Source organism: Nannobrachium achirus (genome assembly GCF_963921795.1).
Source record: "Nannobrachium achirus genome assembly, chromosome: 11".
NCBI lineage: Eukaryota > Metazoa > Chordata > Actinopteri > Myctophiformes > Myctophidae > Nannobrachium > Nannobrachium achirus.
In genome coordinates, this window is record NC_137820.1 from 51,273,767 (window position 1) to 51,345,855 (window position 72,089).

Below are 72,089 nucleotides of genomic sequence, written 5' to 3' on the forward strand. Positions count from 1 at the left end.
GTGAAATTTGCCACACATATTCCCACTATGTCAAGGAACAAATGCTACCCTTTTCACATTGGCTGTTATAGCGCCACCTTAATTCTCTCTCTCTCTTTAGCAAAACACATTTTTGGAACACAATGCCTCAAATCATGCATGCAGCGTCCGACTGCCATGAAAGGTCTAAGATTGGCGAAGAACACATGCCACCCTTTTTACATTGGCCTATTATAGCACCACCAGGACGCCTGGCCTGGTGGAGACCTGTGCTCGGAAGAGCACTGCTTCTAGTTTGATAATGAAACGAGAAAACAGCCATGCCAACACATTTCTTAATGTCCTTTCATTTATTTATTAGCCTCACCCAAGACACTTGCAATGGACACGTTTTGACCTGTTGGACACCGAGGAAGACACCGACACTGACAAACAGATCAAAACGTGTCCTTACTGAGTGCTGGCTGTCTTCTCATATGAGCTCTTGGGCCTTGCACCTAAAGATTCTCTTTTTTACATTTGGAGTTGTGGCCATTCTGTTTTCATATCATTTGGTAATGAAATATTTGATCATAAAAAATAGGCTTTGAATCCTATATTTTGGGGGTAGTGGGGTGGATATCTGTTCATCATTTGGATTGGAGAGCAATCAAAGAGAATTTCCTAGTTATGTTGTGGCCGCAAGATACAAGATGTGGCCGTCTCTACAGTATAGGATCTTGTGGCCACGAGATCAGGATGTTTTAAAGATGAGCTGAAATTGTATTTTGAGAGTATTTAATCATGTCAGTGTACGCGTCTTAGCCAATCGCAGCAATGGGGGTGCGGCTGAACCGCATTGCAAGTTTTGTTAGTGTGCGTGCGTACATGGGTGCAGGTTCTAGAAGTAGCCCAGACCATGAATTTTCATCAAAACACTGCATGTGAGAAAGTGTGAGAGAATGTCCCCAACATTTGTATCCATGTGACACAAGCGAAGCTTGACTGACACAATTAGCATGTGCAGCTAACAACCAGGAGCAATGCGCTCCTCAATGTGGTCTTTGTAAACTGCCACCCTCCCACCCCCATCAAACAAACTATCTCAATTGATTCCCCTCCACTCCATTCTGCTGGGTTGGCTCGCTGGCAGGTTAGCATAGCCACAGAACACTGGTGACACAGTGCGCGGTCATAGAATGCTCATTAGTTCTAGATTGGTCATGGGAGCTCAGAGAAACACATGAGTGTGCTTGCTCTTCAATTCCAAATGCTTCCATTCTTTCATTCATCAGCCATTCTATTCTAATCGTATTGGAGGCAAATAATGTTCTGTCGGCCTTCAGCGGGAGCCTTAAAGCACCTGGCAGGTTGTTTAGAGGAGAGCTTGTAAATGCCTGTGGTTAAAATAGGCTTCAGGGCCCAAACACAAGCCAAGCGCTGCCCGGGGAAAGGGAGAAGGGGGGGTTTGATGTGGTTGTCAAGTCAGGTTTATTTGGTCTGTTGGGGAGTGGGTAGAGAAACTGACCCAACGCGCACACTGATACAGGGCTTCTTTCTCTCTCTCTCTCTCTCTCAGGCCAGTCATTCTTTAAGGATATTTCCTGTTTTTCTGGTGAGACAACATTGGTTCTTTGCCAGGTGAAAGTGGAACTGGCACATTTGGGCTGTATGCGTATTAGTACACAAAGATTGGGAAAATGTAGCCACCCCTGTGCTATACTAAATGAATAGTTAAAATGTTTTAGGTGTCAACCAGCCACTAGGAAATTCAAATAACACCACCCTCATTTAGTGTCAGCGGGTCCCATTTAACATTTCAGAGTGTCAGTTTGGCTAGGAATTACAAAACACGTGGAACTTTTCAATACAGCTCTCCTACAATTTATGTCAAATCGGTTTCTATGGGCACCATTTCTAAGCAATTTAAATGAATCAAAATGTCTTCAACAAAGTACAGTGAACAGAACTTTGACAAACAGTAACATACTAAACAAAACTGTCATTCACTAATAATGCACAGGAGTCCTGAAGGAGTAATGCTCACATAAAAAAAAGATGAACAACCTGTATGAGTATATTATCTCTGCTGATGATGTATCATCAGCATATAGTACAGTGTGTATTACCAACTAAGCAGTCATGACAGTTTACAGAGGATGGTCTCAACGGGCTGACATTTCGAATCCTAAACAAAAGATGTGTCCAACCCGTTCTCCACTCAACAAAAGCCTCTATTTCAAAGTTATTGGGCATGAATTATTATATCAGCAACCAGTGTTGACAGTAAAATCCCCAGTGTTAATCTAACCCTGAAAGTGTCCACTGTCTTGGTTCCATTTGAAAACTCTTACTTAATTTAACGCTGAGGCTTTGACCGTGTAGCTACCAGGGCCCTTTTGGGGACAGCTCTGAGGTGTCTTTGTTTTAGCCAGTGATCGTAGAGGGTCCTCGGGAAGCACCTTGTCCAAAGGCATGTACTGAACGAGGCTGATGGCTTGAGCGTGGGGTTGAGGGTTGAGTGCTGAGCCATGGAGACCAGGGCCAGGGTGAGGCGTGGTTCTGAATACAGCCAGTCTTATTCCTAGGACTGGCTGAATACAAGGACGCCAGCACAGCGCCACTGGGCTAGCAGGTATTGAGACGGGCCACGCCACGTAATCGGATTGAGCGCCGGCCACGGTATTTATGTCACTTCTCGTCTTGTCATTCCAATAACAAGCATGGCAACAGCGTGGGGATCTCCCATGGTGATGGGGCTTTGGCCCATTCACATTGAATGGAGAGAAAAGCGGCCAAGCCTCATTTAATTCACATTTAATTCTCACTCAAACCGTTTTAACGATTGATGTTATTTGCATAACAGGGGAAAAGGGACTCTGCCTTTTCAGTGTCCCTCTGTGTGTGTGTGTGTGTGTGTGTGTGTGTGTGTGTGTGTGTGTGTGTGTGTGTGTGTGTGTGTGTTGAGCGGTAGAGAGAGAGAGAGAGAGAGAGAGAGAGAGCGAGAGAGAGAGAGAGAGAGGAACAGTGTTGTATTTCAAAGTGTATAGTAGGCTTATATATGCATATGCTCAGGGACAAGCGTTCTCACACAGCTCAACAGACAGAGAGCGGGACTGAAAGACAGAGATTCCGTTGCATTATGCTGCGCGTTATTGTTTGTCTATGGGTTTTAACACCTCTTTGAATGATATGGCATAGCAATATTGAGTGATGTATTTAAACTCGAGACCCAAGACATTTCGTTGTATCGGCGCACTTGCATCACCATTAAAATGAACCTTTTTTGGAAAGAGTGGACGTTGGATTGAAGAATGAATGAAGTTAATGTCTTCTGACTTTTGTGTTGCAAATAGTTTTCTTCACATTTGACTAAATCACAAAGCACACGTGATCTTTGAGCAGCGCACAGGGCTGTGGGAAGCGTTGGCTGTAGCTTGTACACCTGCAGAACTGGAAAACCATGGAACACAACACATTCACCACACAATGGATTTGAAACATGGGGCCCTAAACTTCTTGCTTTTTTTCCCTTTACTATTTTGAAAAACATTTTTAAATACTTAATAAAATAAGCTGATCTACTGGCTCACAACAAGTCAATGTAGATCGGCTATTTGAAGTATTTAAAATGTTTTTCCAAATAATAAAAAAAGGCAAAGAAGTTTAGAGATAAGGTGTGATAAGGCATGGACAAAAATAGCCTATAGATAATGTCCAGACTATAAATTAAGAATAATACACAAGGTATATACTGTAGTTGAGAAGATGAATTATTCATTACAGGGCCAAACAACTTTGAGGTTGGATAACAGAAACTGCATAATTCCTTTTCAAGAAACAAAATGATATTTAATTTATACTATACTATTTACTATTACTATTTATACTACTATTATTTATGTACTGTATGTATGTGTGAAAAATGATACTACTAATAATGTTATTTGTTCAAGAGTCTCTCTCTGCCTGACAACCACCTGTTGATTCACCGGTAATGCTTCTACACAGTATGTATAATGTATTAGTTATTTGTATGTTGATACTGTAAATTGATCTACGGTATAGAACAGATAGTTAAATTATTATTATTTCAAAATAGTCAAAAAACTTTACAAAAAAAGTTACATTTTTCATGATACAAAATAAATAAATAAAGTAATTTCATGAATAAATAAAAGAAAAATCTAAGAAATTCCATAAATTAGAAAATATATGTTTAAGAAGTAGTGAAAATAGCCGATCTACAAGCTCGTAGATCTGTGAGCTCGTAGATCTGCTATATTTTCACTGTTTGGACCCGGGCAAATGTCTAATTTCTCTTTTGGGTCACGAGCTAAAAAGCTTGGGAACCGCTGCGATATATATATACAATCTATCAAGATTGAAACATTTTCAGCAGTTAAGCTATAGGCAGGACTCTGCTTATTGTGTACATCCCAGTGGTCCATGAGCAAAAGTGCCAGAGTGAGCAGTCATTAATCTAAGGAGAAACACAAAATGCACTGTTGGGGCCTCTGTTAGCTTAATGGCTACCGACTGACCGATTCGGTCACCCTTGTGTCCCGAGCACGTACAGGTCTCCGCAAGGTCAGGAAGGTTATTGTGGCCTCCGGGTGGCGCTATGATAGGCCAATGTGAAAAGGGTGCCGTGTCTTCTTCTGCCTTTCACGGCAATCGGATGCTGCACGCATGATTTTGTTCAAAAAAATTGTTTTACAAAAGTCGACCTGCTGGTGGCGCTATAACAGGCCAATGTGAAAAGGGTGGCATTTGTTCCATGACCCAGTGGGAATGTGCTTGCAAAGTTCCACGGAAAACGCAAGCTGCGTTCATGATTTGATGCATTTTGTTCAAAACGGACCACTCCTGCCAACTTTGGAAGCCAATTTAGCCAATCAGGATGGAAAATGAAATATCGGACAGATCCGTCTTGATCACATGACTATAGAGATACTGGGTACTGATTTGTGTGTTTTGGATCAAAGCTGAAGGAGTAATATCCAAAAATGTGTTTTACATAAGTCACCTCCTGGTTGCGCTATAAAAGGCAGATGTAGGGTAGGGCAAAGGTTTTTCCTTGACATCTAGGGAGTGCACATATGGTTTTACACTGATCAGTGGAGTTATAGGTAAAAACACAAATCGGCCTGTTATAGCGCCACCATGAGGCTAATTTGAAAATGTTGAAATGGAATTTCTTCCTCAGCCTATTGGGAATGTGAATGCACAATCCACCAAAATTGCATGATGAGACTGAACTTTAAAATAATCATTTTTGTTCTATCTAATCAAAACGGAATACTTGATCATACTACTTGCCATGCACTACCACTACTACTTGGCTGTGAAATAATGGTTGTGGGATTCATATCTTTGACAGTCTTACCAAAGACTCAAAAAAAGTTAACCCTTAAAATTCTCTTCTGAACATCAAAAGAGTAACGATACATCAAATCGTTGTCGGTCATAGATCACTGACCCCTTCAGAGGCATCCTTTCAGAGAAAATCAGAGGGAGGGCAAAAAAAAAAAAGCCGATCTGCAAGCATTGTGCGGTCAGTAAGTGTATTCAACAATGGGGATTCCACCTCGCCTCAAGCCAAGTTCAGGCTGGTCCGGTCCTTCTCAAGAGCAGGACTCGTAGGCATGCAGAAACACTAGCTGGAGCCAACTCGGCAGGGGTATCGCACCAAATTCTGGGCTCTGGGTACAAGGATTCACTGCGGGCCCCCCATGAATGTTCTTCATAGGGGGAGGGGGGGTTTAACCCATTTAGACTGGGAACGCATTATTACGCATTATTTTGTGCTTAAACTATTGAAAAATAGCAGATATACAAGCTCACAGCGTGGGACTGAGTGCCACGCTGCAAGCTTGTAGATCTGATATTTTTGAAAAATCGTGAACATTCTTTGAATATTTCAAATCATTCTAAGGTTTTTTTTGAAAAAATGTCAGTGGTGCTCAAACTTTTGCATGTGATCCCCCCCAGAAGCAACATTTTAATAAAAAATGTTCGCTTAAAAAAATACATATATTCAAAGATTTGCACACATTTTCACGACTTTTCAAAAATATCAGATCTACAAGCTTGTGAGCTTGTATATCTGCTATTTTTCAATAGCTAAAGTAAAATAATGAAGGCCCCTCCACCTTGGGCCCTAGTAGTAACTCAGTCCCACTTTTCTCCTCCCCCTTGTGACGCCCCTGCAACTTGGACATTTGAAGCCTTTAAATCACAGGGTGCAAGCAAATAGAACGTGACAACATTTCAATGTCACCTTCATCAGGTCAACAATTAGTTCATAATAAATGTATGGTTGCAGAGAAGAAAAGCTGTGTCTATAAGATGTGTGTCACGTCATGTCACATGTGATGGACGGGGATGGATTGAGATGCAGTCTGCACTGATCTAAAATCAGATTCATTTTCAAAAAAATGTTCAGAGGTGGAGAAAATATGCATAATAGAAGAGAATTTGAGGTTAAATGTGTATGCTAGGGAGGGTGGCTATTTCCCTCCCCTGGGACCCCAAATGACATCCCTGCCCTTTGTATAAGTGTCTGGCTGGCAAAGCCCTGAGCTCCCAATCCTGCTTTTGTAGCCGTCTTAAGCCTCGTTTATACTTTGTCATACTAGTACCACGTCCCTCGCCTAAAGTAAATGGATTTTCAACAGCAAAACGTGATGCAGCAACATGGCAGTATAGTGCTACATGGTCATATATTATAGCCTAGTGTCAATATAATATTTATATATTGTGATATGAGACTAGATAATTAGAAATCGTAACATCATAAGTGTTGGTTTTAAAGGCTGCACTACAGTAAAGTGATGCAATTATATTGTTTATCTCACGTGCCAGCTGTTAGTTATTGCTTAGGTATTATCAACATTACTGATGATCATCACAAATTGACACCAAAGCATTAAATGACAGTACCAGTGTGTGTGTGTGTGTGTGTGTGTGTGTGTGTGTGTGTGTGTGGGCGTGGGCGTGTGTGTGCGTGGGCGTGGGCGTGCGTGTGTGTGTGTGTGTGTGTGTGTGTGTACGTGTGTGTGTGTGTGTGTGTGTGTGTGTGTGTGTGTGTGTGTGTGTGTGTGTGTGTGTGTGTGTGTGTGTGTGTGTGTGTGACTGCACTTGCTTGCCTCCATGCATGTAGTATTGTAGTATGGTGTGTGTGTGTGTGTGTGTGTGTGTGTGTGTGTGTGTGTGTGTGTGTGTGTGTGTGTGTGTGTGTGTGTGTGTGAGAGAGAGAGAGAGAGAGAGAGAGCAAGCGAAAGAGCGAGTGATATGAGAGAGATACAGAAAGAGAGAGAGAGAGAGAGTGGTTTGATGTGGTTTCCTGGTGGACTGCATTGTGTCTTTGCAGGAAACAGAGCTAATCCAGTCAGATCTGACTCAGTCAGGGAGCTGCTGCACCATATGCCTCAAACATAATCTCACTGCCAGGAGCAGTGCTTTATGAACCCGGGATCACCATGAAAGATAGCTCTTTCTTCACGCGTCACTCATTGAGTCCCACTATAACGGCCCCTTGAAAATGTGATCTTCTGACCATGCAAAAGGTTTAAGGCAGGGGTCTTCAACGTTTTTAGGCCAAGAACCCCTTACTTGAGAGAGAGATGAAGCAGGGACCACCACAACCTTTTCATAGATTTCATAGTTTCATTGTTTGACAGCACAATCATCAGTGTATTTTGGATTCATGTCAATTTGTTTTCAGATATTTAACCACTTGAACCGTCAGTACTTAATAAACTTGACCTTTCACTCTGTACTTAGACTTCTCTTTTTCCCCTCTACACCAAACCTCTTTGCCGAAAATAGCTGATCTAGTACAAGCTCACAACTTCTTGCAGCGCAAGGCATTTTGAGCTTGTAGATCTGCTATTTTTGTTTTGTTTTGTAAGTTCTCAGAATATGGACGCTAGGGTTCACATGGTTAATATAAAAAAGGAGAAAAAGGTTTCTATCTCACAAAGATTTGGAGGACCCCCTGTAGTAACTCTGAGGACCCCCTAGGGGTCCCAGACCCTCTGTTGAGACACTTGGTTTAAGTCATAGAAACACTATTTTACCCAACAGATTCATCTGCAGCACATGTGCTCTTGGCTGCTACAATTTACAGTTTTTCAAAATTGCAGTAATTGTAGCACTACTTGTTTTTGTAGATTTCTTTTACTCAACCACTTTGCATACTGTTGTTGGATGACTAGGGTTCATGGTGCTTACTTTGACCTTTGTAAGTTTGGATAAAATTAAGAAAATCTGCCAAGTTCCTTAATTGTAGCCTAGCAGTGCAACAATGGAGATTAAAAAATAAGAAAATAAGTGTTTTGTTAAGCCAACATTAAGGAACAGCTTGTGAGAAATAGGACGGTGTGTTTATGACACAATTTTGTCTGAAAAGTCTGTCTTTTTTTCTTTTTTATTAGTACTTGAAAGCATTTCAGTTCAAAGCGGTTAGATGTTTTCCTACAGCACACAAGCTCCTCTGAAAGGGAAATATTCAAATGGACCAATAACTATTCAAAACTCCACACAGTGAAACAAAATAGCTTTTATGTTACAAACTTGACAGACAGATCTACATGCAAACACTATTGATATTACAAAGCCAGAGCATGGTGTCAATTATCATGCTTGATACATGCAAATGATCGCAGATGAATTCAAAATGCTCCAAAATGAGTAGCGTTTTCATTTCCTTTTCTGAAAACTGTAACACCCCTTGCTCTATCGCATTGCACGCTTGCACACACACACAAGCACACACGCGCAGACACACAGATTATCATCACACACCCAGCGTGAACGCTATTCAATCCACTTCCTATTTCACCTTTGTTTGCTAATTTCACATGGAAGTCACCATGCTGCACACACACTCACACCTCCTCACACTCACACACACACACACACACACACACACACACACACACACACACACACACACACACACACACACACACACACACACACACACACACACACCCGCACACCAAAATAAAGGAATATAAAGGCGCAGCCAGGAGCATATCCCATTTCTTCCATATCAGGGCTCCTTTGAAAGCGCTCACTCTGCGGTGAATGAGAGGTCTCACTGAAGCCATTCACCTCAATGATCTGCTCTGATCTGTTCTCAATCTACCATATCTGTTACACATGGCTAGGCCTGACAGAGAGGAAGAGAGAGAGGGAGGGAGGCTAGGAGGAAGAGAGGAGCGAGTAAATGGGTATTGGTTGGGGAGGGGGGCAGAGCAGAGATAGATAGATGGAGAAAGACAAAAAAAAGATAGATGGTAAGAAAACTATAGTGGGGATAAATAAATAAAGGAGATAGTTTAAGTGAGAGAGAGAGACAAATGAGAGCAGGGGTTCACAGATACATGGATGGATGGAAGGAATTACGGGCGGACAGAAAGACAGACAGACACATAGACAGATAGATAGATAAATAGATTCTCCCTTGTCTCACTCAAACAAATGCACGCACATGCACGCCACATAGACGCACGCACGCACGCACGCACGCACGCACGCACGCACGCACGCACGCACTCGCGCGCGCACACACACACACACACACACACACACACACACACACACACACACACACACACACACACACACACACACACACACACACACACAGGGAAGTCACCAGTCACCAGTGGTTGTTTGACACAGGGAATGGCCTTTAGTTCTGCCTTTTCACATCCAGACAGTAATGGTATGGATTTGCCATGGTCATTATCACCATGAAAACACACACATGCATGCATGCACACATGCACGCACACACACATGCATGCATGCACGCGAGCACGCACGCACGCACAAAGAGAACAAGCCCCGTCTAAAGGGTGTTTTTCTGGAAGCCAAAAATTCAAAAATGAAACGGTATTTAAATGCCTGCTTGTCTGTCCAGGTGACTTCAAGGTAATACTCCTTGTTGATACATGCTTTTTAGGTGGAATCTTTTTTGTGGCCAAGGCACTCTAAAAAGGGCAAGGCACACATTGCTATTTTGAAAATGTGTGGGGGAAAACATAAAAAATGTATAAAATGGTTGCTTAAAATTCAGTTTGAAACTGACTAAAGTATATAATATGTATTTGATATAGAAGCCTATTGGGAAATTAGTGTGAACAAAGTATTGATATTCATGTAGTACATTCATGACGTAAAAAATGTATCATAACTTTTTGTTTAGTTGCACATAACATATTATAATAATAATATGTGATTGTCACAAAATACCAAGGTGTGTGCTGCACATTATTATTGCAATATACAGTGTATAATCTCAAGTCAAGGCACACCAGTGTGCACCATTTGGGAACCACTGGTCTACACCATCACATCCGTTCTGTTCACCTGGTAGCTAGTCTTGCATATAGCCAGACAACTATTCCACAATCTCCGGACGCTTTATAAAGCCTGGAACACCCAATTTCTGAAAGCCAACAAAGGAAACTGTCATCTGTTTGTCATTTCCATTCACGGAATGGCGGGCGGGCCAGCGGAGCTCTGACGTCATTCTGACACAGCCATGAAAAAAACAGCTCCATATATAGGCGCAAAAGGCTTTATGTGCTTTGACTAATTTAGTTTGGTTGCCCCTGCAGGGCAACCAGATTATAGTACTTGTCCGAATTTATTCCAGCCATCCATCTTCCAGGGCCTCCTAGTTAAACGTTTTTTTTTGCAGCGCTACTCCTCCCACGGTTTTGGTGGCAGGCACTTGGGCCATATGTCAAATCGACCGGCTTCATCAGAAATCGATTCCTTGCATTTTGCTAAGAGATACGTTATATTATAGTTTAATTCATATACCTTTATTTGTGAATTAACTTTCTCCATTGATTTTAATTGTGGGCTCGCCTGGAAGGCCTGGAAGGCGAGCACACGTATGTTATCTTCATTATTAAGTGTGCCTATGCATAGCATGGGCAACTTATTGTTATCGCTCATATTTATTTAAGTCAGACTTCTTTCTGTCCATACTTTTCCCCAAAGTTTGGCACGCTACTCCTCCCACAGTTTTTGCACCACACACTCGCGCCATATGTCAAATCGACCGGCTTACTCGGGAATCGTGTGCTATTACTTTTCTAAGAGAAAGGTTCTATAGTTTAATTGATATTAATTTATTAGTGAATTAATTTTCCCCATTGACTTATAATGGGAATCGCAAAAACTCACATTCAATTATTTTTCTCTCACAAACCATAGGGGCTACAGTTTCAAGACTTGGAGAGGAGGTTCATAATGATTTCAAGGATTAAATAAAAAATAATAGTGTCATTTGGCCTCATGGTGGCGCTATAACAGCCCACTTTACGTTTTGGCCTGTAACTGTTAAACCGTAGGTCGGAAAATTAAAATTATTTTTTCCCTGGATTCCTTGGGTCAAGACGCATCTCCCGATATAGGCCACGCCCATTTGCGCCAGGATAGATTTTCCGCCATCTTGAATTTTCTCCAAAACACACTTTTTGTTCCTTTTCCGACATATTTTCTTCAAATTGCACAAAAAACGGTACACATGATCTATGAACCCATGCAATGAACATACTCAAGGGATATTGCGATAGTCCATTACGTTCGTTCGTAACGTGCTTCCAAAGTTAGCGGGAGGGGCCCGTTTTGCAAACAATAGCCATAAATCACAAACAAAAGTTCCAGTCAACACTGAATTTCAACCACAGGTCGGGGGTGGCATACTCAACAAATCCCCAAAAGCATTTCCACTTGGCCACATGGTGGCGCTATAGACAACATGCCTGGCCACGCCCCCTACTTCCGACCGGAAGCCCTTTTTTGGGCTTGATCGTAGCGCGATTTCCTGTTTACGTTCATCTGATCTGATTCTCCTCTTAACTAATGAGACGGGATTGTTTTACTTTGTAATTTTACTTTGTAACTTATGTTAACAATGTCACTTAATGGCAACACTCATCCACTCTGCTGATAAATAAATGAGCTGTGACGATACACACCCGTTCTGCCGTCATTCAATGTTATGAGTTGGAGGAAAAAAAAAGAGATCTCAATTGAAACAATGCCATAGGCTTTCTTGGGCGTATGCTTTTAGTTGACCTTGTACTAGTGTACTGTCATGAAACTACCTTTTTTCATATGCAAACTTCTTAAAAAATAACGCTATTTAAATGGTTTCAAAAGCTTTATACCCTGTATATATATATAAAATGTCACAATGCGACATAGCTTTTTACACAATGCTGTACTCCCTCCAACTGCATGTCATATTATATGTTCGCCATTTTAAACTGTTTTTATTTTATTTGACACTTGCTTTGGCAATATAAACATGTCTTCTCATGCCAATAAAGCTCCTTTGAATTGAATTGATATAGGCCTACAAATAAACAGATTTGTGTATTTGAAAGCAAGCATTGAACCTAATCAGTATTTCATGGAAGCGAATGTTGTATGATTCTAGCTAGCAAACCTTTTCCCTTTAGAACGCTGGTTGATCATGTCAAACGTCATCTTCTCCATTCTCCACTCTTCTGGGATGTCACCATGAAGTCACAGTTGGCTTGTGTTGTGTGATATGCATTAATGTTTTTACAAATAGGCCTGTCAACAACTCAACCCACTCCAGAATAGACATAATACACATTAGCCCACCTATTATGTGCATCCTATGCTGTGTTCATTTCACTATATCACTGTAAATCATCGATTTAATCCTAATCAAGGCAATATAAATATCCATTCATATTTAATGCTCATTTAATCATTAAATCCTAAACTGTCACGTCAAAACAATGAATACATTTGGCTTTAATAGATACAAAAACAAACTGGATTAATTGAAAATGACAAGTGTTTAAAAGCATTCCTTCAAAGCATCATTGGGAACATTCCTTATCTCAATAACACAATATACAGTACAACATTTGAAACCCTCAACAGTTTAAAAAAAAGGCATGGACAAGTCAAAGAAAAGTGTGTATAAATATTTTATTGCAATAAATATGATGAGGAGATCTCGACCCTCACATCTGGCTTCATTGGTCCTGCATGGACGTACAGTACAGGTCTGAAAGACAGAAAACAATTGCATTCACAGATACAACACAACAGCGAAGAGCTTTTATTTCAATTATAATCAATGTTGTGTTGTCACAAGTGAAAATAACTTTTACTTAGTTGTAACAAGAGTAGTAGTCACCATACAGTAAAAGATCGTAGCTAACAATGCTAATTAGCTAGCATGAGAGTTTTACCTTGTTGTTGTTGTTGTTGTTGTTGTTGTTGTTGGTCGTGCTGCTTCTCTGGGGAGTTTGCTGAGTTTAGGATATGTTAAGGATGTCATCAATACTATTAACTGGTGTAGATAGAATAAAAACATCGAAGATAGCGGTGGCTTGCATATCAAGAGACCATGACCGCACCGCACCATCTAGCTGACAGCTGAAAAAAAAAACCTCCGTTGGTTTAACCCTTTCAGTTCATTGTCATAATCTTTTACTGCAGCGCTGGGCAGTGTTGCCAAAATTTGTGAGAGAAATAAGCCAAACAAGCCAACTCTTGCAATATAAATAAGCAAAAAAACAAGATAGTTTAGGTAAATAAATTGACTTGGCAACACGTTTATATGCATGCCTGACAGAGAGAACCCGGAAGTTCCCTTTCGACTTGGGGGCGGGGCCCCCCTCCTGCAATCGGCCAGGAATGTTGTCTATAACGGACCACTTGCCTCGTAACTCTTGAACCGTAGGTCGGAGAATTAAAATTCTTTTTTCCCTGGATTCCTTGGGTCACGACGCATCTCTCCATATAGGACACGCCAATTTGCACATGGGAAGATTTTTCACCATTTCGAATTTTCTCCAAAACACACTTTTTGCTCCTTTTCCTACATATTTTCTTCAAATGTCTTAAAAACCGGTACACGTGATCTATGAAGCCATGCGATAAACATAGTCAAAGGATATTTCGATAGTCCATACCGTTCGTTTGTAACGGCCTTCCAAAGTTAGCGGGAGGGGCCCGTTTCGCAAACGATAGCCATAAATCACAAACAACAGGTCGAGTCAACACTGAATTTCAACCACAGGTCGGGGGTGGCATACTCAACGAATCCCCAAAAGCATTTCCACTTCGACCCCTAGGGGGCGTCACAAACGCGCGAAACGTAACCCTTTCGTGCCAGAACGCGTTTTTCACGGGGACCGACCCTCTCACAACGAAAGGCAGCCGACTCGGCGGATGGTCTCACAGTCCAAACCGCTACACGAGGTCGCGCATTTAGCGAGCTGCAGGCACACTTGTCAAAATTGACTCTGTCAATTCTAGTTTATCTATCAGTCAGTCAGTCAGTATCCTCAAAACTTTGGCGCGATTCATCTCTTAAACGCTTACACCTTTCAACACCATTCAAATTTTTATGTGTTCAGCTTACTGAGGACACGTGTGCTTGTACTTTTGGTTTTGAAATGTTTTGTAGTTTAATTATAAAAAAATAAAAATGTTTAACTTTAAGCACCCAATGCATTTCCAATGGGTTTAGTGAGTGGGGAGAGAGTGAGACAGAGGAAAGGGACCCATGTTTATATTAAGTCGCTGTGGCTGCAATATTCACACTTCAGATATGCTATTTATATCAATGCGTTCACACAGGTCTGCTGTCTGATTTGATCCAAATGTCTAAGCTGTGTGATGTATAAAACTATAGTTATAGTTAAAACTATAAATAAATGTCCCTCTCCACTCTACTGATTGACACAGCTGTGATTAAAGGCTTGGCTGTCATTGGCTGTTCTGTGGTGATGTAGCCTTACATAAGTCGGCCCTGCAGTGACAATGCGAAAGTCTCGGCAGAGACGTCTTAATGTAAGGCTAGTGGTGCTGCAAAGTAACCAAGTACATTTACTCAAGTATATACAAACAATTACTTGTACCTACAGTACAATTTTTAGGTACTTTTACTCTAATTTCCATTTTTGTTACTTATACTCTACTATAAATACAGCATTTGACAGCTTCAGTTACTTTTTATTTAGCAGATTTTATTATTAATAATAATAATAATTATTAACACGCACGCACGCACGCACGCACACACGCACACACACACGCATACACACACACTGACACACAAACAACTGTTACTGTGTTACTGTGGAGACGTTTGCTTGTATTTGTCTTTGACACATGTTTTGTAGTGTTTTAGAAATTTAACTTAAAAAGAATAAGGTTCCCGGGCGATGGGCTTTACAGTATATATCCTAGAACCCGCAGGGGCACTCTGTGTGGTTGTTGTTGGTTGTCAGGGAGATATCACAACCAATGCATTTCCAAATCAGACGATCAACCGAAGTGGACCCACCTGGCAAAACCACACCCCAAACACTTTAAAAGCCATGAATTTCAGCCTGTCTGCATTTGAATCCTAGTATATCCCATATGCATTTGGATCAGCATGTCCCGTACTGTATACCAACTTTTACTTTACACTTTTGTTACTTATACTCCACTGCAATTGCATTTGGCAGCTTTAGTTACTTGTTACTTTGCAGATTTTATTATTAATACAAAACATACGGTAGATGAATCACGTAGAAGCTGATCTACAATGTGACATTGCGACATGTTGTGATCTTGTAGATCTGCTGTTTTTAAAAAGCTTGTCAATATTAGGACCATCTGCGTACTATTACTTTGATGTGGTTTGCTGGTTTGCAAAGTGTAGTTCAGGGACCCCTAGGACAGACACACACACACACACACACACACACACACACACACACACACACACACACACACACACACACACACACACACACACACACACACACACACACACACACACACACACACACACACACACAGGTTCCCCATCTTTCTTCCCAGGCTTTAAACAGCCATAACTTCAGTTCCCAACATGCTACTGGTCTCGAACTTTTGTTGTTGGTTACCCGTCCACATTATATTTTAATTTTATTTTGATTTAATTGTCCATACCTTTAAAGGACCAGGTCACCTCTGGGACAACCAGATCTTATTTTATTGTTGTGTGGGACACGATCAACACAATCCTGTAATTTCTTGTGTTCAATCTGTGTTTTTAGATATTTTATTATTTCAGCATGCTACAACTGGTCATATGATGCTTTGTAGCATGATATTGCATCATCTCATGCATCATATGATGCAAAATGCATCATATGACCAGTTGTAGCATACTGAAATACTAAAATATCTAAAAACACAGATTGAACACAAAAAATAACTCAACATTGTGTTGATCGTGTCCCCACACAACAATAAAATACGATCTGGTTGTCCCAAAGGTGACCTGGTCCTTTAAGTTCATGTAATAACACTGCTTGTCTACATTGTATTTGCATTACCATTTTACGTCAGTAAAATGAAAGAGAGCATTGCCTGGGAACTTGACACTTTTACTATTATTGTTTTGGGTTGGAATCGAGCCCACACTGTTTCGAAGGAACAGTATTTCTAGTTAAAAATGTTACTTTTCACAAATATGGAGATGACTGACATCATAGATGTCTGACATCATAGACCACATGAGACTGTCACAGTATGTCCCTATATGGGCATTCCAAGATATGCGTTTAATATGGCATCATGGATCTCCATATATGGGCATAAAAGGGAAAAGGACGGAATGGTTAGCGCCGCACAATATGTAGTATAAATGGCAAGACAGAATTCATCAAGAACAGAACTCTAGTATAAACCCATGAATTACAAAGGTGCAAAAGGCTTCCCACATGAAGAAGAACAAAACTCTTCATCTATTCGTTCTTCTTCGAGGGAAGCCAAGACGGAATTCATTTCCCAGTGGATTCCTCTCTGCTCGCGTCACTGCAACCACACTTGCAATTTCCCAGAATCACACCTTTCTAGTTAGTGTGGTTGCCCAACAGAGCAACACATTATAGTCCAGGGGAAACCTTATCTATTACTAGGGTAACTTTTCCGCTGCCATTGGAAATTGACAGACAGACTGCAGACTTCTGTCCGGGATAGAGAATCAATAGGGAATCAATGGGAGTGGGAATCAATAGGGAATCAATTGGTCGAGCTCCACATGACAGTAAGTTTACTGTAGAATATAGTCACGTCAGCAACCGTCAGCAACCACACAAGTTTAATTTACAGTAGGGAAAGTTTCACGTGACTGCAATGACGAAACGGAAGCGGGAGGAGGCGGGACATCTGCTTTACTCCTGGATAGTTTTCAGCGCTCTCTTTGCACAGGCTGTATCATGGAAGCGCTTGAAAACTGTGTGAGTCAAAAGCCTTGCTGGAGAGACTACCTGGAAGATAACTGTCATTATGCCTCTGTGTGTGTGTGTGTGTGTGTGTGTTGTGTGTGTGTGTGTGTGTGTGTGTGTGTGTGTGTGTGTGTGTGTGTGTGTGTGTGTGTGTGTGTGTGTGTGTGTGTGTGTGTGTGTGCGTGCGTGCGTGCGTGCGTGCGTGCGTGCGTGCGTGCGTGCGTGCACGTGCGTGCGTGCACGTGCGTGTGCACGTGCGTATGTGTGTGTGGGCAGCCTTACATCCTTAATCCCTGTAATAGAGTGAACCTCATGAATAACCCTTCTGGTCACTCTGGGCTATCCCACTTCAGCGTATGTGTGATGAGGCTGCAGTCCCCCACCAATTATTTACTCCAACAACTACAAGACCGCTCTCTTTCTACCGCCATCCACCCATACGTACGAGGCCTACATCTTTCCATCCACATCGCTTTGTGTTGGGATAATTGTTTCTTTTTCAGAATCGTGAAAAGAGGACTGGATGAGAGACAAGCCACAACTCAGTTGAAGATGGTTGATGGTTTGAATACTGATATAATTCACCCATTGTGAGAGAGAACGAGTGTTGCCTTTATAAATGGTGCTTTTATATAGCGCTTTTCATCCAAGGCGCTTTACATAGATTGTGCATTACATTCACCCATTCACACACACATTCGTACACCGATGGCGGAGGAAACCATGCAAGGGTTCAGAGTCTTGCTCAAGGACTCTTCTACATTAACTCAGGGGGAGTCCGGATTCGAACTGGGAACCCTACGGGAACCCTTTGTGCTCTAATGATGGTTTCTCCCCTGAGCTATGCTGCCCTTGTGCACTGTCGCATTCTGAGCAATGGGCAATTGGATATAACCTGTAGATCTCTTTATCATTTAAACATATCTTTTCTGCACACTGTCCATGTCAGTAGTTTCACACACATTTTCCCAAATCTTTATCTTAACACACGCATGCACGTCGCACACACTCACCCATGCAGGCAGGCACTGTTTGCATCTTTCATGCAATTTCTCCTACACTCAGAAAGAAAATAGGAACCTTGTTAAGCCACATTACATACTGTACAAGACTCTGGGCTGGTTTATTACCTTCAAGTATCAATACTGGCAAGGAACTTTGAAGTCCTACTGTAATTTATCTTTCCCCCTCTCTCTCTCTCTCTCTCTCTCTCTCTCTCTCTCTCTCTCTCTCTCTCTCTCTCTCTCTCTCTCTCTCTCTCCTTCCTTTCTCTGTCACTCTTTATCTCCCTCTCAATTGGAACAATAATGATTCAGGCCAGGGCGACTGAGCGCTCCAATCCATCCCCAGTCCAATGCATCTAATAGCTCTTTTTGTGAGCGCAGTCGGATCACAAGCAGGGGCGTCACAAGAGGGGGGAAATGAGTTACTAGGGCCCAAGGTGGACGGGCCTTAATTCAAAACCTCCACAAACTGTGAGTCAGTCTGTCTGTCACACCTCACACGTCACACTATTGCCCTGCTCATATCTCCGCAACCGTTGCCCCGATCCATGCCAAATTTTGCACACATACTCCTTGCCTGCCAAATCACAACCTCCAACCAACAATTCACACATGACCCTCTTCTAGCGCCACCCTGAGGCCGATTCTTGCAAAACACATTTTGGGACACAGCTCCTACAATTTTTGCCCTAAAATCACGCAAATCGGTACACAGTATGTCTACACTCATGTCATCAACATGGATCTGTCCCATATAGCGCCACCTTCAGGCCCATTTTTTAAAACACATTTTTGGACACTGCTCCTACAGATTTAGCCCTAAAATCACGCACATCGCTACACAGTATGTCTACACTCATCTCATCAATATGGCTGTCCCATATAGCGCCACCATCAGGCCGATTTTTTTAACCACATTTTTGGACACTGCTCCTACACATTTTGCCCTAAAATCACGCTGCGACCTGACGGTCGCTTATCTCCCGATTAGGGAGTCTTACTGGTTATTTTATAGCCTACTTTAGCTATTGAAAAATAGCATATCTATACAAGCTCACAGCGCCGCGCAGCGATAAGTCATGAAACTGTGTGCAAATCTTTGAATATATGTACTTTTTAAGCGAACATTTGTAACTCAAATTTTGCTTCTGGGGGGTCCCTGGAACTAAATATTTTGAGATGGGGGTCCGTGGCCAAATACATATCATTTTGGGGGTCCTTCACATGAAAAAGTTTGAGCACCACTGACATAGAAACGTATAGGTTCCGAACGGAACCATGTTTATTTAATACCGGAGGACAAGGTCCCCCTATGGGATATCAGCGCCATCTGGCGGTGCAACAGAGTAAACTCATATCCTCCCGTACGAGAAATGTCATTTGTCGGAAGGGCTGTCAATCACAAAACGAGGGCACCGCCCCGAGTGTATATAAGCCCTGTGGGCTATCATGACTTCCTCTAAAGCCGCACCTCTGCCCGCAACTAGCGAACCGAGGGGCTTAATTCGGGGGACCTTGTCCTCCGGTATTAAATAAACATGGTTCCGTTCGGAACCTATACGTTTATTATCATACCTCCAGACAAGGTCCCCCTATGGGACTCATACACTCCCCGAGAAGCCATGAACCGACAAGACTGTCGTGTACACCGACCACCCCCGGAAGGAGGTCTCGTCAACCGACGTGACCCCTCTCAGGACTGGTCCGACCCAGACCCACAGGGCCTGGGCGTGTTCAGACAGAAAAGAGACCCTGACAGACCGAGGCCTGCCTTATGCACTAAGGGCAGACACGGGTCCGCCTTATAATACTACAGTAGTATAAGGGAAACACTCAGGGTCCCCCCCCAGGTATCCTAGAGACAGTAGCATGCTGTCCCAGGAAGGGGAGAGAGCCGCCCCACTACATAGTAGGCGGGGCAGCAGCACCCAGAACCGTATGCGCCATGGCAGAAGGCGCAACGTCCAGGTGATAGTAGGTCGCAAAGGTGGACGGCGAAGACCAATTCGCCGCCGCACAAATCTCCTCAATGGAGACACCTTTGGACAAAGCCCAAGAGGTCGACACACCCCTAGTACTGTGGGCCTTAAGTGCCTCTGGCACTTCAGACCCAGCACGGGTGTAAGCCAACCTAATGGCATCCACAATCCATCTCGACAGAGTGGGTTTGGATACCGCCTTTCGCTGACGGGCATTCATGACCACGAAAAGCTGAGAAGTAGACCTGCTGTCCACCGTCCTGTCACAGTAGGCCTTCAGGGCCCTAACCGGACAAAGACAATGAAGACGCCTATCCTCCTCCGATGCAAACGGAGGAGGATGGAAAGCCGTCAAAACCACAGGTTCCTTCGGGATCACTCGGTTCTTAGGAATAAAACTCAAATGAGGTTTAAGAAGAACCTTGGAGTCATTATTGAGAAACCTCATACAATCAGGGCTCACAGAGAGCGCATGAAGGTCGCTCACACGCTTAGCCGTAGACAAGGCAAGCAAAAGAGCTGTCTTGAAACTTAAATGTTTCAAAGAGGTCCTCCCAAGCGGTTCAAAGGGTGCCTTGCAAAGGCCCTCAAGAACCACTTGTAGATCCCAAGCAGGAAACAAGGCTCTGGTCACAGGTCTCAAATGGTCAACACCATGCATGAACTGGACCACCTCAGGGATTTTAGAAAGGCCTTTACCTGCCACCCCCAGGTGGCAGGCATCAATAGCCGCTAAATAACCCCTCAGTGTAGAGAACGCCAGACCAAGGTCCAGGCGATCCTGCAGGAAATCTAACACCCTCTGGGCCGGAGCTAAGTGAGCCACCACAGGTGGCTCCTGTAGCTCACACCAGTCCAAAAAGGCATTCCATCTTCCATCGTACACAGCCCTAGTGGAGGGGGCTCTAGCACTCTGAATAGTGGCTACAACCATTGGTGAGAAGCCTGCTGCTAACAGGTTCTCCCTCTCACGGGCCAAACCCACAGGTCTAGGCCCCGTGGGTCTGGATGGAAGATCTCGTCCCCTGCCTGGCGCAGCAGATCCCTGTGCAAGGGGAGCCGCCAAGGGGGTCGAGAGAGCAGTGGGGTGATCAGAGACCTCCACACTCCCCTGGACGGTGTTACTAGAAGAACCTCCCGGTTGGAACATCTGATCCTCTCCAGAGTGGGAAGGATCAGTTCCAGGGGCGGGAACGCGTAGAGAAGGCCTTCTGGCCACTCGTAAGCAAACGCGTCCGTCCCCAGAGGAGAAGGTCCCCTCACTGAGAAGTAAAGGGGACACTTCGCGTTCTCCTGAGAGGCAAAGAGATCTACTCGAGGTTGACCGAACCTGGAGAAAATCTGCCTCACCACCGCAGGGTGGAGAGACCAATCCTCGTAACGAGGCTCCCCCCTGGACAACAGATCGGCGCCGCCGTTCTGAAGGCCCGGAACATGGGAGGCTCTGATGGACCTCAGACGAGGCAAGCACCAGAGGGTCATCTCGCGCGCCAGCTGATCCAGCGTGCGCGAGCAGAGGCCACCCTGTTTGTTGAGATAATACAGGGCCGCCGTGTTGTCCGTCCTGACCAGAACATGACAACCCCGAAGAAATGGTTCGAAATGCTTGAGCGCCAAGTAGATCGCCATTAACTCCAGATAATTGATGTGGTACTCCAACATGGCCGGGGTCCAGAGACCCCTGGCTGAACGCCCCTCGTGGGTGGCGCCCCACCCCGAGCGGCTGGCGTCCGTGGTGATCACCTTGCGTGATATCACCTCGCCCATGGAGACCCCACTCGTCAACAACGCCTGGTCCCTCCATGGGACCAGAGCGTCCATGCAGACCTGGCTGACCGTCACCTTCCTGTACCCTTGCAGGGAAGGAATCCTGAGCGCCAGTGTCCACCGCTGGAAAGGTCTCATGTGAAACCTGCCCAGACGCAGAAGTTGCACCGCTGATGCCATCAGCCCAGCTAACTTCATGCACTCCTTGTACCTGACCACCTGGTTCAGTCGGAAGGAGCTGAGACAAGTCAGAAACCTGTCCACCCTCTCCGGTGAGAGGCGGGCGGACATTGTGGCCGAGTCCAGAGATATCCCTATAAAGGAAATCTGCTGGGAGGGTGACAACATGCTTTTGCCAAAATTGACGTTGAAACCCAAGGCCTTCAAGGAAAATTCCAGAATAAAACATATTAATCCTTAATCAGCCTTTTATCACGTCTGTACATACCTGGTATGATGGATTTTTATCATAGTCCTTTCAGTTTTTACTTCTCCTGGACTCCTCAGATCTCTCTCCCACAGCCAAAACGGCGGTCAATTGTGGTTCTCCCAAAGCGCTAATTTTCACCGCTGCAAAGTTACTTTTTTCTTCATAAATCTGCTATTTATAGTTCATTGAGAGCCAGTAATCCACTGTTTTATCGCGGGGTTGAGGGAAATGGCCGTTGTTGACATGATCCCAATAGTACTCACAGAAGAAGAATGAAGTCTCGCGTCTCGCGTGATTACCGCGTTTCCTTTAGCTTTTTCTTTAGCGCAAAAGAAAGCTTTCTCCTGGAGTTATTACAGCCAGTATGTACACAACAAGGCATCGTGGTATATATATAAAAAATAAGAAAGCAGAAGAATATAATCTAGTTAGTCTATTGATCGCTAGAATCTAGTAATATGACTGAGAAGGATTCATAACAAAGCATTTTAACGGACTTCCTGTAGTCATAAGGTAATTCTATTACCTTTATTTATTTTATTTTTTCCTCAATACATTTCTTCGATTTTATTTATTATTTATTTATGGAATTACTTATAAAATAACTTTGACGTGTATTATTATTTGTAAACAATGTAGGCTACAATATAATCACAAAATAATCGTATTTTCCTCAAGACATTCTGCAATGCCTCACCAAATAAACGTTAGGTAAAAAGTACCTCATGAAAGACACGTTTCTGTGGTCATGAAGTAATTTTTACCTAACGTTTATTTGGTGAGGCATTGCAGAATGTCTTGAGGAAAATACGATTATTTTGTGATTATATTGTAGCCTACATTGTTTACAAATAATAATACACGTCAAAGTTATTTTATAAGTAATTCCATAAATAAATAATAAATAAAATCGAAGAAATGTATTGAGGAAAAAATAAAATAAATAAAGGTAATAGAATTACCTTATGACTACAGGAAGTCCGTTAAAATGCTTTGTTATGAATCCTTCTCAGTCATATTACTAGATTCTAGCGATCAATAGACTAACTAGATTATATTCTTCTGCTTTCTTATTTTTTATATATATACCACGATGCCTTGTTGTGTACATACTGGCTGTAATAACTCCAGGAGAAAGCTTTCTTTTGCGCTAAAGAAAAAGCTAAAGGAAACGCGGTAATCACGCGAGACGCGAGACTTCATTCTTCTTCTGTGAGTACTATTGGGATCATGTCAACAACGGCCATTTCCCTCAACCCCGCGATAAAACAGTGGATTACTGGCTCTCAATGAACTATAAATAGCAGATTTATGAAGAAAAAAGTAACTTTGCAGCGGTGAAAATTAGCGCTTTGGGAGAACCACAATTGACCGCCGTTTTGGCTGTGGGAGAGAGATCTGAGGAGTCCAGGAGAAGTAAAAACTGAAAGGACTATGATAAAAATCCATCATACCAGGTATGTACAGACGTGATAAAAGGCTGATTAAGGATTAATATGTTTTATTCTGGAATTTTCCTTTCAGGTGTGACAACACCAGATCGGTATGGCGCGCCGCTCCTGAGCAGGAGGCGGCGGAAATCATCCAATCGTCTATGTAGTTCGCAAGCCTGACTCCCTGATGCCTCAGTGGAGCAATGGCTGCCTCGGTCACTTTCACGAAAACCCGAGGGCTCAGGGAAAGACCGAAGGGGAGGACCGTGTACTCGTACAGGCGCCCCTCGAAGGCGAACCGCAGGAACTTCCTGTGTGGGGGATAAATGAGGATGTGCTGATAAGCGTCCTTGAGAGGGGGGGTCCCCTGAATGATCAGGGGGACCCCGCCAGAGTCCAGTGTCACTTTCGCGGCGGCTTCCCACGGGCCTTGTGGGAGCTGGCCGGTATCCCGTGCCTGGGAGGGTGGCGGGATTGAGAGCGGGTCGGAGCCCCCGCTGCATTGCGAGGGGGTCCCGCGGAGGAGGAGGAGGGGGTCCTAGGGGGATTGTTGGATTTCCCCTGCTTGGAGGAAGAGCGCCCCCTGTCGGCCTGACCAGGGGCCTTGCTTCGTCCCTGCCTCTTCTCCTTTCTGGGTGCCTGGGGGTCCGTCGTGGCCTCCAGGAGTTCCAGAGTGATCTTCTTATCCGCCACCTCCTGGCGGAGAAGATCCAGTCCACCGCCCATGAGGGAGGTAGGGTGGCCGGGGAGGTCTTGCAGGACCTTCTCGGTCTCCCCTTCGGAACTGCCAGGACATTTCACCTTCTCAAGCCACCTGGCACGTTCCGCCTGGATGCAGTAATCCATACCGTGTCCAAGCCACTCGATGGCGTGGACATTCAGGTCCATCAGCATGCGCAGCGACTTGTCGATCTCCTCCGCCGTATCGGTAGGCACCTCCCGCAACCCGCTAAGGAGGCGCCTGGTGGAGGAGAGCAGCAGCTGGGTGGCATTCATCGTCCTGGCAGCCAGCGCGGAGGCTCTGTAAGAGTTCCTGACCCTGGACGACTGCTTGTCGTCGTAGGCGATGGCAAAACCAGGAGGCTTCTTCCCCACGGACAAGATGAAGGGACTGCGGCTTCCAGGACCGGTCCGCTCATGAGCTGGCTTGAGGCTCCCGATAAGGGACTGAGCCATCAGTTTGTCCATGGGAGGGCACAAGGGGATTCCCGCCTTCTCTGCGTCGCAGCAGTCGACCAAGAAGGGGAGCTTGGGGGGGTCCTTGTGCGAAGTCCAGGTCGAATGCAGGGCCTCTGCAAAGCCTGGGACCAGTGGGAGCTTATCCATGCGTGGCGGGGGGGAAGGTTCCAAATCCTGGCCTAGGATGGGAACCCTAGCCCGTGGTCCGAGTGGCGCGTCTCCGAGCGGCAGCTCCAGGCCGCAACGGATGGTAGCACGTTCCAGCACCGAGAGCTCGTCCATGGGGATAGAGTCTGGGTCTTGTGCCGCTGCCCCTCTCGCCCCAGCCGGCATGGAAGGGGGGAGAGAGGCAGAAGGGGCTGGGGAGGACGCGGCGGAGGTAGGAACCTCGGCGTGAGGAACCGACCCGGCCGCGCCTCCGCCCTGACCGGAGGGAAGCGTGGACTCGTCTTTTCCGAGTACTCACCCTCCGAGTCCACCTCGGACATGTCGTAGTCCTCTGGCTCCGGTTCGTCACCGTCGCTAGCATGCCAGGAGACGGGGCTAGGTGGCCGCATGGCCCGGAGCTGGGGGACGGAGAAGGAGAGGGGAATGTCACCGACGACTAGCGGGTGGAATTCCTTAAAAGGGACGGCCAAAGTTGCAGCTGGCGGTGGAGCAACGTGGGCGGTCTTGCATGTTCTCTTCTTGGGCACGGCACCAGTCGAGCCAGTCGGAGAAACAGCAGGGGTAGCAGCAGTAGCAGGCCCGCTAGCATCGGGGCTACCGAAGCTAGCTGAGGGCGAGGCCGCTGGAGGCCTAACCACGTGGCGAGAAGCAGCGCTGTGGCGTACAGCGCTGTCCGGCACACGAGGAGAGGTGTCTGGGAGGGTTCCGGCGGAGACCGTGGTGTGAAGGCCGTAGCCTGCGGCAGCGATCTCACAGCGGGCCTCGAGGGCTGGAACGTCGTACTGGAGGCATTCAGCACAGTTCACACCCGTGGCCGGGGCCGGAGGGGACAGAGAGGCCAAGGCGTGTCCTACCCCCATGCAGACAATGCAGAACGGGTGGGTGTCTTCGTTGGCGATGAGTCCTTTGCAGCTGGGAAGGCCGCACTTCTTAGGGACCCTGGCTAGCAGGCTGCTAACCGTGGGCCGACGAGCCGCCATCGTGAAGCTAACCGAAGCTAGGCGAAGCTAAGCTAGGGCAGGGAAACACGTGGCAGAGCGTACAGAGAAGAAGGTAAAGACTCAAAGACAAAAGAAGAGAAAACCACGAACTGTAGAGAGAAGATAGAAGAGAAACGTACAGGAGGGATTCTATAAAGGCCAGTGGCCGACTTCCTAGCCGTCGCTATAGGCTATACTTTACAGAATTTATTTACTATATGGCTGAGTTCGTGACACTCTAGTTGCAGTGGCAGAGGTGCGGAAAGAGGAAGTCATGATAGCCCACAGGGCTTATATACACTCGGGGGCGGTGCCCTCGTTTTGTGATTGACAGCCCTTCCGACAAATGACATTTCTCGTACGGGAGGATATGAGTTTACTCTGTTGCACCGCCAGATGGCGCTGATATCCCATAGGGGGACCTTGTCTGGAGGTATGATAATAAACATAGGTTTAAAAAAAAAAATATATATATATATATATTCAAAGATTTGCATAAATAGCAGATCTACAAGCTCGCAGCGCGGCACTCGGTGCCATGCTGTGAGCTCAATAGTTAAAGTACCCAGGCCCCAGAATTTGGTGCGACACCCCTGGCCTGCACAAGAGCTTCTCAAGGAGAGATGCGGTCATTCCTTCTGGCACTCTGGAGAAAGGAGAGTCAAAAGTGGGCGAGGAGAGGGGGACAAAGAGAAGGATTGGTTGAAGTGATGGAAGAAGTGGGGAAAGAAATAGAGGGAGAGTGAAAAGTAGAAAGAGGACATAAAAGAGGAGTGATTGTGACCCTTTTGGTTTTAATTAAAATACTCCAGCATTTCTAAAGAATCCTTGCGTCTCCCGATCTCTTGTCGTCTCCCGATCTCTTGTCCTCTTTCTCTCTCTCACTGCAGAGCTGAGTGTGTTGGACAACTCATGCGGGGGTGAGAGGAGGGGAGGGGAGAGAAGCAGAGGAGAGCTGAAAGCAAATGAGAGGCTGTTTGCAGATGAAGTCATTACTGTCCCTCATTAATCAATTAACTCATTCATGTCTAATGAATGGATTAATTAACTTCTGGCTAAGAGAGCCCGGGAAGCTTGGCCTGCCGCGGTCGCACGACAAAGTAGCCTACAAATCAGGCTCAAGTGGTTAGTGGTCCTGCAGAATACCTTTAAATAAGTGGAATTTGTTTTAACTCGTGGAAAGGAAAGAAATTCTCTGTGGTCATCAGTGTGTGTGTGTGTGTGTGTGTGTGTGTGTGTGTGTGTGTGTGCGTGCGTGCGTGCGTGCGTGTGTGTATGTGTGTATATTAGGGCTGACCTTCGAATACTTTTTTCATAATCGAAGCTCCTTCGAAGCTTTCTTTCGAACTTCGAAGCTTCGATGACGGCGACGGGGGGGGGGGGGGGGGGGGGGGGGGGGGGAGGAAGCAAAAGTTTATCGGTTACATAAGTGATAACCGTTAAGGAAATGTGTCTAAAAATGCGCGATTTAGACAATTTTAAAAGGGAAAACACACCAGTTTTTTCCTCGTAATAAAGCTCCTTATTTTCATTAAATAGTACGACAATACAACGAGGAAGAAGAAGATGCGAATGCTTTCTATATTAAAGAAAAGTGTTTTTGCAGTACAGTAGGATTGACATAATCACATCACGTCTGTAATGTAACACACCGTGGCTGCAACAGCAAACAGCAGCAGCGCGACTCAAGAGCCCTATATAACAAACAGATTAACTCCAAAGTCCCAAGGTGTACTGTACACGCAAATGTAATAGTATATTTTATAGTAAATAATTGCACTGCAGTGTGTCTGATGTAACGTTCCACTCATCAGCCGAAAGCTGACGGTCAGGCTCAGACAACGTAGTTCTCTATGCGGGCGCGACTAGTGAGCTTGCAGATCCGATATAAACTTGTAATCATCAACACCACGACAATGTAACCCTAGCAAGTTGTTTTTAAGCTCTTTTGTCCTCTTTAAAACGGGATCGACGCTGACGGGGTCCGATTTGTAAAATCCAATTGTCGCTGTTTGTTTCCTTGCGTTGAGTTGTGTGTCTGTCAGCGTGTGGAAGTGTGCATCGATGTTACACCGACAATGGGTGGCAAACGAAATGTGTGACTGCATCGCATAGTTGCATTGGGTGATGATGTTACTCAGACATTGGTGTTACACATTTCGGTGCCAAACGGATGTCGGTGTATATGTGACAGCGCGCTGTCTTTTCTTTTTTTTCTTCAGCGTCGACCATTCGGATGGCTTCATGCATGCGCTTGTTGTTGTTGGCTTGTTATTGTTAACACGTGTGTGAGAAGGGGGTGACGCATGCTAGAGTGGAGCGAGGCGCATGCAAGCTAAGGCACGCGGCCCCCCCAAAGGACAAACGGCCGCGGCCGATTATTCGAATTTATTTTTCAAATTCGAATACCGTGCCTTCGAACGAAGCTTCGAATATTCGATTTTTTTGGGTCAGCCCTAGTGTATATATATATATATATATATATATATATATATATATATATATATATATATATATCTCAGTATGTATATTATTATCTTTTGGACCTTCCCTGTCAATCAAAATAGTGCTGTCCTTCCAAATAGAGACCTTTTTGACAGCAGCATTTTTCTTTACTTGCTGCTTTACTATATTTTCATGTTTTTGTTCATTTTCTTGTAATTCTTCTGATGTGGTGCTTCATAGGTGACAGCTACACACAATAGACAAGCTATATACACACTCACACATACTGTACATGATGTCATAGAATTTTGTTAACAATAAGAAATATATTTGTTTTAATATGCCAGTTATTCAGATTGATTATTCCAAGTTGATAGAGTGACTACCAGTGTTCTGATGGGCCACATGTGCCAAATGTTGCTGCTAATGTTATACTGGTGCGTAGATTTATATACATTGATATATTTATTTATATGTATTTGTATTTCTTTCTCTTTCCCTCTCTCGCTTTTCGTATCTCAGAGTCTGTTTCTCATGTTTTAATTTTCGTATATGTGTCCCGGACTGTGACGGCGGCGTTCACGTTCCCAGACAATTCACTGAGAAGGACGTTGGGTTCTTCTGTGAGCGCGCAGGAAGGACTTTAATTTCCAGAGCCCCTTTGAGAGCTGGAGAGACGAACCGAGAGGTTTTCTATAAAAGAGCTGGAGAGACGAACCGAGAGGTTTTCTATAAAAGAGCTGGAGAGACGAACCGAGAGGTTTTCTATAAAAGAGCCAGTGAGGCATGGTGGTGGGCAAGCAATACTACCTGTGAGAACACACACACACACACACACACACACACACACACACACACACACACACACACACACACACACACACACACACACACACACACACACACACACACACACACACACACACACACACACACCCCAAACTAAAAGGCTGTCAAGTGCAGCTGAGAAAGAATGTGAATAGAGTGATAACAAAGGCCTCTAGGGCCCCAGGGTGACCCCTAGGAGTGTATCTTTCAGCTTGGGGTTGTTTTATCATTCACACACACACGCACGCATACGGCACGCACACACGCACGCACGCACGCACGCACGCACGCACGCACGCACGCACGCACGCACACACGCACACACACACACACACACACACACACACACACACACACACACACACGCACACATGCACACATGCACGCACGCACACGCCTGCAGTGTATGTGCTTCCTGTCTTGCTCTGAACAGATTCATAGGAGCATGAGGGACATTCTTTACCTCTAAGATGGAGGGAAGGAGTGGGAAGATGTGAGGGAGGCAGGGAGGAGGGATGAAAGGAGAGGAGAGGAGAGGAGGACCATGGATGGAGGAGGTGAAACAGAAAGGAGATGAAGGAGCAATAGAGATGTAGGGAGAACAGAGAACCAGTGATACACTAAATAAGGTAATCCTTGAGTGCACGCGTGCACGCGTGCACGCACGCACACGCACAGGGCAGCACCACTGGACATATTTGGTGGATTTAATGATATCATGCACATCATTAATTATCTCTCCTGTAAACTGATGATGATGTGATAATCATAGGGGTATACAATTCTTAATCGTCACTGTTGATTAAGAGAAACATGTCATCATGTCACGACTGAACCATTAAATTCCTGTTGGTTGGGTATTGAATTTGCATAAAGCAGGCATGTGCTACCTGTGGGATTGTCATGAGATTAACTGTCATGCGAACTGATAGTGACTTATTGTATGCTCGCAGCAGTGGCAGATTCAGAGAAATGCATGAAAGCCAGTTATACTTAGCTGTTGTGTATGTGAGGGGGTGGAAAGCAGCGTTATTCTTTTTATTTTTCTTTCCTTTAATAATTGTTGTTTTTACAATTATTTCCTTCTGTTGAACATGTTTTGTATAATTTGTATAATATGTTTCGTTTGGTTATAATGTTGTATTGCTGTCCCCCTTTAAAACCTCCTCTCTTTCCATGTGTGAGTCTGAATGCGAACTGATAGGATAACTAGACGCCGGTGCTGGCCAATGTATGGGGGACTAATGTCATGACCAGCCAATGGGCGGCTGGCAGAGTGGGAGGCGGCCCTTTAAGAGGAACGCCAGGCTCAGTCTAGGTGGACGAGCAAGGGGTGCAGACGTGTGTGTGTGGAGCGGGCTGAGGGAAGTGACTCAGGTGGCCGGCTGTGATGAACAGAGAGACAGGCACAGGCCGAGCCAGGCAGTAACTGAACTGAACCTTATTGAACCTTACTGAACTAAAGTGCTAGGACCGAGTAGCACTTTACCTTACAAACCCAGCGGATTCCAGACGGTGATCCGGGTGCCAGCGTTACCAGGCAGTGTCCGGGCCATCCAGAGACGAGCGAGAGGGTCCCGACGAGCCGAACCGGCTACCCGGCTAACGAGAGGGGTCGTTGTGACTACTGTGGTGTCGTGCGAACTATTCGCAGCGGCAGCCCACAAGGCTGCCTGCGTGTGAGTATCCAATCCTGTACACCACTGTCAATAAAGTCACTGGCCTAGAATTGAGCTGTATAGTCGTCGCGACAAGGATACTGGCGTATTCTTTGTATTCACAGATGAGTGGACTAAAGAAGTAGACGACCAGAGATGAGCTGTGTGTCGCTGTGTGTGCCATTCCACCTGCTGTAGAAGTCACTATTCCCACCTGCTTGAACGATACGCTGCTTATTATTTGATATCTGCTTAGTTTATAGTAATAATTATTAGTCACTAATCTGTGCTCCTTGTATAATATCCATTTATCGTAATACTATATTATTACGATTTGAGGGCTGTAACGGGCCTGGAACTACACGCTAAGTGCACTTTAACTGTCCCAAGAAACGATACGATAAGAAGGGGGGGGTGAAGTATTGTTTTATCGTTGGAAGTGTTCTTATTTTTTAGGTTTTAGCTTAGTGGCGCCATAGGATTATAGGATTCCCTTTTATTTTATTATTGTGTTTTTGGCATTATAGAGGCCGCTGTCACTAGAAATAAAGTTTTGTTATACTTTTTCTAAACTGTTGTCCTGGTCAGTCTCTCCTCATGGTTCATATCGCTCTGATATCCCGTAAACGAACTTGTGTGTCCTTAAAGGTAGTGCCTTTTGTGCACTTACTTTCCTCTTTAAACGAGGTGGCGTTGTCGGAAACTTATAATTATATAATCTGCTAATGGTAATACTTAATGATATACATCAAACCAAAAAGGTGTATTTACAATTATTTATTGGCAAATTCAGTAACAAGGTGATGACAAAAGGGTACCAGTTTAAACACTGGCAGTTAATGTGAGTTGGGCCACCCTTACATAATTGGCGTTAGTAGCGGCAGGATCGGATACAGAGCAATATAGAGGAGAGATTGAATAAGTGTGTAATTGTGAACTTGTAATATGATGATGATGCCGGTGTATCCGGGCGCCCCGTGGCTGCCCACGTTTCGAGGTACAGAGGGTGAAACTAAGTACAGGGAATGGAAAGTGCAGATTAAAGGGCTATTGGGTACACAAGATGTTAATGAGGCTAAAAAGGTTGCCATTCTATTACAAACTTTAACTGACGAAGCTAGACGGCAAGTTAATGTCTTGGATGAGGGGGATCGAGATACTGTGGCCAAAATCTTTGCTTATCTAGATAACGTGTACAAAGAAACAGTCCCTGTTGCAAAGGTACGCTCACAATTTTATAGTTGCGCACAGCGCCCTGAAGAGAGTGTCAGTGCCTTTATTCTGAGACTGAGAGAATTATTTTGTGGGTTGCGGCGTTATGATGCGACTACAGCCCCCTCCGAGGCCGTTCTGAAAGACCAGTTTCTTATGGGATTAACTGAGGGCCCACTTGGCCAAGCACTGAGAATATATGCTCGACGCCACCCTGACGAAGACTTCGCCGCGCTGCGACAGGAGGCCTTGACGTTGGACACGGAACATGGAGGTACGCCAGCTACTGAAATTGCTTGTCATGCTATTAACCCCGTAACTGTCCCTGTGCCACCACAGACCTCTGCGTGGAGAGATGAACTGAAGCGAGAAATAATGGAGGATGTCAAGACGCAGTTGCAAGGTATGACGAAGGAGTTGATGAGTGAACTCCGACCGCTCATCCAAGCTGCCGCTCCTGCTGTGCGTTCCCAACCACCGCCGCCTGAGGCGCCTTATGTGCCACCTGCACGCCGGTACGCGCCACCTCAGAGACATGAATGGGATGGGGAGGGGAGGCCAATATGCAGACAATGCAAACGACTGGGACACATAGCTAGATGGTGCACTAATAATCAGCCGTCGTTAAACTAAAGGGCCCTGTTGCCGGAGCCCGTGCGACAGGGGTTATTTCCCCACCTATGGGAAGGAGGGCTAATGAGGCGTTTGTTGGGGAGTGTCAGGTTATGGGGGTACCGAGGGAGAGAGTTCCATTATGTGGCTTACCGGATGCAGGATTACAAGTTAGGTTAATGCAGCAGAGACACGATCGGGATATGCGGGCCCTTTTGGACAGAAAGAACAGCGAAATTGAGGCGTATAGAGCTAAGCAGCGGGACTCTGAGGAGCGCGTCCGCAGGCTAGAGGAGACAGTTCGAGGCCTACGGCGGGAAACCCAGGTCATTCGTGAATGCAAAAATAAGCAGATCGGTGAGCTGAGGAAGGTGGCGGTTCAGAGCGCCAACTCGTTGAAGGAGGAGCAGGAGAAGTTTGAGCTGCAAAGGAGACACACAGAGAGCACCCAGGCTCTGCTGGAGGACACCAACCTCAGATGGGCCAAGATGGAGAGTGAGTATAACAGCCAGGCACAAGCAGCTGACCAGAAGGTGCGTGTTCTGGAGCTGCAGGTAAGGCAACAGGCGGTGGAGCTGGAGGGAGGTGGTGCTCTGCGTCAGAGGCTGAGCCAGGAGAAAGCCCAGCTGGAGATCACCATAACGGGCCTCAGCGCAGAGTTGCAAGAGGCCAACAGACGGAGCGTGTCCCCGATGAGAGAACACCAGCAGCTGTCTGAGGAACAGGAGATGGCCCTTCAGAAGCTCCAGGACGAACCCCAGTTGCAGGTCACCTGGGGGAACGAGGCTCAGGCCGTCCCATTGAGGCGGAGAAAGGGAGGATGCATTCAACCAAGACGACAGCCTAACTGGAAGAAGCTTTCAGGGAGGTATCAGGGCCCCGACGTTCTGCTGGAGTTAATTTGGGCAGCCGTCTGTGCGGTACAGCCCGGTTGAGTTAGTCGCAGGGACTGCTAACGATCAAGTAGGGGGGAGTGTGAGGGGGTGGAAAGCAGCGTTATTCTTTTTATTTTTCTTTCCTTTAATAATTGTTGTTTTTACAATTATTTCCTTCTGTTGAACATGTTTTGTATAATTTGTATAATATGTTTCGTTTGGTTATAATGTTGTATTGCTGTCCCCCTTTAAAACCTCCTCTCTTTCCATGTGTGAGTCTGAATGCGAACTGATAGGATAACTAGACGCCGGTGCTGGCCAATGTATGGGGGACTAACGTCATGACCAGCCAATGGGCGGCTGGCAGAGTGGGAGGCGGCCCTTTAAGAGGAACGCCAGGCTCAGTCTAGGTGGACGAGCAAGGGGTGCAGACGTGTGTGTGTGGAGCGGGCTGAGGGAAGTGACTCAGGTGGCCGGCTGTGATGAACAGAGAGACAGGCACAGGCCGAGCCAGGCAGTAACTGAACTGAACCTTATTGAACCTTACTGAACTAAAGTGCTAGGACCGAGTAGCACTTTACCTTACAAACCCAGCGGATTCCAGACGGTGATCCGGGTGCCAGCGTTACCAGGCAGTGTCCGGGCCATCCAGAGACGAGCGAGAGGGTCCCGACGAGCCGAACCGGCTACCCGGCTAACGAGAGGGGTCGTTGTGACTACTGTGGTGTCGTGCGAACTATTCGCAGCGGCAGCCCACAAGGCTGCCTGCGTGTGAGTATCCAATCCTGTACACCACTGTCAATAAAGTCACTGGCCTAGAATTGAGCTGTATAGTCGTCGCGACAAGGATACTGGCGTATTCTTTGTATTCACAGATGAGTGGACTAAAGAAGTAGACGACCAGAGATGAGCTGTGTGTCGCTGTGTGTGCCATTCCACCTGCTGTAGAAGTCACTATTCCCACCTGCTTGAACGATACGCTGCTTATTATTTGATATCTGCTTAGTTTATAGTAATAATTATTAGTCACTAATCTGTGCTCCTTGTATAATATCCATTTATCGTAATACTATATTATTACGATTTGAGGGCTGTAACGGGCCTGGAACTACACGCTAAGTGCACTTTAACTGTCCCAAGAAACGATACGATAAGAAGGGGGGGGTGAAGTATTGTTTTATCGTTGGAAGTGTTCTTATTTTTTAGGTTTTAGCTTAGTGGCGCCATAGGATTATAGGATTCCCTTTTATTTTATTATTGTGTTTTTGGCATTATAGAGGCCGCTGTCACTAGAAATAAAGTTTTGTTATACTTTTTCTAAACTGTTGTCCTGGTCAGTCTCTCCTCATGGTTCATATCGCTCTGATATCCCGTAAACGAACTTGTGTGTCCTTAAAGGTAGTGCCTTTTGTGCACTTACTTTCCTCTTTAAACGAGGTGGCGTTGTCGGAAACTTATAATTATATAATCTGCTAATGGTAATACTTAATGATATACATCAAACCAAAAAGGTGTATTTACAATTATTTATTGGCAAATTCAGTAACAAGGTGATGACAAAAGGGTACCAGTTTAAACACTGGCAGTTAATGTGAGTTGGGCCACCCTTACATGTAGTTCTCAGTAAACAGCAGCTCACAACGCATCACATTCATGACGCGTTGTGGGCTTGTATATCTGTTATTTACAGCATGCAACACCAGCATGAAACGAGAATAGTGGCAATATGGGACGTAAGAGTTACTATGTCTGTCTACTATTATTGGACTGCTTTCCCCCTGTTCCTTGCACGTTTGTTTTGAGTTATTGTCCGTGTTAATAACTGCCCTTTGATTCTCATTCATTTCAAGGACTCCATGTTTGATCATGTGCATTAGGCCAAGACCCCCCATTTGATAATTGTTTTATCTCTACCAGGCCAGATGGCTGCAGTGGCTGCAGTGGTGGAACCGTGGAAAGCAAAAGCAACTAAGTACATTTACTCAAGTACTGTACTTACCGGTAGATAAAAAAATATTGTACTTTTAGATGACTACAATGTTTTGAAAATACATTAACATCTTCAACCCTATTTAAACTTTTTGATTATTTGATTTCTGACACGCACGCACAACACAGAATGGTTTAAGAAAGCATGACTTATCAGAACATATGGTGGCTAGTTTTAGTGTGCTCGTATGCGTGCGTGGGTTTCAGGGTGTGTGTGAGTGCGTTTTGTCTAGTTTGGTAAAAGAAGCCACACAGAGCTTTGGTGTCGCACGTGCAGTCGTGCGCGGACACACACACACACACACACACACACACACACACACACACACACACACACACACACACACACACACACACACACAGGACAGTTTTTCAGCTCATTAAGCAGTGGGTTGCGTGTCTGATAGGGTCATTAGTGGTTATTCAGCTGGTGAGAGAGGGAGGATCGGGGGGGGGGGGGAGGGGGGTATGGTCTATGGAGGGAAAGACAGTGGACTGTGTTGCCAGATTTTGCGGGAGAAAACAAGCAGCCTGGTCAGTGTGTCATTGAAAATGAATTACTAGGACACGGCAACCGCGCCCCGTCTGAAAGGCGCTAGTTTTTTTTCCGTAATTCAAAATTAATCGGCACTTTACTAAAATGTTCAAAAAATAGCAGATGTACAAGCTCGCAGTACGGCATGAAGTGACTTGCTGTGAGGTTTACATCTGCTACCTTTGAATATCCTTTGAACTCAGATGCAGCAGATATTTGAAAATCTTGAAAATGTTTTAAAAACATTTTATCTACGCTAATCGTGTGTGGGGTTCCCTGGCACAATATTATTTTCAGACGTGGTCCGCAAACAAATACATATTAATTTGGGGGGTTCCTTGACATAAAAATGTTTAGGAACCACTGGTTTAAACAACATTATATTAGGAAGGAAGCCCAAATAAGCAAAGTTCTGCACTTTAGAAACAAGCCCCAAAAGATGCAACCCGCAACTGCCAATATTTACAAGTGATTTTACAGATAAAGGCCAAAGTCGCTTATAATAAGTGGACTTGTCAACCCTGTTCAGTGGAGGGAAGGAGGTTACAGGATGGGGAGGAAAGCAAATGGAAGAGAGACGAAGGGCAGAGTGATGCAACTACAACATCTTCTTAGAGATTCATCTATCAATTACTCTTTCTATTAATCAAATACCGGTAATCGAGAAGCGCCCATTTCTCCATTTCTCGATGATTTCATTTAGAGGTAAAGGTATCAATTCCACAATCTAGAAACACTACAGTACGTTGTAGATCAACTATTGTCAAATAGCCAGAGTATACAGTATATATAGGGCTGAAGTGATTAATGTATATTTTGTAATAATAATAGAAATCTACAAAGAAACAAGTAACTAAAGTTATTGTAGTGGAGTAAAAGTACGATATTTGCCTCTGAGATGTAGTGTAGAGTAGAAGTAACAGTATTGAAAATTGGAAATACTCCAGCAGAGTAAAGATACCTAAAATGTGTACTTAAGTACATGTACTTAGTTACTTTCCACCACAGTTTTTCATAAACTGAACCAATGAAAAGTATAGTAGTAAGAGATTGTGACTGAATAATAACTGTATTGGATCCACTGGAACATAAGCAATTTTTTTCTTCTATTTTTTGAAAAGTAATGGTTTTGTAAGGTTTCTACCTAACAGCGACAATATATCAATTCAATATTGGGCACATATTTTTCCAGAGTGATTCAGATATCCCTGCTTTTTTACAAATATTGACTTTTTTCTTCATGAAGCTTGACATTTGCCACTATGTTGTCCAAGCTCCATGGGAGGCTGAAGCCATCCATATGGTGCTGGTCAGTGGACAACAGTGTCCACAGGACCGCGAATCAAACACAACGCATACACAATGGCATGGAATCACCACGGTCCACGCACCCACCCACACACATCCACACACACACACACACGCACAGACGCACGCACACGCACACAGTCACACACACACACACACACACACACACACACACACACACACACACACACACACACACACACACACACACACACACACACACACACACACACACACACACACACACACACACACACTACCGTGCATACAAACTGATAAACAGATTTGAGTTATTTAAATAAATATGAGGTCCACTTTTAGGTCCACGAAAACACACTTTCTCTCTCACACAAACATGCATGCACTCACTTGTGTGTGCGCGCGCGCGCACACACGCATGCACACACACACACACACACACACACACACACACACACACACACACACACACACACACACACACACACACACACACACACACACACACATACGATGATCCACCTCTCTAAGAGGCCCCTTGACATCCCAGAGAAAAGACATTGTTATAAAATGAACTACCCTGAGTGAATGATCTCTCTCTCTCTCACTGCAGAAGACAAGCACTGCAGACATGCACACACACACACACACACACACACACACACACACACACACACACACACACACACACACACACACACACACACACACACACACACACACACACACACACACACACACACACACACACGGTTCTCCTTGCACATACATGGACATGTCAAAACACTTTCTCTCTCTCTCTCACACACACAGACAGACAAATAGACTAACATTATTTTTAGTCCATATCTGTCATTTAGCAGGGGACCCCCTGGAACCCCCTCAAGGACCCCTGGAGTTCCCCGGATCTCGGAAGACAGAATAAACGCAACTTATAGACAGAGAAGGAGGCAGCGAGAGTGAAGTGAGACAGAGACACAGAGTGTGGAGAGAGAAAGGACAAAGGCTGTCTCATTAAGCGGTGATTTATCATGAGAGGAAAGACCCGTTTAACCCCTGACCTGCCGGCCCTACACACCCACGATCCCCCACCCCAAGGGCCAATCGTCAGCTTCCTAGGGGGTCTCTGATATTCACATAAATCTGACTGACCAGGAGTTCTGAGCATGTTTATTAAAATGTATTAATCTGTGTTAAATAGCACTATATATTCCTATAGTAATAATTGCTATTATTGCTATTGTTATCTTTATTTATTTTTTCAGCAACATGGGTCTCCTCTCTCCAGCTCTTTAGTACAGTGGTTCTCAACCTTTTCAGGCTGCGACCTCGATCTGTTGTGAAAATAGCAGATCTACATGCTCACAAGTATATCGGTAGGAAGGATGCTGAGGTTGGAACTTCCAGGCAGGAGGCCTAGAGGAAGACCAAAGAGGAGATTTATGGATGTAGTGGTGAAAGAGGACATGAAGGTAGTGGTGTGAGAGAAGAGGAGGCAGAGGAGGACAGGGTGAGATGGAGGCAGATGACTCGCTGTGGCAACCCCTGAAGGGAACAGCCGAAAGGAAAAGAAGAAGGTCGCGGAGATCAAAGTTGGATTGTTTTAGAGTTAATCTAATTAATTGAATGGTCATCAAACTCGTCACTGGCGTATTGGACAGCCTCCAAAACTCGTCAAACTTGTCATATGTGGTGTGAGTGTGAGTTAAAAGACCTGCATGTAAAAAAACAACAACAATGCATGAACTTCATATATGCCTAAATTTCAAATCGTAATCATATCTTGAATGTGCAAATTTAAACTATTAACTGTTCTTACTCTCATTGTTGTTACGTGTTACTGATAGGCTACATGTACTGTAACCTATCAGTAAGTAAGACAAGTTGGAAGTCAACTAGCCAAATATAAACATTTTACATAAGCACGCACGCACGCGCGCACGCGCGCACGCGCGCACACACACACACACACACACACACACACACACACACACACACACACACACACACACACACACCCACCCATATATATTGTATATATATAGTTTAAAGTGATCCCTGACTAATACGACAAATATGCCTTAATACATTATAATTGTCTTCTATAACTACAATGTAAAATTAAAAACACCTTAATTATTTTATTTCTTCTAGAAATAGCTACTCTTTCACTCAACAGGGGAAATGCCCGTCGTAAGTTGATGATGTCATAAATGTCATGTGTGATCTATCCCTATGGAATTTATGGCATGCATGTGCAAATAAAAACAAACTTAATACTTCATATGGTTAATATGAGCATCAACTCAATATTTCAAATGTGTTTTTTGCACATGCATTCCATAAATTCCATAGGGATAGATCACACATGACATTTATGACATCATCAACTTGCGACGGACATTTCCCTTGTTGAGTGAAAGATTAGCTATTTCTAGAAGAAATAAAACATTGAAGGTGTTAATTTTACATTGTAGTTATAGAGGACAATTATAATGTATTAAGGCATATTTGTCTTATTAGTCAGGGATCACTTTAAGCTCAGAACAAGATGTCTGTGTCCCACCTGCCCTTACCCACAGTCCAAACTGTCTGTTTTAGGAAAATGCACTCCTTTCTACATTTAACAGCTTGATAAATCGTTAGCAGGCGCTTGTATCTCTACAGGGATCAAATAATCGTCATTATTGTTCAAGTAGGCTGTAAGTAATGGAAGGTTATTTGTGTACCCACTCCCCCTACTTGCTTTTGCTCCATTTCCAAGTACTGGCATAATCTTTTGTAATAACACTTAAAGTCTCTCTGTAGTCTATGAATGCTGGAATTATGTTTATCTTTTCAAATGCTCTGAGATGTATAATTATTCACTCCACACAGACCCAAAACAATACAAGTCCGCTTCAAATCAAAGCCTCATAATGATGCCATTCATTTGAGACCGAATTTAAACCATTCCCAATCCTTGTGGAAGCTTTCGGCACATTTGATTTGGAGATTATAGAAAGCAGGGAATTGGAGAAAAGAAAATGAGAAAAGCGGCTTTGCTGGGTGTTCATAGATTTCAATTAATACGTCCATTGATAGAGGCCATGCTGTGTGGTCAGGGCTGGCTCCTCAAGTGCTACTTCAAATTCACACACAAATGTTTAGCAGGATTCGAGCTCCGATATGGGGTTCCTTTTTAGCATTTCAGAGCCTGTGATCAGCCCATGCACATTTTTTATGTTTTTCTCTTCGTACAAACTCACTATCCTCTTTTGTAGATGGTAAATGGTGCATTTTCCATGGTCTTTATCCAAAGCGCTTTTCAATGATTAGATGGTATATTATGCTAAACTGCCAGATGTGTTCTGCTTATAACCGTCAAATAAAGAAAACGCACTTGTTGAAGCTACCACAAAGCTACTCCATCTAACATATAATTTTCGGAATGTCTGTCTGTCTGAGTGTCTGTCTGTCTGTCTGAAACCGCGTTTCTCATCAGTGGCTGGAGCAATTGATCTGAAATCGCATCACCATAAGCATATGAACACACCTGACATAACTGTGAAGCCCGTTTGTCACTTTCGCAAATCGTATGCTGTATATTTGCATTTTTATGGTGTATCTATATCTATTTAGCCTACAGTACCTTTTGTGACCACACATGTTAAGGGAGGGGCGCTGTTGTTCAGGCCATGCACAATCACACACAAACCCACACACACACACACACACACACACACACACACACACACACACACACACAGGGGGAGTGTGTGTGTGTGTGTGTGTGCAGGCAGGCGGGCGGGTGTGTGTGCAGGCGGGTGGGCGGGCGGGCTGGGGGGGGGGGGGGGGGGGGGGGGGCAGTATCTCTGTAGCCATTAAAGGAAACGGGTTTCTTACATTGATGCTCCTACATAAGCACCAGTTAAAGTTACTTTCCATCCCTCATATACTGTGTGCACAGTGCACATCCCATAACCCACACACTGCACATCATTTTGGAGCTCATATCTTTGAACGGGTAAGGGCTAGTTTTTATAATTAGTTAAAAAAAAGTATAATAGATTGAGCCAAACAATTTTGCAATTATCGTATGGGATGTTACAATTTACAATTTTGGCATTTAGCAGACGCTCTTAATCCAGAGCAAATAAAAGAAGAGTGTAGGTATAGGACGTGTGGATAAAAAAAAGAAGTTGTCACAAAGCAGGGTAGATTTGACTGCTCATCTCTCCTTCAGCAGTGACCAACGATCAATGTTATATGAGATACTTAAATGGTTTCCTATGGAAATAAGCTTAGTCTTTTCTAGGATCTCCTTTTAGTAGACATTGTACCAGTGAACTGTACCATCATGAAACTTTACTTTTTCCTATGCAAACTTCTTCTAATAAAGTCTTCAATCAATCAATCAATCAAACAAACCATGGAAATCCCCTTGAGCAAGGCATGTATCAAATGCTCCAGTCAAGCTTCTCTGGGGTCAAAGGATGGCATGAATCATAGTGGGCATAGTAGCTGACCTAAGTGTGTGTGCTGGCCAGTGACCACTTACTTACTAACTCATCGCTCTGGAGTATACAGGCCATCTACAACTCTTCTCCATTCAACATGTCCTTTCTGCCTCCCCCAGCTGGTCCCCTGTCTCTCGAGCTCTGCCTCTGTTTCCAGGTGTTCTTAGGCTGCCCTCTCTTCTCCTTCCCCTTGGGGTTTCAAGTCAAGGCCTGGCTAGAAAAAGAACTTCTGGGAACTCAGATTGAGGCCTGGCATGTAGCCTACTGGTTGCCTGCCGGCAGTGGTGTTAAGCTTGCTGTGTTGCTTCTCAATTTGTGGGACGCCTGAAAGTAATGGAAATGTGGGACTGACCCACGCACGCACGCACGCACGCACGGCCGCACGCACACACACACACACACACACACACACACACACACACACACACACACACACACACACACACACACACACACACACACATGCTTTTATTTGTCAATCTATCCCGCCTCTAGTGAGTTCAATTAATTAATTTGTTAGCCACTGTGACAGACAGTAAACTTTTAAAAACATTTATCCAAAAAGTGATGTAATTCTGTTAAGTTTCTTGCTATTATTTCTGCCAAAGTAACACAAAATAAAGAAAAATAAGAAGACGACAAAGAAGTAGTCAAAGAAAGGGCAAGGAGGAAGAGGTGGTGGTAGAAACCTGTGAATGAACAATCCATCTGGATCCCTGACAATCCAGGTAAAAATGTCAATGTTTCAGTAGTTCCTAAAAATGATTACTCAGTGACCTCTAGTGGCTTTGTATTGTTCCTGCTGCCTAACCTAGAACTTCATAACAGCAAATAAATGACAAGCAAATTAATATTCAAATACTGTCTGCTACATTATCTTTGTGCAGAAGCAGAATAATTCTGTGTGTGTGTGTGTGTGTGTGTGTGTGTGTGTGTGTGTGTGTGTGTGTGCTGTGTGTGTGTGTGTGTGTGTGTGTGTGTGTGTGTGTGTGTGTGTGTGTGTGTGTGTGTGTGTGTCCCGGTGTGTGTGTGTGTGTGTGTGTGTGTGTGTGTGTGTGTGTGTGTGTGTGTGTGTGTGCGCGCGCGTGTGTGTGTTTTATCATTTATTATAACAAAATACGCTATTGTTAAAATGTTCCCCATCTCTCCAGATCTTTAATAACAGAAAATATATTTTTAGGCGGGTTGCCAATTTCAGCCAATCAGGAGAGAGTACCCAGTAATCAGCTGCAACTAGTGTTCCAGTTGCAATTTTGCTCACATGTTTATCCTGCATCATGTGAGTTCTCCCTCCTGATCAAATTGGTAAAAAAAAAAAAAAAAAAAGAAGAGCTGGAGAGACAGGGACAATCCTGTTATATAAGTGGTTCAACCCTTTTCATATCAAGGTCCATTATTTATCCTGCATTTGAGCCACAGACCACCATTTGATGAGATTTAGCCCTGTAGAGCTGTATTGATGTGGTAATACCATAGGAGAGATAACACAACAGGCCAACGTTGATCAAAATAACCTAAATTCTTAGTAATGCAGATATTTAACAAAAATGTAACTCTTGAGAGCGTAAAATGAAACCAAATGACCCTGCTCCCAGGAGTTAAGTCTCTATCATTTAGCTGGGGACCACCTGGAACCCCCTCAAGGACCACTGGTTGAAAACCACTGTGTTATACCTATATTATTGAACAAACACTCGTGTAACAATTATTACAGAATATAGAGATATTTTACACTTATTTCATCAACACAATATCACTTTCCTACCTTGTTATTTTCGCCCAGTGTTTTAGTTGTCCAATCTGTAACTATGGTTTAAATAGGTTTTCATTAGGATCTCTTATTTTGAAAACCACGTACAGGAAGTTGGAGACCGGTTACAGAGGGCGTCCCTGGCCAAAAGAGCAGATCTACAAGCTAACAACGCGTAGCATCACGACGCGTTGTTAGCTTGTAGATCTGTTCTTTTTATTGGCACGCGCGACTACGGAAGCAAAAAAGACAACACAAAACAAAACGGTCAACGCTGTCATTATTTTTAGACAGTCTTTTTTGCATTACGCGACCAGCAAACCAACACCGTCCACACCCAGAGAACGTCTTGTCTTTCCAGTTATCAACAGAGCACAGAGATAGATTATATCTGCGGGTAAGGGATGATGATGCGGTGCAGGAGAAATCACCCACATACAGTAGGTTATGTTGGATTCTTCTGTGCTTATTATCATGTTGTGTTACAACAGTGGCTTTCAACATCTTTCATATCAAGGCCCATTATTTATTCGGCATCTGCTTGACCACCATTGATGAGATGTATAGCCTCTCAAAACCTAGAATATAACCTATATTTTTTGTTAGCGTTGCATAAGATTTTATCCACAATCACAATCACATGCTGTATAGATGTATAGAGCATCGCAGCGGAAGTGGATTCCTGGGGTCACTTAATATTCCCCATTCATTTTCGCCATAGACCTTTACAAATATATTTATAACAATTATGTTAAGCCTCGAACCAAGCCATCCAGGATGGTGGTGAATCATGATCATATAACCTTTGATCCTATGTGAGAACATATTTTAATATTACATTATTTGATATACTACATTTAATAACTACCCTTTGTTTAGCGATTTTCAAAATGTTCTTTTCATAGAAAAAAAGGTTATATGGTCATGATTCACCTCCATCCTGGATGGCTTGGTTCGAGGCTTATAATTGTTATAAATATTTTTGTAAAAGTCTATGGCGAAAATGAATGGGGAATATTAAGTGACCCCAGGAATCCACTTCCGCTGCGATGCTCTATTGTTACCATATTAGGACTGATGACAGGTAAAACATAATAATAAAAATACATATACATTCTATAATTGTGTATGTTGCAAATTAAGTAGGTGTTTAACAATACATTATCTCTTGAGAGTGTAACATGAAACCAAATGGAACCTTATGGGTACATTAGGTTTCATTTGGTTACTCTCCAAGTCTCCATCATTTAGAGACCACCAGGTCTCTAAATGGGGACCCGGGGACCACCAGGCTGTAACCCCAGACCACTGGTTGAAAACCACTGGATTATGTGGTTATTTATCAAGTTGTTACAACGATACGGTGACAGGAGGAAGCAATATGGATCAGGTAGCCTTGGACCAAGACTGTCAGTCAGAGATGTCTTTTATGGAGCCTGACATTTGACAGAGATACACAATTGTCAGACTCGATACAATTATTCCCTGACAGTCTTGGTCCAAGTCAAGGTTATGCAGACCAAGATAAGGAAGAACGCTCCTTCTCTCAGTAAAATTATGTTTTGGGTCTTTTTGCCTTTATTGATAGTACATTAATAGGTAGACAGGAAACAGGGAGAGAGAGATGGGGACTGGGGAGTGACATGCAGCAAAGGCTGTCGAGATCGGGACTTGAACCCGAGGCGTGCTGTCAGGCATCAGAGCCTATGTGGCGCCTGAAGCACTAGGCACAAAGGTGACGGGGAATTGTGTGTGTGTGTGTGTGCGTGTGTGTGTGTGTGTGTGTGTGTGTGTGTGTGTGTGTGTGTGTGTGTGTGTGTGTGTGCGCGCGCGCATGCGCGCGTGTGTGAGCGAGTGAGAGAGAGAAATAATGCAAGCCAGTGAGTTTGTTGAGTAAAAGATTGCAGGAGTTTGATGTATGTTTGTGTTTGTGAGCATGTCAGGAGGATGGCCCCAAGTTGCCACTGGTCTGCAGGTTGGTGGCGGCTGTGATGCTGCTGAATTGAATCCATGAGGATGGCCCTCAGGAGCAGGGCTCAGCCCTCTCCTCTGCCCCAGCCCTACAGCCAAGGTCAGTACATTGTGGGAGTCAGCAAAGCTGGCATGATACAACCTGACATGAAAACGTAAAATCGCAAAATATCAGCTAGTTTGTAAACAGACAGGTTGGCGCTGCCATAGATTGGTACTCTCCTGTATATATATCTATTGCACAAATCCATTAACACAACTTAGTAAATGCATCCCTTCCTAATGTTAAATCCACACATCAGACAAGGAACATGGATATTTTGGCATTAACAATTCATGGAAAAGCACCACGCTCTATGAAAAGAAGTGGTAAAGAAGGAATCAATAAGAATCACATAAGGAGTTGGTTCCTGCCTTCTGTATGTAGGTACTCAACTTATAATGAGCTATTTGTCATACATTGTTGATTAGGTGGGCCTCAAAACTACGAATGGATGAATGGCATGTTGAAAATAACTGAATATCTACATGTCCTCTTGATTTGAGTGGAATCATTGTCCTTTAAGAAACATTACAAGCATCATTCATGTCTTTATAAAATAACAAAAATGTGGTTCAAAAATGTTCTGAAATGTTTAAACATTTCCTCACATTTTTTAAAGTAAATGGGCAAGGAATGCTAGTTTGGCCATAAGTACTTTTACATTATTTATTTTGCTTATAGGTTTTCTTATTTGCAGTGAATCTAAGTCACTGCTTTTATGTCAGATCTGAAATGTGATTTTTTTTTGTTTACAAAGCCTAAATGACAATTGTAATTTGTATTGATATGTTAAAATGTTCAATGCCAAAAAGCCAATTAAATCATTAATCACAATTATTTGTGTGACAACTAATCGTCAATTAGACTATTAGTCTAAATCATCTAAAATGTCATGATCATTACATGCCCTACATGAGTGCATGTGCTGAACTGAACTGAACTGAACTGAGTAGCTCTAAAACGTTTTTTTTTTTTTTTTTTTTTTTTTTTTTTGTGCCAAGGACCCCCAAATTTATTTGGCTGCGGACCCCAGACCCACACCGGAAAATGTTTTGTGCTGGGGGTAGGGCTGTCCCAATTATTTGACATAATCGCGATTATTTTTCATAATGGTCATAATCGTTTCCATGTTGAAAAATGTTCATGTGTTCAATGTTTTTGTTAGGAAAAGAATAGTGGAAATAGCAGATCTACAAGCTCACAACGCATCGCGACGCGTTGTGAGATTGTAGATCGGCTATTTCCACTATCAATGTTCTTTTTTAAGTACAGTATAAAGTTGTCAAATATGTCAGTAATTTCTTTGTATATTTAGATTATGTGTCATATCTACCATGTGCAACTTCAAAGCCAAACAGAAATGTAATTGTCAACGACAAAAACACAATTAAATCGTTAATCGCAATTATTTGAGTGACAATTAATCGTCATGTAAAATGTCATAATCGTGACAACCCTTGCCGGGGGGACCCCAGAAGATAATTCAAAAGTATTCATTTTATTATTATTATTCAAACACTTTCAAGGTTAAATATGATCAAATATGAAAAAAATAAATAGAAAAATTAAAAAAAATAGAACCACTGTTTTCTGAAAAAACCTGTGTTGCTATAGCTAAAACAGTTCTCATCACATGCTTCCAGCATCAGAGGACCAGGAGCCTGAGGCAGACTATGGCTCCCAGAAGAAGCAGGATAAAGTGTCAGTGTGTGTGGATGAGCTGAGCTCTGACCCGTCCCAGGCCTTCACTTACTACAACATCAACCACAACCGCTTCCAGCCTCCGGCTGTTCATATGTGAGCAAGCACACAACATCAAAGCTACACTATGTCACTTTTTTGGTGAAGTATTTGGTCTCCCCCTGCTTTTCTATGGATACATCTTTATCCTGTGGTCTGGTTTGACAATTACTGGTTGACAGGTGGTACTGCCTGAAGGTAAAAAAAATCTAATTTCTCCCCTGGGCAAATAGGCTGCTCAGTGGTTCAAAATGTCAGCACTTCTCCTGGGTTTATTGATTCATTGATTTAGATTCTTTTGAAATGCACTCCTCGGTTGAAAAAGGAATCAATAGAATAATCGAAAATAATTGATAGTTGCAACCCTAACACACACACACACACACACACACACACACACACACACACACACACACACACACACACACACACACACACAGTCCTAGAAATAGAAGAAAAGGAACAAAATGCAGGAAAAATACAAACAACTGTCCCTTCCTGTCTTTGTCCCTTCCTTCCTCAGGGTGGAGCCACTGGACCATGAAGCCCCCAAGCCTCCAGGCCACACCCGCTTTGTGTGCATGTCAGACACCCACTCCAGGACAGAGGGCATCACCATGCCCTACGGAGACGTTCTGCTGCACACTGGAGACTTCACAGAGCTGGGCCTGCCCTCTGAGGTCCGCAAGTTCAACGACTGGCTAGGTAACACACACACACACACACACACACACACACACACACACACACACACACACACACACACACACACACACACACACTAGGGCAGGGGTCTTCAACATTTTCAGGCCAAGGACCCTTTAGTCGAGAGAAAGATGAAGCAGGGACCCAACCCACAAACCACAGATACCATATAGTTTCATCGTTTGACGGCACAATCATCAGTGTATTTTGGATTCATGTCAATTTGTGTTTTCAGATATTTAAACACTTGAACCGTTTCACTCTGTACTTAATCTGCTCTTTTTTTCCACTACACCAAACCTCTTTGCAGACAATAGCCGATCTACAAGCTCATAGAGCTTGTAGATCTGCTATTTTTGGCTAAAGTTCTCAGAATATGGATGCTAGGGTTCAAGTGGTTAATATAAAAAAGCAGAAAAAACAATCTCCTATCACACAAAGACTTGGAGGACCCCCTGTAGTAACTCTGAGGACCCCCTAGGGTTCCCAGACCCCCTGTTGAAGACCCTTGCATACACAAACACACACACACACACACACACACACACACACACACACACACACACACACACACACACACACACACACACACACACACACACATACACTGAAGAAGTACCTGAGGCCGATTGCACAAATGCCTTCGAAACCAGTAATCCTCTCCTCCTCTCTCTCTCTCTCCTCCACGCTTTCCATATGATTCAAGCCCAGTGTTCAATAGCATCAGACCAAAACGTCTTATTTTCCTTTCCTGACTAACTTGTCATTCACCTGTCCTCTCTGCTTCCTCTCTCCTGTTAGGAAGCCTTCCCTATGAATCTAAGGTCGTCATAGCAGGAAACCACGAGTTGACCTTTGACCCGTCCTTCCTGGGTGAACTGGTGCGTCAGGACTACTACCGCTTCCCTTCAGTGTCCAAGCTGCAGCCCGCCGACTTCCAGGAGGCCAAGGGTCTGCTGACCAACTGTGTTTATCTGCAGGACTCTGAGGTCACCGTCAGAGGCTTCCGAATATATGGCACACCATGGTGAGACATTAGTCTCGCGAGCCTGACTGTTGCCTCCCACAGTTTTTCAAGTACATAAGTCTGGAGCGCGGAAACTCTGAAAATGATGGTCGCATAAATGTGTCCTACTGTAAATCAAACTATTCAAAGCATATGATAGCTTGGTGCTTAGTAGAAATGAAAATTTAAATATATTTTTTAAATATACCGGTATTTTAAACTATATTTTCGTGAACAGAAATGACAATCAGATGACAGCTTCCTGTCTCGGCTTTCAGGAGGTGTAGTTCCAGACTCTAGCATTCAGAGATTGTGGAATAGTAATCAGGCCACGTGAAACTAGGTCGTAGTCTACCAAGGGTTTGGCTCTTGAAAACTTTAGATATAACCTTCTAGTCTATAACTGATTGTATGCAGCACAATCAATGTTATAGATTATCTGCTAATTGATTAGTTAGACAAATTCCTACTGTATGAGTGTTAATTACAGTATAAATAAAGATGTTGATAGACCAAATACATTCTTGAGCAGTTGAATCATGAACCACAACTACTGGGATGGATCTACTGAGTAGATTCTACTCACTACAATACATCAGTAAAGATTCACACTGGCCCTCATGACCAGGCTGTTTTTATTACAAGATTTTCTGAGTTTTTTGTGCTTAGCATTTAACTCATTGACTGCCAAGGCACGAGTTTCACGAGTTATTGCAGTACTCCCAGGCTGCCACAGCCCGAGTTTCCCGAGTTGGAAGCCATTTTGAAAAAAAAAAAAAAAATTTTTTTTTTTTTTTTTTTTTCAACATTTTTTTTTATAAAAAAATTTCTAAAAATGCCTCAAATGTATTAGGCATGATCACAATTGTGAAATTGCATGTTTAGCCCCATAACAAACACATCTTTCAAAATGTCAAAAATGGCTGTTTTGTCTGACTTTGAAGGCTTGTAACTCATGAAGGCCTGAACGGATTTCCAAGCGTATTTTTTTGTTTGAAAGCTTTTAAAAAGTACTACACATATAATGCATATATGGTGCATGGGCGTGCACGATCCGTGCACAAAAGATTGATCCGTGCACTCGAAATTTAGGAAGGTGGCAGTGTTTGTTTTGTCTGACTTTGAAGGCTTGTAACTCATGAAGGCCTGAACGGATTTCCAAGCGGATTTTTTTGTTTGAAAGCTGTTAAAAAGTACTACACATATGATGCATATATGGTGCATGGGCGTGCACGATCCGTGCACTAAAAATTGATCCGTGCACTAGAAATCTAGGATAGTGGCAGTCTGGTACTTGGGGGCCATCTTGAAATGGCATTCAATGAGTTAATAGTCTAATAGTGCTATCAGAATCAGAAATATACAAGTTGATGTCACCATTTGTACACTGTTGGAGCAACAGTGTCCGTTTGGTTTCTATCACTGTAGAATGCCACGTTGGTTTGTTATTTCCACATTACTTTAACTTCCTATAGCTTCCTTATCATTTAGCTCTGTCTAATTCATTTAAAAAACAAACACTAGCGTCAACGAGGGATACAATTTTCATTTAAAGCAGTTGTTTCCAGACCTGCATGCAATAAAGACACAAAAGAATGGAAATGAAATAATCCAAGATAGCTGCCCACCCAGAACCTGGTTCTACTCCAGGTTTCTTCAAGGGGAGTTTTTCCTAGCCACTGTTGCCAGATTGATTGCTCAAGGGGGAGATGAAGATGATTGGTTTCTCTCTGCTCTATAAAGTATTTTGAGACAACTAGTAGTTTGAGTTACTGTCTCCACTATGTGTGTCTATGTTGTCCTGTTTATTGTGTATTGTTTGCTCTTATACTTTAGTATTTAGTACTTTGCTTCTGAGTGTACAGCACTTCAACACTGTTGTTTTAAATGTGCTCTATAAATAAAGCTGTTTGGATTGGATAATAACTTTGAATTAATTTGAATGAAACGGATCACACACTCAATCTCTCTGCCTCTCTCCCAAACCCACATACCCCCCCCCCCCCATCACCCATCAGGACTCCATGGTATAATGGCTGGGCCTTCAACCTCCCCAGAGGACAACCCTTGTTGGAAAAGTGGGACCTCATACCTGATGGAATTGACATTCTGCTCACGCACACGCCTCCTCTGGGTAGAGAACACACACGCACGCACGCACGCACGCACACACACACACACACACACACACTGGCTTTGTTGTGTTGTAGACAGATGAATGGAAATGGTTTATTATCACAAATCATGATATCTCTACAAAGTTACATTCTGCACCAGTGGTGTGTTCTAGATTTTTTGGGATGACATCTATGATTATTCCCTCCCTCACGCACGGCATGCGCACACGTGTGGTCACCGAATGAAACTACTATTGAAGTGTGGCAGGTAGGTTGTGCTTAATGCAGCCCCCAGCCCCTCCTCCTGTGTATCAGATACGCTTTCTCTGATGTTTTTTTTTTTAGCCACACTTCCCTACGAAATGTTTCTGCAGGTCACACACTACGTATACTACATATCGCGGTAGAACACACCACTGTTCTGCACTCAGGTAGCCTGCCAATTACTTTCAGCCCCTGCAACACCAATGCATTAACAGCATTAGGGAGGAATAACATGGAATGGAATGGAATGGATTTTATTTTGTCATTGCACACAAGTTACACAAGTGCACAACGAAATTGACTTGATGGCACCAATCCAATGTGAAAAGCAGCAACACAGGTATCAATAAAAACAGTCATATAAAAGGTCAGTGTATGAGTTCATGTGTCCTGGGGGAGTTAAGAGTTCAACAGAATGATAACAGAAGGGAAGAAGCTGTTTCTAGATCTAGCCGTAGATGTATTGAGGCATCTGTAGCCCTTTCACCTCTGTGAGCGAGAGGGGTGAAACAGTTTGTTATTGGGGTGGGAGGCATCTTTGATGATGCTTAGGGCCTTAGACCGGCAGCGTTGTTTATAAATAGACTCGATTGTTGGTAATGGCAAGCCTATAATACGCTCAGCAGTTTTCACCACCCTCTGCAGTAATTGCCGCTCCAAAACAGTACAGTTACCATACCAGGCTGGGATGCAGTAGGTGAGAGTACTTTCAATGGTGCAGCGATAGAAGTTTTTCAGCGTCAGGTGGGACAGGTTGACTTTCCTCAGTCTCCTCAAGAAAAAGAGCCGCTGGTGGGCCTTCTTAACCAGGGAGGATGTATTTAGGCTCCAGGAGAGATCCTCAGATATGTGGACCCCCAGGAACTTGAAGCTAGTGACACACTCCACCTCCACCCCATCTATGAGGATAGGAGGGTGTTCCACTCTTCTGCTCCGCCGGAAGTCCACCACAAGCTCCTTTGTCTTAGAGGTGTTGAGGGTGAGGTTGTTTTCAGCGCACCACCTCACCTGGTGTTCCATCCATATAACATGATAATCTTTTAATTTGTTGTTTTTATCTTGTGTGTGTGTGCGTATTAGGCTTCAGGGACTGGGTCCCCAGGGATCTGAAGCGGGTGGGCTGCCTTGATCTGCTAAACACACTGCAGCGAAGGGTACGACCAAAACTCCACACCTTTGGAGGGGTTCATGAGGGTAGGACACACACGCACACACACCTCCTATCTTTCACACTGTGGCAGCCATCTTGTGATGTTAATATGAACTGTTTGTCTGCTTGTCTTGTTTGCCTGTGTCTGTCCATCTCTTGGTTTCCAGGTTATGGCATAATGACTGACAGCTGTACCACCTACATTAACTCCTGCACCTGTACAGCAGGCTACATGCCCATGAACCCGCCGCTGGTGTTTGACCTGCCAAACCCCACGTAAGAAGAGGAGGCACTGAAGACATTTAAAGGATATTACTGTTTGGCTTTGAGAATTGAGAATAAGCTCTCTCAATTGGAAATGAATTGAAGAATCGCCGTCTGAGAGACACTTCAAATAACGCAAGCTAATAATTTATAAATTATTACATGGTGAGTTTGAAGGGATAAAGGACCCTTTAAAACTCCACTTAAAAAAATGAAGTATCTGTCAAACAAGGATTGTGAAGTTTTGACTGTGGAACTGTGATAAAGATCCCCGTGGAAACCCTACAAACTAATGCAATTTAATGGTCTGCAGGAAGTGGACAGGAAATTACATTGCACAACAGCGGTTAATTCAGGACCAGTCCCAAAAGGAACACGTCCGTCCTCTTTGCCTGCTCGATGACCCTCAAATGTAAAATGATTCGTTCTCTTGATTACTTGGCACAGGCATTCTTATCACCACGTGTAGAATTTGTTTGAGTGAAGAGGGAAATGAAGTGACTTAGTGGAAGATTGAATTTAAAATGTCTAGACTTAAGACTTTTTTCCTAAACAAATATTTAGTATTTAATTCGTGAAATGAACTGTTTTTTAATATTTCTCATTTTGTACCGATGGATGGATTCGATTTTAGGCAAACACAGGAGAAGGAGCACTCGCCATTATTGAGGAGGTGCTGACCAGTGACCACGGTAGAAATATAACTGATAAAAAAGGAGGCTGTGCACAGGGGCGCTGGAAGTGGGGTGCTGAGGGAGCTGCAGCTCCCCTGGTGGTGGGGAGGAGAAAAATATTTTTTTCAATTGAAAAAAAAAGAGAAAAAAAAAACTTTTTTTTTCTTTTTTTGTTATAGGCCTATATATGTTACAGTCATTTTGGGTCACTCAGTGAGACTGTGGTAAGAGCGCTCGTTTTGTAGTTCACCACACACTAATCACCACCAGATGGCGACGCAGCCATTCAATAGTGAAGGCGCTGACGTCACTCGTTTGCGACTCTCTTTCTTTATTTACTAGCCTAGCCTAGCCTAGCTTAGCTTAGCCATTAGCTCCATTGTAGTCACTTGGACAGGGCGTTTATCGTGGGCTTGCCCAGGCCTTACGGCCTGGGCATAAATATAACGATTGCATTCACCACGGCTTCGTAACTCGCGCGGCGCTCCGCCGGCCGCGCGGCCCTGGCCCACTCTTCGCGGCCACTCGCGCCTGCGGCGCTCGGGGGCGAAGAGCAGGACCAAGGTCCGCTGGCCTTCGCGCCGCTTGCAATGTCGTGGACAATCGAGTGGCTCCGCCTGGAGGACGTTGTTGTGGCGACCGCTTGTTCCGCCCCGTGCGGCACGGCAAGCGCTCCGTTTCTCTAATTCTCTGAGACGCAAAAAAAACGTGACATATATATACACACACACAGAGCTACGTGTGTTTAACAATTAAAACAATAATGTATTTGACTTTGGGGAATAAAATATGTTGAAAAAAAGTGTTTGATTATCACATGGTCACCTAATCACATGGTCACCTTGCCACCTCCAGTCAGAAGGAAAGTCGAATTCAAATTTTGTTTTAAAATAAATCCCACTTTGATGGCACACCAAAGTCTATTTATTTGAGAACTAGAAACTGTCTGTAGGCTCATTGTTGCAAACTAACACCGTTGTATATGGGGAATAAAACTGTTACAAAAATAATACCCGATTTTGTAGTGTGTGCATAGGTGACTGTGTGTGTGTGTGTGTGTGTGTGTGTGTGCGTGCTGTGTGTTGCACGGTGTGCTAAAATAACAAGTAACTATACAGCTCCTTGTTACACCGTTGTGTGGGGAATAAGCACCCGAAACGTAATAAAAATAACCCAAAACCGGATAAAAAACGTGAATTTTTTGGCCGCACGCATCAACTCCTCCAAGCTCAGCTCCCCTTGGGATTTGGGAGTTCCAGCGCCCCTGGCTGTGCAGCTCGGTGCCACGATGCAAAATAGATTTATTAAAATGCAGAAACTAACGTCTCACTGGATAGTCTTGCAAGTGAACAGAAACGTGGAATTGAAGGATTAACTTTCTTTCGGTGCTGTTCATTTATGAATGATGAATGAGTTAATTTATCATAGCTTGTATAGCTTTTTTCTTGTTTTGTCTCTAATAATTGAAGACTTCTTTTGCTTTAACCACGTCATAATCCATAGTTTATATTGGATTTTACATTCAACTATCCAAAAATACAAGTTCACAACGAACAATACAAGCTTGAATTGCAACACCTTGTGAGCTTGTAGATCTATACAACATGTTGTGAACTTGTAGATCGGCTATTTAAATTAAAAAAAATAAAGTTAAATGTTTATGTGGTTTTGGATAGATGGCTTTAATGTATCTGGTTCAACACTCATCAGGTTTATTTGATTTATTTTTGATAATTTATTAGGTTATATTTGTTCATTTATATTCAGATGATAGTTTGTTGACATGAAATCAGGATGTTTGAATCATGCTTTCTGTCTATCGAAGATAGATAGAACAAAGGATGGGGTTTTTCAATTAATCTAACGTGGTTAAAATAGAGTTTGGAGTTACAATGTGTTCATATAGGAAGGGGGCGTGATGACATTTATATCAAATATCTAAATACTGAATCAAACTACTTAAAAACTGTCTGGGGTATTCACTAAAGCTAGAGTTAAAATAACCCCAAACATGTTTGAAAGTGAAATATTGCTGTAAGGGTGCAGTGAAGTGATTCCAACAGTAGATGGCACAACCGATTAATCCATACATTTCACAGGATTCCCAAAAGAATGACAAAGTGGTCAAAGCGCTTGTCAAGTGATCTCCAAACTAAAAATCAGTTATAATTTCAAGATATGAGTATTTGAATTGGCCAGACTAGCAATAGAATACAACAGAACTTCAGAAGATACTTCTATAAAATGAAGCATGGATTGACACACAGACATTCAGTGAAGGCAGTTCAGAACTTCAGGGAAACACCCCAAATATTGGTGTGCGCCGCTCGCGCCATGTTTCTAAAATCCCATATTGGGACATGGTCTGAAAATACATTTCAGTCTTGGGATTCTTTTTGGCTTTGACCCCTGAGACCAACAACCAATCATAGTAGTGCAAAGGTCATACGCCCGCCCTACAGTTGCATACTGGGCCCCTGGTTGGTTCCTCATGACTTGTGAGCCGTGAGGGCAATTGACCCTTTGTCAAGTCCCGCTCGTGGTTGTGCCTCTCTTCGCAAACAATTGAGCATATTCACACAGCGGCCATCTTGCCATTAAGACAATGAATTACCACCCTATGTACAGTTTTCAATGCAAATTTCAAACATGGCCGCCAGGTGAATATGGTCCATCGGTTGCTGTTTCTTGGTTGGCCAAAAATCCGTTCTTTCCATCCACTACCATTGAAATAACAGGTTTTTCAGTTGCTATGTATTGATATTCAGTGTATTCAATGCTTATTTTAAACTTGGTCTCAGTAAAAAGGAACATCTCAGGTGCAGTATAGTGACTGGGCATATGTTTCTTTTCTCCAAAAATGTTGTTTTAGCAAATTCAACATAAACAACCATAAGGCGGAACCAGAGCAGAAAGAGCCTGCTGGTTGGTCAGCCAGGGACCAATCAGAAGGCTGACAAAGGGTCACATTTTCTTTGCAATTGCAGATTCGTCTGGCTACACAAGGCTTGGCCATATTCATACTGAGAACAATTCTCAGTATGAATTAAGCTATTTTAGGTTACACACACCTACTGTATGTCGCACCGCCAATCTAACTGAAATGCCCATATATGGAGATCTCTATCTGTCAATCCTTGTACCCTATATATGCCTATGTATGGAGATCTCTGTATCGGTCGGTCCTTGTATGTTTTATGCCCATATATGCCTATATATGGGCATGGTGATATGCCCATATAAGGAGATCTCTGTCTATCTGTCAGTCCTTGTGTGTCTGTCTGTCTGTCTGTCTGTCTGTCTGTCTTTTTATGCCCATATATGGGGATCCATGATGTCATCAGTATATGCCCATATGGGTATGGTGCTATGTCCATATATGGAGAGCAAATTTGTGTGAGTTTCGGCCTGGCGGAGACAATTTAGCTTAGATTGCAATTGTGTCTTCTTGGCTTCAGCTCTGATCCTGCATGACTACTTAGGACTTGAGCCTGGTTGGAAGGTGGCTAGTTCATAACGTGCCCACCCTTTTACCTCACAGGATCAAACACTGGGTTGTCATGGAGCCCATGGACCACCATGGGATTGACTGTCCTCCAAACCAGAGTGGAAGAACTGAAGGGTTCTTGGGACGAGCTCAGTGGAACAACTTGGCTGCAAGTGTCTTCAGGGGAGTCCCTTGGAGTTCTGGGACCCATGACACACCACAGTGGAACCCCAGTATTTAGTAAACTTTAACCACAAGGTCTTCAGTCTTGAAGAGCGCCTGCCAGCTCTGCAGAGTCTGCACCCTTTTGAATCTTCCAGAACATTTCACCCAAATTCACCCGGTCTCCTTTTACCCGTTGTCAGAGGCTTGTTAGTTTAGGACAATTGCAGAGAATGTTGAGGAAAAATAAACACTAGTCTAGCTTGCAAAATAGCAGCTACAGGAGTTCCGAACATAAACCTCCTTCTATCTTACCCAGCCCACCGGTTATGCTTCGGAAACCACCGGGGACCCCAGGGATTCTGCCTCCCCAGCTACTGGAGCTCTCTGCCTGGGTGGAGGGCTGACAGACACTGGGTCTGATATGGATGAACTATAGAGCTGACTGTACCGCGGAGACGGAGAGAGAGAGACGAGGCAAGACACAGAGCGAGGGAGATGTGATGTGATCAGGCATGAGAGTGGATATGGAGAGAGAGAAAGGAGGGGAGGGAATCCTGGGGAGCGAGCTGCGATCTCCCATCTCTCACTGTTAGGAATGGTGTGAGTGTGTGAGAGAGAGTTGATAGCCGGGAGGAAATAGGGCGCGAAAGAGGGAGAGACGCAGAGACGCGGAGAGATTGAGAGAGGGATGACTCAAAGAGGGGAGGGGGGAGAATAAAAGTTTTGTATTTAGAGAGTGAGAACATGAAGTAGTAGAGAGGAGGTATTTTGTGTTCTGCAATATGGAGTGTGGATCAGAGCAAAGCAAGCACCACCTTCATCATCCTCATCAACACCCTGCTCATCATCAGGACCAGCAGCCAAGAAAGAAGAGGGTCAGCCACACTCTGAACAACCAGAAGAAGGTGAGCTGAGAATTTATTTCACTTTTAACCGTGGCGTCCTTATTTTGGGCAAACTTCTTTGTTTGTTTTTGTTTTATGAAATTGAATTAGATTTTTGAAATGGGATTATTAACACACTGTTTAACAGTATGTTTGTTTTAGCAGTAGTGGGGTAGGGTTTGATGTTATTTTTTATTTGATATGTTGCACAAGAGATACTTTGATATTTTATATTTGTATTCTTTCTTAGTTTTTTTTAATATATATATATAACTGCAATGTGCTAAGCTTGCACATAATTTTACCAAACGTTAACGTTGTTTTGCCTTTCAAAGTAAGGAGCTTTGACAACCTTTTGCCTATATTATTTAAATGTTCTAAACTGTATTTCTGTTGCAGCTGTGGGTTCGTTTTGGTCATTATGAGTCCTATATATATGTGTTCTTTATTGAGACTGTAGGAAAGTGGAACAGGGACCATGCAGTCCAATTTGAATTGGCAAGTCAACAGTAACGTGGTGTTTGAACTGGCCAGCAAGGGCATGTGTGGCTCTGGACTGGAGGCAACTTTCTTAACCACTACACCATCAATGGGAACTTTATTTAGTAGTACAGTACAGTACAGTACAGTACAGTACAGTAAAGTGAGAGCAGAGATTGGTTGAGAACCCATGATACAAAACAAATCTAACACACACATGTGGGGCAAGGCAAAATGGTCAGAAAACAGGAATACAGTCCAGAGAGATCGCCCACGAAGTCCTGTACATTCTGTCAGGGGCGTCACAAGAGGGGGGAAAAAGTGGTACTGAGTTACTTACTAGGGCCCAAGGGCCTTAATTATGTTATACTTCTTGAATATATATGTATTTTTTAAGCGAACAATTATGAGCAACAACTAAAATTTTGCTTCTGGGGGGGGGGGGGGGGTCCCTGGAACTAAATATTTTGAGAAGGGGGGCCGTGGCCAAATACATATCATTTTGGGGGTCCTTCACATGGAAAGGTTTGAGCACCACTAACATAGAAACATAGGTTTTTGAAAAACCCTAGAAGGATTTGAAATATTCAAAGTCTTGCACAAATTTTCAAGATTTTTCAAAAATTGCAGATCTACAAGCTCGCTGCGAGGCACTCAGTGCCGCGCTGTGAGCTTGTATATCTGCTATTTTTCAATAGTTAAAGCACAAAATAATGCGTTACCAGTCTAAATGAAGAACATTCATGGGGGCCCGCAGTGAATCATTGTACCCAGGGCCCAGAATTTGGTGCGTCAGCGACACCCCTGCATACCGTACCTATACACTCACAGTCGTTACTGTCTAAACCACCAGAAAGGCCCATGATTATATTCAAGTGAATGCTGTGTAGACTCCCTCTTAAATAATGGAATTCCTTTGGTGTCTTCTGGGCTAAGCATGTCTGTCTGTTATTCTAGCATGTTTAATGGATGAGCTGTAGGAAGGACAGAACGGGGGGGGGGGGGGCTTTGTAGATCTGTGGGTTTCAACCACATTCTACGTGGACTCATGTCTCATGTAAGGCAAATATTTATTTTAAAGGTAACATGTTTGTTTCTTTTTTCAAAGGTTTTTAAGCTTATATTATCTTAATATTATCACCAGAGATCAGTTTCTCCCATGTGTTGCTTTTTGATGGGGTCTTTTGTTTTGTTTTGCAACATGACAGAAAAGCAAGTAGAAAAGGGTTTGACTGTATGCCCCCGCATAATGCAAAAGAAGCGAATTTGTACTGTACAATTTTGGAGTATTTTTACATGTGCCTCCATAGTCTCTCAAACCAGACTCACAATATTCAAATGATACATAGAGTCTATAATTACACCTCCTGAAAGCAGCGCATACGAAGCTGTCAATGTACGTCCTTTTCCGTTCATGAATATATATTTTGAAATATTGTTCAAATATATATTTTGAAATTTCCAGATAGATATGCTTCGACTTAATATGATTTACAGTAGGACAACTGTAGATCTGCAATTTTCTAGGACGACTGCAAAGACAAAATGCATTTGGGGGATTTGTCATACGTCATTTAGGTTGAGAATCTGCTAACCATTTAAGTTTTTATCTTCCATATACTAACCCTGCACACACTATCTGTATCATATAGCATAGCTGCTGTTGCTTTAGTTCTTTGTAAACAACGTAATATGCTAAAAGTAAGTCTTCACCTACAAGACCGCGTTTCAACCTTTCTTAGCTCTTCGATAGACTTGTATGTCCTGTTTCAGTTTTGCCGTCCTGCATCAGTAGTACACAGATAGTACACAGGGTTATTTGAGTTTTTGTAGATTTCCATTTTCATAAATTCTCCTCACGTTTAGCCTGGTTATAATTGACCAACAAAAGTGGAAAAAAATAATTTCAGGCCTCAGGGAAATTATAAACTCCATATAATAACACCAATGGTTTATTTGTTGAGCTTTCGGTAACAAGCTTCTTCAGATTAAACATTTTCTGGTGTGCAGATTCCGTTTTGTTCCAGGGCAATTAATAAAGTTCTGTGGAAGAGAGAAGAGAGATGATATGACTATTTTCTTGTGGAAAAGTAGGAGACCTTTATGAAGTGAACGGGTCACTTTAGAGGCGGACAGTCTAGGTAGAACACCTAGTGGTGAAAAATGCGAAGAACTTCTGGGGACTTAGATTAGGAAGGAGAGAGAGAGAGAGAGAGAGAGAGAGAGAGAGAGAGAGAGAGAGAGAGAGAGAGAGAGAGAGAGAGAGAGAGAGAGAGAGAGAGAGAGAGAGAGAGAAGGAAGGAAGGAATGGAAGGATGTATTATACAGAGAGGGAGGAAATAAAGACAAAAGAGATGAAAGGATGCAGGGAGGTGATGATGATGATGCCAGGACTGGAACTGTGACACTGTCAGAAGACATCACTCAGTACCAGGGAAACACAGACGTGTGCACGCTCACTCACCCACTATCCCTGGTGTTGAATGAAAGTTTTCCAGTGGGACATTACAGTAACTGTGTCAGACTCTGATCTACTGTTCTAAAAGATATCTTCACACACACCAGAGAAGATCACACGAGTGCTTTCAGTTCAGTGGAGTGCTCAGTTCAGTGTAGTGTCAGTACTGTGCCAGTATTACTGTTGTAGGGACTCTGCATTCACATAGAGCTTAAGTGAGGCAAGTTCTCTGTCATGAGCTCATTCAAAATGTGTTGTGGACACAGCTGCAGTCCAACATGACACAGCAGGCAATTCAATGAAAATATTGATCATCTGAAATGTTGGTGTCAAGGGGAGGACTACTTGTTATACTGATAGTTTCTCACTAGTAGGCCTATCGGTATAGATGTTGTTGTATTACTACTAATACTACTAGGCCTACTACTATTAATAATACAACTAATAATACACATTTTATGTATTGCAAACCTTTGACTAAAGGCACATTCAATTAAATAAATGATCTTAGACAGCTAGTACAGAGGAATAGGAGAGAGATAGATAGTACATAAGGATCAGAAGCTGTGGTACAGATATAGCCCTGACAGAGAGACGGGTGAATGAGTAAAACTTAATTCACACAATGGTGCCACTTCTCATGCCAAAAAGATCCATTATTTTGGGCAAGTTATATAATATTTTCGAATAGCATAAAACCATGTTTAATTAGTTAATATACAGTATGTTTTAAGTAGGCCTACTAAACATGTCACATAATTATAGCGGGGGGGGAAAGTACAATATTTGCCCATGAGATGTAGTGAAAAAGAAGAAAGTAATAAAATACCTCAAACTGATTTGAGCTTTCAAAGAGAAGGTGCAAAAGCGATGTGACACTGGAGAGGACTGAGCATGAGAGGGAGAGGAGGAGGAGAGGGGGAGGAAGGAGAAACTGAGGGAAGAAATGACATCATCCTGTGTGTAGTTGTAATGCTGACTGGCAGTGTGTGTGTGTGTGTGTGTGTGTGTGTGTGTGTGTGTGTGTGTGTGTGTGTGTGTGTGTGTGTGTGTGTGTGTGTGTGTGTGTGTGTGTGTGTGTGTGTGTGTGTGTGTGTGTGTGTGTGTGTGTGTGTGTGTGCGCGTGCGTGCGTGCGTGCGTGTCTCAGTGGGACTCTCTCATTGCTGGTCCTCATTCCCTTACTTTCTCTGACTGCTATTTGAGAACGGGGCATCAACTTACTGTAGAACTGTTAATACATTAATTTGGGTGGATGTGGTTGTGTGTGAGAGAGAGAGAGGTGAGACAGAGATAGAGATAGAGGGGAACAGATATTCACAGTAAAGGTTGGCAGTGAGGAGTATCAGACCCCTCAGTTCTTCCGTAGGGAATAGCGATCAATAATAGATGAGCTTTGGGGCTGTGTTGCTGTCTGATCAGAATACAGGTCAGTATGTCAGCGTTATTCAAACACTAGACTGTTTGTTAAGTTAAGTCACTTCCATCTGTCGGCATTAACCTCATATCTCCATATTTCAACTTTTTAATGTTTTTCTTTTGTAAATGAATGCCCTACTTCATACTTCATAGTACTCAATGCCACTCAAAAATATATGATCTACAAGCTCACAGTAGATCTTATATCACTATTTTTGACATTTGACAAGTCATAAGTGAAAGTGGTCAAGTGTGCCTGTGGATTTTATATTGAACAAATGAAAAAGTATGTGGCTAAATAATTTTTTCTATTTCCTGAAAAGTAACCATTTGAACACCTGTCAGAGGTGATATGGAAATATTCAACAGTAAATAATTGCATAAAAGAATTTTGCTGATCATCTCATGCAGTTTTATAGTGGCAGTTATCTTCGCTTTCAGAATCTGAGCGATATTGAAACTGCTTTGGCAGCTGACAGTGCACCCTCACACATGCACATAGTTATGCACCATGTTTGTATTTCTTTGATTCTAGTCTGTTTAGATTTTCTTTTAAATCCAGATGCCAAAAGTATTTTTATATAATCTTTAACTGTCTCTGTGTTGCTACCATCCATCTATGTGTTACTATCATCATGGATCCAGTGATGCCCTCTACTGTTGGATTGATGTTATAGCAGGCAATACATCACAGGAGGAACATTCCTAGACATTATTTAACTGAATATAAAAGATATATATAAAAAAAAACATCATCTTAAATAGTACAAAAACAGGTGATTCCTATACCTGTCATGTAGACTGGCCAATACACAAATAGAACAGCAAATCTAGCTGTCCAAAGAGTAAAAAATGTGTACAAATCATTGAAGTGTCTTTGTGAAAGACTCTGAACCCCTAGGTGAGCAGCAGACCATCTGTGTATGAACGTGTGTGAATGGGTGAACGTAATGCACAATCTATGTAAAGTGCCTTGGATAAAGGCGCTATACAAATGCACCATTTACCATTTCTTGTAATAATGAATCGCAACATCTAACTGAACTCTTGAGTTCACTTCACCAGTTCAACTGTAATCCCATATTGTTCTGATGGGGCTTGGTAATTCTGTGCACCAAAACAGAGTGATCACCTGTGGGAATACTTTGTACTGAAGCCTTGGTTAAGTCCAAAATTATATGACTGTATATTGTGTTTCTCAAACTTTCAAATTTCAATGTCTCCCCTTAACTCTGAGAAACAGTTTGCTTCTCTGACTTGTGTCTGACTTCCACTGTTGTAAGATTAGGCGTTTGGTCAACAGTGTACACATGGAAAATGTCTGACCCACACAATTTTCAATGGAGGGCTTAACTTCCACTTTTTCACTTTATGTGGAACCAGAACTGATGGGGAAGCGTACCTGTCTCCCATTTACATTTATCACATAAAGAAGCCTGGACTTTAAACTCAACCATGTCTGGCATTTATAGAACTGCATTGAATGTTATCAAGTGACTCCCAAACTTCCTTTTGATCCTGCTCCCAGTCACACCTCACCTGTGAAGCATGGACCATTACATGAGCCTTATGGTGTTGTAAAAGAAAGAAGCCCTTACAGCCAGGTGTATGTTTATAGGTACTGTCCAGTGTGGGTACATGTTCAAAAGAGTCCAGGTAAAATTATATATTCATTATTATGGAGAAACCTGAAGAAATAAAGCTGACAGCATGCAGTGGGACATGTGTTAATGTTGAAAGGACAAGAGATTTCCCTCAACATGGAGGTCTTTAGTATTTTATAGCCTGTTTTGACACGTTTTGAAAACCTTTGCAAAAACTCAACAGTCTATTTAACTATGACAGCAACTTCTAAATTACCTTGTGCATATCGGCTTATTCTCTGTTGAGATTACAAATACATCATTTTTACATATAGTTAGTTAGTTATATGTGAATAACAAAGCAAGCAAACCGGTTACTCACAAAAGAGCAGTTGCTGACCATTTAGCATATCATATATTATGCAGTATCATCTCATAGCATCGTACACACTGTGTAACTTGTGTGTGTGTGTGTGTGTGTGTGTGTGTGTGTGTGTGTGTGTGTGTGTGTGTGTGTATACACACTTTATAATGTGTTATTACTATTGTTACAAATCACAGATTATTTACGATTTGTTTATATATAATTATACAGTGTTATAAGTTTATAAAGCATTATAGATATTGTAAAAGTCCATTTGTAATTTATGCAAACATTGTGAGCTTGATCTGCAGGTTTTATTATGACTCAATGTTTAACATAGTTTATTAAGTTTTAAAATTGTACACACAGAAGTAGGATATGGATAAAAAAACATTAGACACGAAGCAGACATACAAATGGACAACAAATGAAATAAAATGTTTAAAATACAATTCAAAAAATAAACTAAAAAGGTAAGACAGTGTCATATGGTAAAGGGTATTTGGTAACATATATTATAAAGAGAGGGAATGTATGTATGAATTGAATTGAATTGAATTGAATTGAATGTTGCAGTATGTTACTCAATTCGTTTAGCAATATACATTATAACTTCCCTGTGCACTTACAGATGCATCTGTCCATTCTGTCAGACCTCCTATAGGTTATAAGTCACTCTGCATTTAAACCTCTACAAATCAGGCTTGGAAAGATATGTGTTTTTGAAACATTTTAGGGTTTGGATTTTTAGACTTGCAGTAATATGAAGGATGAAGTGGTGGCCATTAAAATAAATTGTCCTGACAACCACTTCTATGTGATCATGTGCAATTCTCTCATTCAAGTACACTGTTGAGATTACAAATTAAGTTTGACTCTAGTCCAGTGCAATGCAACAGACATCATGAATATTACAACTCAATGGTAAACAATTAGACCAAGCAATTGCAAAAGAGCCACCATCGTTACACACATTATTTATTCCAGACAAAACAATGGAAATCCCCAACCCGTAGTAGGCCATGCATAATGTGATCATTAACAGGTGGTCTCGATATTCAATGGTTAAATGCATACATTAGAACATGCAGTGATCAAACTCACATGGCCATCAGTTACCCATTGAATATCTAGATCACCTGTTAATGATCACATTATGCATGGACTACTACAGGGTTGGGGATTTCTATTGTTTTGTCTGGAATAAATAATGTGCAACAATGGTGGCTCATTTGTAATTGCTTGGTCTAATTGTTTACCATTGAGTTGTAATATTCATGATGTCTGTTATGGAACTGGACTGGAGTCATTTTTACTCTGTAAGAACTCTCAATAAATCAATCTTAATTTGTAATCTCATGTGTACTTGAATGAGACTTCATTTAGAAGTGGTTGTCATGGCAATTTATTTTAATGGCCACCACTTCACCCTTCGTATTACTGTGTCTAAAATCCACTCCCTAAAATGTTTCAAAAACCACAGATCTTTCCAAGACTTGTTCCGTAAGTGGGGAAGCTATAGTATAACCTATAATGTATATTGCTAACAGAACTTGAGATGTGGTGTTAGCGCAACGTAGTGTGATGATGACGATCCCCTCTTTTTTTTTACCATGATAAATGTCACAGCTTGACAGAATCCATTTTATGCCCGTATATGAAGATCCCTGATGTCATCGATATTATTATACATCACTGGCCAGATGGCCAAGACATGGCCCATATCTGTGTGGCTGATTCAGATAGGGATCTCCATGTATGGGCATAAAAGGGATTGTATGTGTGATGTCATGGGAACCACTCTAACAGAATCCCTTTTATGCCCATACATGGAGATCCCTGATGTCATCAATATTAAGCCCATATCTAACTTCATATGGGAATGCCATATCTGTGTGGCTGTTTCAGACAGTGATCTCCATGTATGGGCATACCAGGGATGTACCATATACACTATACATGGATCTCCATATATGGGTACCAGGGGTCTCCATATATGGGTAACTGGTCCGATATACATCAATGGCCAGATGGCCAAGAATTAGTGTGACCTCGCCCTTTAGTTTGCATGTCGCCCTGAGGTGTCTTACTAGTAATGTATAATTATGTAATCAAATACCCAGGGCCATATGACATCGTCTTATTTTTTTTTCATTCGTTGTCTATTTGTGTTTTTTGTTCATATCCTACTTCTGTGTGTAAAAACTTAATTTGAAAACGTAATAAACATTGAGTCATTTAAAAAAACCTGCAGATCTACAAGATCACAATGCTTGCATAAAGCCTGCATTTATTCACAGGACACAACTTGTTTTTATTACAACTAGACTATTGCAATATCTATAATGCTTTATAAACATATTTTAAATGCAGTACTACTTATAACACTGTATCATTATAATTATAACAACTCACAAATAATCAGTGATTTTTAACAATAGTAATAACACATTATAAAGTGTGTATAATATACACACACAGTGTGTACGATGCGATGAGACGATACTGCATAAAATATGATACAGTATGCTAAATGGTCAACAACTGCTCTTTTGTGAGTAATGGTTGTCTACAAAGCTATGCTCTGTTTGCTTGCTTTGTTATTCACAATGTATTTCATTCAGACAGTTAGCACATAGAATACATACTCATTATCATTAAAGGTGTGATTTCCATTGTGTAGTCTGATGATTTGCAATTGCTGATGTCCCACACCCTGTTGCAAGCAAACAACTGTCATTATGAATGAGACTTATTTGTATATTTCAACAGAGAATAAGCCGATATGCACAAGGTAATTTAGAAGTTGCTGTCATAGTTAAATAGACTGTCAAACCTATCTACAGTATGCCTAAGTCACAATTAAAAGACCTCTCTCTATGTTGAGGGAACTATCTTGTCCTTTCAATATTAACTGCATGCTGCAGGTTATTTCTTCAGGTTTCTCCATAATAATGAATATATAATTGCATATGGACTATTTTGAACATGTACCCACACTGGACAGTACCTATAAACAAACACCTGGCTGTAAGGGTTTCTTTCTTTTAGGACACCATAAGGCTCATGTAGTGGTCCATGCTTCACAGGTGAGGTGGGACTGGGAGCAGGATCTGGATATTGAAACTTCAAAGGAAGTTTGGGAGTCAGTACTTGATAACAATCAATGCAGTTCTATAAATACCGGACATGGTTGAGTTTAAAGTCCAGGCTTCTTTATGTGAAGTTTTAAATGGGAGACAGTTACGCTGCTGTATTTGGTTCGGTGGAAGTTAAGCCCTCCATTGACAAATGTGTGGGTCAGACATATTCCATGTGCACACTGTTGGCCAAACGCCTAATCTATACAAACTAGCCCTTACCCGTTCAAAGATATGAGCTCCGAAATGATGTGCAGTGTGTGGGTTATGGGATGTGCACTGTGCACACAGTATATGAGGGATGGAAAGTAACTTTAACTGGTGCTTGCATGATAATATGTAGGAGCATCAATGTAAGAAATGCCTGTTTCGTTTAATGGCTACAGAGATACTGTGTTCCGATCTGCATGATTTTTGGACAAAATCTGTAACAGGGCCAGACAACCGACCCCCCCCCCCCCCCCCCCCCCCGCCCGCCGACCCGCCTGCACACACACACACACACACACACACACACACACACACACACACACACACACACACACACACACACACACACACACACACACACACAGAGCTGGTTAAACATGTTGCCTCATGCTAGATGCAAAATAGATATGCCTCAAGCTAGATGCAGAATAGATATAGATACACCATAAAAATGCTAATATACAGCATATGATTTGTGAAAGTGACAAACGGGCTTCACAGTTATGTCAGGTGTGTTCATATGCTAATGGTGATGCGATTTCAGATCAATTGCTCCAGCCACTGAGGAGAAACGCTGTGACAAACACTCAGACAGACAGACAGACATTTGGAAAATTATATGTTTGATAAATCTAGCATCCTCTTGGCCAGTGTTTATATGTACTTTTTTATTTGTGTATTTGTTTACATTTTAGTTTACCCATTATTACATGTCTACTTTTTAGTTTTTCTCCTCCTCCGTTTCCTTTTTGGGAGGGGTTCAGAGGGTGGGAGTTGTAGCATATGTTTGTTTTTGTTTATAAAAAAGAATAATATAAGGCATCATTAGAATTGTATATTTGGCAATATCATTCAATAAAAACCTTTCAAAATAAAAACAGCTCATCTAAAGCTGGCAACGTGTCGCAAAGCAATGCATTATGAGCCTATAGATTTTTTCACTCAAGACAAGACATTTTTGCAGAAAAGGATATAATAGTAAAATCATACAAAATTGAATTAAAAAATGAATAAAAAGATACACATTAAGATAAGGCACTTTGCATACAAAACATATGATGTTAAAGGTATACATATAAATAGTAAATCCAGAATAGAAATTTAAATATATTTCTTCTAATCCTATGAACCATTCTCCTGGTTTTTCCCAACCTGTCTACCCACCATCAAGGCCGTTTGGATCAGTTCTGCATTTGCACATTCTTTCACAGCTAATGGGTCGCACAGACAGATGGAATTTGCATCTAGTACGACCATTGTTGTGGCTGTGGGTGTGGCCTGCAACTTTGTATAAAAGGGGTGATGCGAACCAGGTAGGTTCACATTGTGTTTGAGTCAGTCACTATGCCACCACCTCAGAAAAGAACACGGAGGTCTGCCGCTGGACAAACCGCTGATGACACAGTTGTGCCAACCTTCAACATCATTGCCAAGCAGACCGCTGTTGTTGACTGCCAACCAAGTACTGAGCCTGAACCAACAGAAGACCCTTTTCATGAGCCTGGGATAAGCGAGGTGCATTACACCATCATAGAGGGCGGTTCACAGCGTGGTGGCTGTCTTTTGGTAGATGACCACGGATACAGCTACAACTTGAGGTGCAGATCGGTGAGCTACACTCTGTGGCGTTGCTCTGTACGCTCTGCTGCGTGTTACTGCAAAGCCACCGTGAAGCAGGCTGGGGATACTTTCACCCAAGGGCCACTCCACCATAATCACGCTGGACAGTTTGGCCTGGCCACTAAGGTGATTACGAGTAGCCTACTCCTTTATTTAAGTTCTTATTAGCAGTTTACAAATTGGAAATTTGCACTTCTTATGTAAATCTACCACAGAAAATATCACAACAATCTATCTATGCAATGACCGGATTTATGTGTGGTTAGTAACATACTGTAATTTAGGATATTTGTACTAATTTGTAATTCTCATATTTTACAGGTGCAGCTAAAAAAGAAAGTGTATCAAATCACAGAGGAGAATGTCTTCAAGTCGGTTGCCAGCATAGTAGCTGACGTGATAAAGGAGATGCCTGCAGACACTCAGATTGGCTTTCTCAACCCGGCCAGCCTGGCTAGGGCTGCCAACTTTCACCGGCAGAAATGGCGGCTTGCAGACCCCATCTCTCTGCACCTCCCTGCAGTCCCCACCTCCCTGGAACTCCCTGCAGTCCCCACCTCCCTGGAACTCCCTGCAGACCCCACCTCCCTGGAACTCCCTGCAGACCCCACCTCCCTGGAACTCCCTGCAGACCCCACCTCCCTGGAACTCCCTGCAGACCCCACCTCCCTGGAACTCCCTGCAGACCCCACCTACATGGACTTTTTGCTGAGCGAGGAGGTCCATGCACCGGATGGTTTCCTCCAGCAGGACATCAGCAAGGATGGTGCTCGCCATCTCATCTTCGCCACACCCAAACAAGTGGAGCTTCTGCAGTCTGTGGATCAGCTCTTCATGGATGGTACATCTACGGTAGTGAAAGAACCCTTCTCCCACATTGTCAGTTTCCATGGCTTCCTCAGGAATGATGAGGGCAGCTCTGTCAAGCAAGTCCCCCTGACATCTGTCCTGATGTCATCAAGGAGGAAGCGTGACTATGTCGCCGTATTCAAGGCCATGAAGAACCTGGCACCCAACCTGGAGAATGTGCACATGGTGGTTGACTTTGAGGCAGCTATTTGGAGAGCAGCAGCTAAAGTGTTTCCTGGTGCCACCGTACGTGGCTGTAACGTCCATTGGAGACGGGCTCTGTGTCGTGAAGTCCAGCAGCTTGGCCTGGCAGGGTCTGATCGTATCTCAACAGAGGCCAATAACTACATCAAGACGTTGTTTGCCCTTCCATGTCTTCCCCCCGATGAGATTGAGAATGCGTTCAATTTGCTTTCATTCTCTGCCAGTGACCAGCTCCAACCCCTTATCGACTACTTCCAAAAAACCTGGATTGTTGGCCGGTGGAAGCCAGAACAATGGAGTGTCTACAAGCGTGCCATCAGGACAAATGAAGATGTCGAAGGATGGCACACTGACCTCAACCGGAAAGCAGAGCATGGAAACCTGCAGCTCCTTGTGAGTTTGCTGCATACTGAAGCTTTGCTCATCCCCATCCAGCTGCACAGTGTCTCAGAAAGAAAGCTACGCCGCATCCAGCGAAAGCAGACTGGTCTTGCTGGCATGCTGGCCAAGTTATGGAAGGACTATGATAAGAAAGAGCTGACCATCAGTCAGATGCTAAAGAAAGCTATAGTCGATTGACTGGCCCCAAAAACGTCTATTCTTGTCATAGAGTAGAGTAGACTAGGTACAATATGTTCATTTGTCAATATCTTTTTTCCCATCAGTGTTCAGTTCAGTATATTTGACAATATCCTCTGTTGTAGCCTGCTATTTTTTTAATTGTACTATTTTGTGAAATAAACTCTCTTATACTGCACATTTGACCTCGTTGTGTTGTGTTTCGTAATTAAAACAGTGGGCTTGACAAGCTGTTACACCATAAGGATCTCTTATTGCAATGTATTAACCTGATAAAGCTATCAAGAGATTCTGATTGAAATGTTCAATGTTGGGAATGAAAGAATAGTTTGAAAGAAACGTTCATCTCTGTAATATTGTGTGGATGTTCGATGCAAATGGTTCCAAAGACTATACAGTCATAATTTTGGACGCAAGCAAGGCTTCATGTACAAAGTATTCCCAGGTGCCCACTCTGTATTGGTGAGCAGAATTAGCCAGTAGCTATGCCCCTCCCAAAAAGCTTTTGTCCAATGCTAGCTTAGAATAACTTCCTGCTTGCCAAGGTTTGCCAACAGCCTTGGCAAGCTAGCATTGGACAAAAGCTTTTAGGGGAGGGGCATAGCTACTGGCTAATTACCAAGCCCCATCAGAACAATGGGATTACAGTTGAATTGGTGAAGTGAACTCAGGAGTTCAGTAAGAAGGAACGACAGGAATAACATAGTTGCTATTCATTATTAAAATAAATGGTAAATGGTGCGTTTATATAGTGCCTTTATCCAAGGTAATTGTGCATTACATTCACACATTCATGCACCGATGGCAGAGGAAACCATGCAAGGCACCAACCAAGG

At 43.1% G+C, this 72,089-nt stretch overlaps 2 protein-coding genes across 3 annotated transcripts in view; both read left to right on the forward strand.

The window, feature by feature from the left end:
• Positions 1-44,187: 44,187 nt before the first annotated feature.
• On the forward strand, positions 44,188-53,591 carry LOC308293718 (metallophosphoesterase MPPED2-like). Of its 2 annotated transcripts, none has more exons than XM_080736329.1 (8): positions 44,188-44,319; positions 45,823-45,950; positions 47,537-47,690; positions 48,157-48,338; positions 49,140-49,365; positions 51,363-51,478; positions 52,806-52,919; positions 53,043-53,591. In XM_080736329.1, exons 2-8 carry the CDS (start codon positions 45,890-45,892, stop codon positions 53,153-53,155), a joined length of 966 nt encoding a protein of 321 aa, XP_080592455.1. In that variant the 5' UTR covers positions 44,188-44,319; positions 45,823-45,889; the 3' UTR covers positions 53,156-53,591. The 2 variants fall into 2 exon arrangements, with proteins under 2 accessions (XP_080592455.1, XP_080592456.1); XM_080736330.1 differs by having other exon boundaries at positions 44,220-44,276.
• Positions 53,592-58,238: 4,647 nt separating this feature from the next.
• LOC308294420 (neuron navigator 2-like) overlaps positions 58,239-72,089 on the forward strand; it is an 84,309-nt gene continuing 70,458 nt past the window's right edge. Inside the window, exon 1 of the mRNA XM_080737153.1 lies at positions 58,239-58,370. Within this exon, the coding sequence (XP_080593279.1) occupies positions 58,248-58,370 (123 nt within the window). The 5' untranslated portion in view covers positions 58,239-58,247. The remainder of the gene's footprint in view (positions 58,371-72,089) is intronic.

Bases quoted from the DNA above. Each gene is read 5' to 3' on its own strand.
- LOC308293718 (XM_080736329.1), top strand. From the start codon at position 45,890: ATGAGGATGGCCCTCAGGAGCAGGGCTCAGCCCTCTCCTCTGCCCCAG. The intron at 48,339-49,139 runs GTAACACACACA...CTCTCCTGTTAG, and splicing joins CAAGTTCAACGACTGGCTAG to GAAGCCTTCCCTATGAATCT. The intron at 51,479-52,805 runs GTAGAGAACACA...TGTGCGTATTAG, and splicing joins CACGCACACGCCTCCTCTGG to GCTTCAGGGACTGGGTCCCC.